The 71,840-nt window shown below is 39.3% G+C and overlaps 2 protein-coding genes across 7 annotated transcripts; one reads left to right on the forward strand and one right to left on the reverse strand.

The window, feature by feature from the left end:
- The first annotated feature begins 29,288 nt into the window (after positions 1–29,288).
- On the forward strand, positions 29,289–53,088 carry LOC126692706 (uncharacterized). 6 transcript variants are annotated; one of them, XM_050388404.1, is made up of 4 exons: positions 29,289–29,656; positions 31,334–33,571; positions 51,926–52,442; positions 52,534–53,088. In XM_050388404.1, exons 2-4 carry the CDS (start codon positions 31,458–31,460, stop codon positions 52,801–52,803), a joined length of 2,901 nt encoding a protein of 966 aa, XP_050244361.1. In that variant the 5' UTR covers positions 29,289–29,656; positions 31,334–31,457; the 3' UTR covers positions 52,804–53,088. The 6 variants fall into 6 exon arrangements, with proteins under 6 accessions (XP_050244361.1, XP_050244360.1, XP_050244356.1 ...); XM_050388403.1 differs by having other exon boundaries at positions 29,292–29,656; positions 31,334–33,832; positions 52,187–52,442; positions 52,534–53,085; XM_050388399.1 differs by lacking the exons at positions 51,926–52,442; positions 52,534–53,088 and adding an exon at positions 34,177–34,739 and having other exon boundaries at positions 29,303–29,656; positions 31,334–34,088.
- Positions 53,089–54,691: 1,603 nt separating this feature from the next.
- On the reverse strand, positions 54,692–56,714 carry LOC126692708 (uncharacterized). The gene is made up of 3 exons (XM_050388405.1): positions 56,532–56,714; positions 55,518–55,710; positions 54,692–55,314 (listed from the first exon to the last, which is right to left on the reverse strand). The coding sequence occupies exons 1-3, from the start codon at positions 56,562–56,564 to the stop codon at positions 54,740–54,742; spliced, it is 801 nt and encodes a 266-aa protein (XP_050244362.1). The 5' UTR covers positions 56,565–56,714; the 3' UTR covers positions 54,692–54,739.
- Between the last annotated feature and the right edge of the window lie 15,126 nt (positions 56,715–71,840).

The raw sequence follows: 71,840 nt of genomic DNA on the forward strand, positions 1-71,840 counted from the left end.
TGGACTTTTTTAGAAATTTGTAAACTTAGCTTGAGCAAAGTAAGTAAATTCTAGTCAAAAACTTATAAAACTTTATACTTGTGATGTTGAAAATTGAATTTTATGGTGGGTTGTTGTGTTGGAGCAAGCGGGTAGCTTGCATGGTGTTATAAGATGGCTTAAATACATATTGGGAGTGTTTTTTTATTTCTCGTAAATGTGAATGAGTATTTTTCATTAGATGTAATGAATAGTATTTTATGTGATTTAAATACTTGTAAAACTTTATACTTGTGATGTTGGAAATTGGTTTTGTAGTGGGTTGTTATGTTGGAGCAAGCGGATAGCTTGTATGGTATTATAAGGTGGTTTAAATTCATATTGGAAGTGTTTTTCATTCTTTTGAATTGTGATTGGCTATTGTTGATTAGATGTGATGAATAGTAGATTTCAATACTTGTAACTTGTAAGCATTATAGTTGTGATGTTTGTGATTGGTTTTCTTGTGAGTTGTTGTGTTAGAGCAAGTAAGTGGCTTGCATGATATTATAAGGTGGTTTAAATTCATATTGAGAATGTTTTTCATTTCTTACAAATTTGAATGAGTATTATTGATTAGATATGATGAATAGTATTTTATTTGATTTAAATACTTGTAAAACTCTATACTTGTGATGTTGAAAAATGGTTTTGTGGTGGATTGTTATGTTGGAGCAAGCGGATGGCTTACATGGTGTTATAAGGTAGTTTAAATTCATATTGAAAGTGTTTTTTATTCTTTTGAATTGAGATTGGGTATTGTTGATTAGATATGATGAATAGTAGATTTCAATACTTGTAAGCATTATAGTTGTGATGTTTGTGATTGGTTTTCTTGTGGGTTGTTGTGTTGGAGCAAACGAGTGGTTTGCATGGTGTTATAAGGTGGTTTAAATTCATATTGGGAGTGTTTTTCATTTCTTGCAAATTTGAATGAATATTGTTGATTAGATGTGATGAATAGTATTTTATTTTATTTAAATACTTATAAAACTCTATACTTGTGATGTTGGAAATTGGTTTTGTGGTGGGTTGTTGTGTTGGAGCAAGCAGGTGACTTGCATGGTGTTATAAGTTGATTTAAATATATATTGGAAGTGTTTTTCATTTCTTACAAATGTGAATGAGCATTATTGATTAGATGTGATGGATAGTATTTTATTTGTTTTAAGTATTAATATAGACTTGTGCATTCATGAATGGGATATTGCGCATGAGTTGTCCTCATTTTACCTAAGTAGCTTATAAACTTAAATGTTAGAATATATTATGCATGAGTTGTCCTTTTATGCAAGGTGGAGTGGGTAGGAAAGTTTAAACTCGTCCTTGTCTCGCCTCGGGGTTGAGGTAAATCATTTCCGCCTAACCACCTTTGAGAGGTAGGAAAGATCCGCATGAGATGAGGTAGGTTGAAGTAGAATAAAATTATCATCTCCAAATTGAGAAATAGTATAAAAGGTTATTAAAGAAAAGAAAAAGGGGTTATACATTGTCATTTAAAAAAAATTATTAGTTATTTAAGGAGTTGAGACTTAAGATAAAGGCATGATTTTTCTACAGCAAAATAGCTAACTGGTTAGCACTTAGCATCTCATGGTTTTGAAATGTTACTTTTTATTAAAAACATGTGGTCTTTGTGCATATCAAATGAAAAGCACAAGTATTAAGTATTAACACAGAGTCGCAATAGGGTCCAATAATTGCATATGAATATGTACTATTTTCAAATCTCTTTCCTGAAAATTACTGGTATTTATCAAACAAACAGGAAGGTCATCTAATGAACTAATCCAATTTGATTTTTTTTTTTTTTTTGGAGACATTACAATTGATGGAAAAGAAGTGATCAAGACATTACTAATATGAAGACAAATGATTAGTCAACATAACAAGACCATTTAGAAGTTAGAACAAAACTCAATTTTGCTGCCTTCTTATTCGAACTTGGAACTTTTTAAAAGCCACTAAATGTTGTAACTTGTAACACTTGCTTGAGATTGTCAATCACATACTTGCTTAGGTTAGGTTTTTTATTTTTATTTTTATTTTTATTTTTTAATTTTAAGATTGTTGCTTGGATTAGTTTTTTTATATTATTTTTTAAATAGGCTGATGAACACTCAGAAGTATCCAAAACCCCTTGTCCATCAAATCATGCTAGTGTGTCGGTTTGGTAAGCAATTTCTCTATTTTTTTTTTAATTAGTTGTGATTTTAATTCATTGGTGTGGCTACTCTTAATGCATTGTTAGAAATATTTCTTATAACATAGTTAGTGTTTTTACTTTACGATTTTAATGTAGTAGTGTTTTTTTATTTGTGTAGATTTTTTATTGGTGGCTTTAGGGGATTTACTTTTGGCATTACTTGAAAACATATAAGGACATCTTTCGTTGGTTCTAATTATATTATGCTACACTTTTTGTATTGTTATAAAACATCTTGAGTTATTGTTTGTGTTGCAAACAATTACTGTATGGAAGGAGTTTGAATTGGATACTTGTTTTATTTTTTACTTGTGGAATGTATGGATCAATTTTTTATAAATGTGTTGTTGAAATAAATGTGTTAATCAAATGTGAGGTTTTAATAATGTAATGACAAGTTACAGATTAATATCAAAGCCACAAAAATAATAAAATCAAAAAATATGTTTTAGCGACGAATTTTTTCCTCACAAATATAGCAACAAAAAATTGTTTTAGTGACGAAATATTTCGTCGCTAAAGGAAGCAGAATTTTGTAAGAGATGGCTTTGGTGACAAAAATTTCCGTTGCTATATGTGCCTAGATTTTCTTAAAAATAGTTTTAGTGACGAATTTTTTCGTCACTATATGTACCCGAAAATAGTTTTAGTGACGAAATTGTTCGTCACTAAATATGATTTAATAAATTGAAATGGTTTTAGTGACAAAATATTTTCGTCGCTGAATACTGTTTTTAGCGAGGAAAACATTTAGCTACGAAACATTTTCGTTGCTAAAAGTTTTTTTTTAATCAAATTGGACTTTTAGTGACGAAAATTTTCGTCGCTAGGATTTTTAACAATGGGGCTACAACGACAAAATGAGTTTCATTGCTAAAAGTCCGATTTCATCAGTAAAGGTCCTTAGTGACAAAAAACTGGACTTTTAGTGACAAATTTTTTCATCACTGAAAATACATTTTGTTGTAGTGAATATTAGACACACACAAATATATAATATAAATTTATAATAAAGAGTGAAACTTATAGTTCAAAAACACTTACTCGTATTCTTAAAATTGGAAATACTTGTAGTAAGGGTGTATAAAATTTAAGTTAGGGTGTGCAAAAATATTTTTAAAAATAAATTAAAATATGAAACTAACAAAAAAAAAAATTATAAATACATTTTTTTTTTTTTTGGGAAGTCAAGGGGTTCATTTGAATCCCCTAAACAAAGGGTAGAGCTGCCCCTGCATATATACATCCTCTTTCCTTCTAGCTGTTGTACCCTATTCATGGTGGTATAATTGCTTCTTTTGTAACGTCTATGGGCTCATTCACGGTAGGCTTTAATTGGTCTCCAACGGTCTTTTTGGCTGATTTGTAACTGTTCGAGATATTGAATGTTCCTCTTTATGGCGCTTCTACTATTGTCCATGCTAGAAAGGGGTGGACGATGGTATTTGATAGGCTCTTCTAGACAATGATATTTATTGGGCCTATCAATATAAATATATATATATATATATATATATATATATATATATAATGGAAGGAAAAGCCTATTTTTTATTTACATAGAATTCGCACTCTGGATTCTGCAATGTGTTTTCTTTGGAACCTTTACAAGCATATTATTTCTAAAACAATCGTTTATTCTTAATATTGTTTAGTTGAGCGAAGTCCAAAAAATATTTAAAGTATTATTCTTAATATTGTTAATATTGTTTCTTAACGAAATTAAGAGACATTCTTAATATTGTTTGGATGTGGCTGAATAGCTGTTCTTGTTGTTCAACAAATTAATGCAAAATGCAGTTGATTGACTTTTCATTTGGACAACTAAGGAACTAGACTTTACTGGTAGTGTCGTATGTGCTTGATAGTCCCACTTGGGAATTTTTACTCTTTAACTATACTAACAATATCAAGCAAATAGTGTTTTTTTTTTTTTCTTTTTTCTTTTTGGATAATTAATACCTTGCAAATAGTTGAACCCCATCCAGAAGACTCTTGTTTTCCTCGTCCCATTTGTCAACTGTTTGATTAGCATATAGTATACCATATATGTTCCTAAATTTGGATGCTTGTTCTAGCTAAAAATAGTTTTAAACTTGTTTTGAAATTTTAAGATTTGGGATAAAGTCTTTTAGTGTATTGTTCCAACCTTTAATAGAGATAATGAATTGATAAGAATGTCTTTGGTTTTTTTTTTTTTTTTTTTTTTTTTTTTTTTTTTTTTTTTTCTGTTTTTTAATAGTTAACACTTAATATATTTTTCAATATAACACTTAATATCATCCAGAAATTCTCTATTTCAATTTTTGTGTTTTACTCTATACTCCTCATAAAAGGAATTATAAAATTTGTGATTGATGAATTATAAAAAGGAACACAAAATTTTCCACATAAAAAAGTGGAACGCAAAAAGTGCTACAGGGGATTTATATTCGTAGTACTAAGAATACAAATATGATGTATTACTTTTTGTGTGTTCCACTTTATGCTCTACTAATCATAACTTACCATAAGTATTTTTGTTATTTTATAAGAAAAGTAAAAAGAATATATGAAAAATTGTAATTAATGGAATATAAAGTGAATCACAAAAAGTAATACAAAAAATTTATATTTATAATGAAATGCATGAAAAAAGTATGTTGTATGACATAAAATACTTATATCGAGTCACATGGTGCAATCAGGGTATATTTTTGCAAATTGTAATATATGAATTAGTTAAAAATATTATTTAAATTAAATAATTTTTTATTAAATTCATCAAAATTGAACAAAAAGGATAATATACTTGTATATGGAGTTACATGATGGAAGCATGTCTTATAAGACTAAATCATTTATATAAAAAACTATGGCAGATTGTTAGGTTTTAAAAATTTAGGATTAAATGTTTAGATTCCTATTTTATGTATGTTGGCAAACGAGAATAAAAACACGTCTAGATTAGGTGTTAGACATTGCTCAAGATTGTACAAATCAAGACTCCAAAACATTCAAGCCATAGAAAGGAGAGTTCAAGTTATGTGAATCTCGACCGATCGAAAATAGCAGTAAATCAAATTCTGCAAAATTTAAATCAAGCTCAAGCCCACGAAAACGTTTAAGGTTTCAGTCCAACACTTCTAAGTATAAAGTAAAATCCTAACTACGTTTTGAAGACTCTTGGAATACTTGTGAGTTACTCCTGTGAGATCTGTGAGGCTCTGTTACCTTCTAACTCTACAAGTGTCTATCGGAATGAGATCTACAATCAAGTGCTAGTGGAATCTAGTTACTGCTTCAAGATCAACAACTGGTGATCTAAACCTTTGAATGAGATCTTAAAGTCATAAGCATGGGAGCTTGTGTTCTGCAAATCCAAGAGAGAAGAGTCTGTGGAGTCGGAGTTACACGTGGTTGTGTTAGTAAGTTTCACTAGAGGTAGCATTAGATTTAGGACTAAATCTTTTGTAAACTTCAATTCTTTCTAGTGGATTTGTTTACCTTGAGGATAGCTAAGTCAAATCCTCCCTGGGTTTTTATCTTGAAACGATTGGTTTCATTGGTTTTCCTAGGTAACTATATCGTTGTCTTATTTATTTTTCCGCACTACATGATATGATTTATTACTGTTTAACCTAGATCTCATAATTAATCTAAGTAACTACTTGGCTAATTCATTAGGTTAAATAATCTATTTTTAAGGGGTCTAAACAAACAAACACAAATGATCAAAATAGCTTAATCAAACACACACACACACACACAAAAAAGTAGCACATGCATACTGATGGAACACAAATCCGTCAGTGAGTGAGCAGATGGAATCACCTGTGGGATGTGAAGGTTTGGTCAATGAGGGACACCGGTGTGGCGCCTGCCACAAAGTCTCCGATGCCAAAGTTAGGATCACAATTAAACACAGTAAAGAAGTCAAAGATAATTTCAGAGTATTTGTGCCTCTATCTCCTTCTGTTGGTTGTATGCAAGTTTTATACCTGAGGCTTTAAGGGCTAGCCGTTGAGGCTGTTAATGCTCTCTGAAGTAACGCCCCTGGTCAGTAATGAGACTTTTAAGAGGCTCTCCAACGGTCTGCTTGGTCGATTTGGTAACCGCTCGGGTCATTGATTGACTGCATTGAATAACTCCCTGCCTTCGTCAGTGATGATGGCTTTCTTCGTTGTTTCTGATGACCTCGTCATGGATGATTCTCTCGTCATTAATGTTATCTTCGTCAGCGAGATGTAGAGTCGTCATTCCCGTCAATTGCCCCCCAGGTTCTGGGGTCGTCGGTGACCCGTCATGACGATCACAGAAGATGAAAAGTTTTTCTTGTGACTCTTGGGGTTCTGTTCCGCTTTTAATGCTTAGTGGCGGCGCTACACACAATCATGGGCACGTGGCGCTTGATGGTCTGTGGAATTAATGGCATGACCCTTGGGTTTCCCACTGGTTTTTCAATCGTTTTTGGCCCACATTTAAAACTTCTCCTCTTTAACTTTTCTTCTACTTCTGAAAGAGCAAAGACAGACCAACTTTTTAGAGCATTTTCTTTAGGACTTACATTCTCCAGATTTTCTTGCGCTGCGCTTCTGCTGTTCCGCCATTGGAGGTACGTTTTTCTTTCCTTTTTCTTTCTTCTTTTTCTTCCTTTGCTGTAGCATAATTTTTTGATTCGCTATTTCTCTTTGCTTCTATTCTGTTGCTGGTCCTTGTTTTTCTTTTGGGGTTTCAGTTTTTGTACCTTATTTTTCTGCCCTCCGATTTCTGTATTTTCCATGGTTGATAGTTTGGAGGTTAGGATAGCTTGCCCGTCGATATCCTTCCTTTTTGCGCGTCTAGGGGGGTCTTTGGGTACTTACCCTTTTTTAGAAAATTTTGTGTACGGGGGCAATAGTCTGAGCGTCGTTTTGGGCGAATTGTTGCCCTTGCTCCGTCAATCGCTTAATTGGTTCGAGGGTTTAGGAGGGAGAGGATTGATGTCTGAGGTTAGATCTAGCGATCTTGAGACTGGGCTATCATCCAGTAGTGGCCCGGCTGAAGGAGATACAGCCGTTTCTGACCCTCGAGAGGTTAGGGCTTTTTACGCTCTTAGGGAGATTTGTGGTCTGGATGACGAGACCGTGAATAGATTTAAGGATAGGTTTCAATTTCCGTCTAGGGTTCGTGTTCGTCTACCCAGGGAAGAAGATAGGGCCTGTCACTTCTTTCCAGGCGAAATATGTTTTTACGAGTCAACCTTCACCTGTGGGCTTAGGCTCCCCGTCCACCCATTCCTGATGGAACTTTTAGATCACTTTGGTATAGCTCCTGGGCAGCTCATGCCTAACTCGTGGAGGATCGTCATCAACTGTATGCAAATATGGTTGGCCTCCAACGGGGATATGATCAGGATAGGCGAGCTCACCTACCTATATCGTTTGAAAGAGTCTAAGGAGTGGGGGTATTATGAATTAGTCCCTTGGGAGAGAAAGACTAGGATCGTCAAGGGATTGCCCTCGTCATTCAGGTATTGGAAGTCGTGCTTTTTCTTTGTGTCTGGGGACGACTTCGAGACTCAATCCAGTAGTGATTGGGGTGATATCCCGAGGTTGCTCCGTCGGTGGGGAACCCCGACCTTAGGTGCGTCAGTATTTCTCCCCGTTGTTTCAATTTTGCCAATTTTGAGGTTCTAATCTTGCTGACTTCTCTGTTTCTTTGTTTGGTATAGTTAAGAGACGGCCTGGACTGAAGAGATGGTATAAGGAACGCATAGAGACTGCCATCGGGTACGCTGAAACGATTGAGAGCTGGGACGAACTGGTTGACCCCCGGTCTCTTGCATTTTACAACCTTGGTCCTGACCCATCTCCTTTCGTCCTTCGTCAGCTTGGCATTGAAGGCAAAAAGAGTAAGTTTTGACTTCGTCAGTGCTGGTTCTTCTTATGTGTGCTTAAGCAATTTTTTGACACACTTTCTTCTTGCAGAGATGACGACAAAATTCAACAAGGACATGTACGCAAAGATGAGGTCAAAGAAGGACGAACCCCTGTCCAATCTGGGGAAGAAGGCTGTGCGAGTCACCGGGAAGGGTCCTGCCTCCATCCCGCTCAACATCGTTCCCTCCATAGCTTCCGAAACGACGAGGACTGCCTCCCCGACCGCTTCAATAGAAGAGATTCCTACTCCCGGCTCCAAAAGGCCGCGTGTGGCTGGCAAAGGGAAAGAGAAGACAGATACTCGTTCATCCACAATATGGGATGACGAGTCATTGGCCGTAGAAAGAGCTCACGAGGTCGTTACTTCAGCGGACTTGAAGGCTCTTTCTGACTTGTCCTTAAACGATGTGGCCTCTCGTCACGTCCACAAACTGGTCCAGGTGTGGGGTTCTTCTCTCTTCATCATCATTTTTTTTTTTCTTTTTTTTTTATAGACGACTTCATAATTCCCTCCAGGTGTTGGGAGAGAGTATCCATATCACCGCTGAGTACCTCACTCAAGGGGCCAAGGTGGCGTCTTTGGCAACCCGGATGGAGGCTTTGGAGAAGGAGAACTCTGACCTGAGGACGAACCTGATCACTTCTATGGACGAGGCAACCACGTTGAAGGAGAAGGTCAAGGTGCTGGAGGACGACCTCAGAGTTGAGCGCGGGTTGACTCACGAGAAGGACGAGCAGCTTCTGGCAGCCAAGGAGAAGCTTGTGACCATCGCTGCTCGATCCGTGGAGGCCTTCCAGACCACTGACGAGTACAATACCGTGCTCTTCAGCTGGTATTTCAAAGGTTTTGAGCTTCTCCGGAGGTACATGATCAAGCATCCTTCTGGAGTCGACCTGGAGAGCCTGGATTTGGAGGAAGTTGACAAGGAAATGGCTTTGGAGGAGGCGGCTTCATCTTCTGCCCCTGGTGATGATGCTCCTGAACCTATTGCTGACGTACCGGCCAGTGAAGGCATAGCTGACGCTTGACTCTTAATACTTAAAATTTTTTTTTTTTTTATGGTGGGTGCCCATCTTGTTTTTGGGCCTTTCTTTTTGTAAATCTAATTTCAAAACAGTTAACTTTATTTTGAAAACAATGATATTGGCCCAGTGGTTATGGGCTGGAATGAAGCGTACTTACTTTTCTTCTTGATGTTCTGGCTGATTTACATCCGTCCACAATTTTTGTGCTTTGTTAATTAGTTGTTGATTTAATGCACTGCGCTCTTTTCTCCGTCAACTGACTTCTGCCATTTGTGACTTTAGGGAGTGCTGCATGGGCGGCTTATGTCCGTCCAGGCGGACTCTTATCGCTTGGTCTTTTAACCCTGCTATTATAGTCGTCAGTAACTTACATCCGTCAAGGCGGAATCTTGTTACTTAGTCTTTTAACCATCCTATGATGTTCGTCAGTAACTTACATCCGTCAAGGCGGAATCTTGTTACTTAGTTTTTTTTTTTTTTTTTTTTTTTTTTTTTTTTTTTTAACCATACTATTATGGTCGTCGGTAACTTACATCTGTCAAGGCGGAATCTTGTTACTTAGTCTTTTTACCATCCTATGATGTTCATCAGTAACTTACATCCGTCAAGGCGGAATCTTGTTACTTAGTTTTTTTTTAACCATACTATTATGGTCGTCGGTAACTTACATCCGTCAAGGCGGAATCTTGTTACTTAGTCTTTTTACCATCCTATGATGTTCGTCAGTAACTTACATCCGTCAAGGCGGAATCTTGTTACTTAGTTTTTTTTTTTTAACCATACTATTATGGTCGTCGGTAACTTACATCCGTCAAGGCGGAATCTTGTTACTTAGTCTTTTTACCGTCCTATGATGTTCGTCAGTAACTTACATCCGTCAAGGCGGAATCTTGTTACTCAGTGATTTATAGGCCTCATGGTTGACCTGTACTGCCTGCGCAAAAACATCAAAGGAATAATACTTTTATTAACTTCAACAACGAATGTATTCGTGTATTACATTTACTCATGGTATTTCTTTAAATGCTCAATGTTCCAAGGACGAGGGAGCTTTTGTCCGTCCATAGTTTCCAGATGGTAACTTCCTTGCCTAGAGTAGTGAACGACGCGATATGGCCCTTCCCATGTAGGGCCCAGCTTTCCTTGAGTAGGGTCTTTAGTTGCTATAGTGACTTTGCGAAGGACAAGGTCCCCTATGGCCAGACGCCTGAGTTTGACCCTCTTGTTGTAATACTCGGCCATTTTCTTTTGATACTTCGTCATTCTACTGGACGCATTGTCTCTTACTTCATCCAAGCAATCCAGGTTGAACCGCAGTTCCTCGTCATTGGGTCCATCTCTGAAAGTTCCTCGCCTGATGCTTGTTACTCCAACTTCTACTGGGATCACCGCCTCTGTGTCATAGGTAAGCCTGAAGGGTGTCTCTCCTGTCGGGGTTCTGGCTGTAGTCCTGTATGCCCACAGGACACTAGGTAGTTCTTCTGGCCAGGCACCTTTTGCTTCGTCCAACTTGGTTTTGATTATCTTGAGCAGCGTCCTGTTCGTTACTTCCGTCTGTCCGTTTGCCTGGGGGTGTCCCGGGGATGAGAACTGATTCTTGATTCTGAGGTCCGAGCAGAAGTCTCTGAAGCCTTGGCAGTCGAACTGCTTCCCATTATCAGATATGATCGTCACAGGAATCCCGAACCTGCAGATTATGTTTTTCCACACGAAGCTCCGGATCCGAGCCTCAGTGATGGTTGCTAGGGTCTCTGCTTCAACCCATTTAGTGAAATAGTCAATAGCAACTAGAAGGAATTTTACCTCACCTTTACCTTGGGGCAGAGGACCGACGATGTCGATTCCCCATTGTGCGAATGGCCATGGGGAGGATATGGCCGTCATCTTCTCCGCTGGAAGCCGTTGTACATTCCCGTACCGCTGGCATCTGTCGCATCTTCTGACGATGTCAGCAGCATCCCCCTACATGGTTGGCCAAAAGTACCCTGCTCTTATCACCTTGTTGACTAGGGATCGGGAGCCGGCATGGTCGCCACAGACTCCTCCGTGTACTTCTTCTAGGATGTATTTGGCCTCATCTTCGTCGACGCACTTTAGGTAAGGCATAGAGAAGCCTCTCTTGTACAAGACGTCATTTAGGATCCTGAACCTGGCCGCTCTTTTTTTTACCTTTCTGGCTTCGTCAGTATTCTGAGGTAAGTGCCCGTCTCGGAGGAAGGATATTAAGGGCGTCATCCAGGTGTCTGTGCTCTGGGTGGTGAGCACCGCCACCTCTTCAATACTCGGGTATTTCTGAATCTCTATTGCCACGTCTGTGCTCGTCCCTCCTGCTTCTGACGACGCTAGTTTCGACACCTCGTCAGCTCCAATATTCTGGTTTCTTGGTACTTGGACGAACTCCACTGAGTTGAACTCCTGAGTTAGTTGCCTTGTCAGTTTAAGGTATTTCTGCATCCTTTCTTCCTTTGCCTCGTACTCTCCACTGATCTGTCCAATTACCAGCTTTGAATCACTCTGGATCAGCAAGTTTTTGGCACCAAGAGCTTTTCCAAGCCTCAAGCCCGTCAATATTCCTTCATATTCGGCTTCGTTATTGGTGGCTGGGAACTCCAGTTGAACTCCATACTTCATCACTTCTCCGTCGGGGGTGGTTATGACGACCCCTACTCCCCCCCTCTTTCGGGCTGACGAACCATCTGTCTGTATTGTCCATTTATCAACTTCGTCTGTAGTTCCTTCTTCATCTGGATGAGTGAATTCAGCGATGAAGTCAGCCAGAGCTTGTGCCTTGATAGCTGCTCTTGGATGGTACTCGATGTCAAATTGGCTAAGTTCGATTGCCCATTGGACCATTCTCCCTGCTGCTTCCGGTTTGTTCATTGATTTCTTAATTGGTTGATCCGTCATCACAAGGATAGGATTTGACTGGAAATACGGCCTGAGCTTGCGCGAGGCTACTATAAGCGCAAACGCAATCTTTTCGATCCTTCGGTACCTGAACTCAGCTCCTTGAAAGGCTTGACTGACGTAGTACACCGGGAGTTGCTTCTTGCCTTCCTCTCTAATCAAGGCTGCGCTTACTGCCGAGGCTGACACCGCCAGGTACAAGTATAGGTTCTCCCCTCCTTTGGACGGGCTCAGGAGAGGTGGACTGCTCAGATATCGCTTCAGTTCTTGGAACGCTGCTTCGCATTCGTCGGTCCAAGCAAAGGCCTGCTTGAGGGTTTTGAAAAAGGGCAGGCATTTGTCTGTGGCCCTAGAGACGAACCTATTTAGAGCTGCTATCCTTCCTGTCAGTTTTTGTACATCCTTGACGGTCTTGGGTGGGGCCATGTCAATGATAGCTTGTACTTTTTCTGGATTGGCTTCTATTCCTCTCTGGGACACCATGAATCCCAGGAATTTTCCCGAGGCTACCCCAAAAACACATTTGCTTGGATTCAACTTCATCTGGTGTTTTCTCAGGGTTGCGAAAGTCTCCTCCAGGTCGTCCAGATGAGCGAGCTCTTCCTTACTCTTGACGAGCATATCGTCTACGTATACCTCCATGTTTCTGCCAATTTGTTGGTTGAACATTTTGTTTATCATCCTCTGATATGTAGCTCCAGCATTTTTCAACCCAAAAGGCATCACCTTGTAACAGTAGAGTCCTTGGCTTGTGATGAAGGTGGTCTTCTCCTGGTCTTCTTCAGCCATCTTTATCTGGTTGTACCCTGAGAAGGCGTCCATGAACGTCAACAGCTTGTGTCCGGCGGTAGAGTCCACGAGCTGGTCTATCCTTGGTAGAGGGAAGCTGTCCTTTGGGCATGCTTTATTCAGGTCGGTGAAGTCTACACACATTCTCTACTTTCCATTTGGTTTCTTTACCAGGACGACGTTGGCGAGCCATTCTGGGTAGTATACCTCCTGGATGAATCCAGTCGTCAAGAGTTTGGTTACTTCCTCTGCTACTGCCTGATCTCGCTCTGGAGCGAAAGTTCTTCGTCGTTGCTGGACGGGCTTCTTGTTGGGGTCTACATTCAGCCTATGCTGGATGATTTCTGGAGATATGCCTGGCATGTCCTCGTGACTCCATGTAAAGACATCTAGATTCCCTTTAAGGAACTTTATGAGTTTCGCTCTCATCTCAGGGCTTAGTGTCGTCCCTATCCTGGTCGTCCTGTCCGCATTTCCTTCTACCAATTCCACTGCTTCCAGGGTCTCCATCCCGTCTTCCTCTTTTTCCTCTATCGTCCACGTGTGGTTCTCCTTTCTTGCCAGTACGGCCTGGTAGCACTCCCTTGCCAGGACTTGATCACCCTTCACTTCACCCACACCATCGTCTGTTGGGAATTTCACCTTCAAACAGTAGGTTGAGGTTGCCGCCTTCCACTTGTTTAGGGTAGGCCTCCCAATGATGACATTGTAGAACGAGGGGCAATCTACAACCAGGAAGTCTACTTGTTTGGTCAGCTGCAATGGATAGGCCCCTGCTGTCACCGTCAGAGTCACTATACCCCTGGGGTAGACCCTGTCCCCACTGAAACTGACAAGCGGAGATTCGAAAGGACGGAGCCTTTTTGGATCTAACTTCAACTGCTGGAAGGCTGGGAGGTAGATGATATCCGCTGAGCTCCCGTTATCAACAAGGATCCTTCTGGTATTGAACCCTTCTATATTCAGCACTATGACCAGGGGATCGTTGTGAGGCTGCTTCACTCCCCTGGCGTCTCCTTCATTAAAGGACATGTCTTGGTACGTTCGTCGGTACTTGGACGGAGGCATGGTGTGGACGCTGTTCACCTGTCTGTGGTATGCTTTTCTAAGTGATCTAAATGACCCTCCTGAAGATGGCCCTCCCGTGATTGTGTTTATCTCCCCGATCACTTTGCGTGGAGGTTGGGACGTATGGTCGTCATCCCGAGTGAAGGATTCATGTTGGGTCCTGGCGTCGTCTCTGAACTTGCTATATTCTCCTTTCTTTACATACTTTTGCAACTTTCCTTTCCGTATTAATTCCTCTATTTGTTCCTTCAGGTCTCTGTAATCTTCTGTGTTGTGACCGTGGTCTCTATGGAACCGGCAATACTTGTTCTTGTCACGCACGTTGAGGGACGAGTGTAGAGGCCTGGGCCATTTGAGATAATGCTCGTCCTTGATCTGCGTGAAAGTCTTGTCTACAGGCATAACCAATGGAGTAAATTTTACCTGGCGAGTATTTTTGTCGTCTCTCCTTCTATTCCCGTCATTGTTCCGACGTTCTGGTCGATCTCTTTTTTGCCCTCTGCAGTCGTCTTCCCCTTTGGACTTGTCTCCTAGCCTCTCAGTACCTTTTATGGCAGCTAGAGCATCTTCCGCGTTCATGTACTTTTGTGCCTTCAGGAGCATCTCGGCCATTGTCTTCGGGGGGTTTTTGGCAAGAGAGGCCACAAGGTCTCTGGATCTCAACCCGGCTTTGAAGGTCGTCAGCTGCACCTTGTCATCAGCTTCGTCCACTTCCAGAGTTTCTCGGGTGAATCGCTTGACATATGACCTCAGGGTCTCCTTCTCTCCCTGTCTTATGGTGAGTAAGTAATCTACTGGTCTCCTTGGGCGTTGTCCCCCTATGAAGTGGCGTAAGAAAGCACTACTCAGCTGATCGAAGTTGTCTATGGACGAGTTTGGCAACTTAGTAAACCACTCTCTTGCAGCTCCTTTGAGAGTCGTAGGGAAGGAACGACACAATATTTCGTCAGGTGGTTGCTGAAGACTCAGAGTCGTCTTAAAGGTATTAAGATGGTCCTGAGGGTCCTTCAGCCCGTCGAATGGTTCTAATTGAGGTAGGCGAAACTTTGACGGCACGGGGCAATCAAGCACCGCTGCAGTGAAGGGCGAATCTGTAGCCCTTATCATTTTGTCCACACTTCGGTCTGTCTTTTCTTTGATAGCGCTCCTTAGTTCGTCCATCTCTTTCCTCATTTCCCGAAGAAGATCTGAGTTCTGTTCGTCCGGAGTTGTTGGTCTCCGGGGGGTTTCCCTCCGTTGGCTATCCCCCTCTCCCTCCGTGTTACTCTTGGATCGGTTTTCTTCCTGTTGAGCTTGCTGAACCTGCTGGAGCCGCAGCTTCATTTCCTGGTTCTGTCTGGTGAGTTCCTCGATGGTGGCTGCAAGGGCTTGAACTTGCTGGGCCAAGGTTGCTGAATCTGGGTTGGATTCCATCTGGATATGGAGAATTGATGGAAACTACGTCTTCGAATATGAATTTGAAAACTCGTTCCCCACAGACGGCGCCAAACTGATGGAACACAAATCCGTCAGTGAGTGAGCAGATGGAATCACCTGTGGGATGTGAAGGTTTGCTCAATGAGGGACACCGGTGTGGCGCCTGCCACAAAGTCTCCGATGCCAAAGTTAGGATCACAATTAAACACAGTAAAGAAGTCAAAGATAATTTCAGAGTATTTGTGCCTCTATCTCCTTCTGTTGGTTGTATGCAAGTTTTATACCTGAGGCTTTAAGGGCTAGCCGTTGAGGCTGTTAATGCTCTCTGAAGTAACGCCCCTGGTCAGTAATGAGACTTTTAAGAGGCTCTCCAACGGTCTGCTTGGTCGATTTGGTAACCGCTCGGGTCATTGATTGACTGCATTGAATAACTCCCTGCCTTCGTCAGTGATGATGGCTTTCTTCGTTGTTTCGGATGACCTCGTCATGGATGATTCTCTCGTCATTAATGTTATCTTCGTCAGCGAGATGTAGAGTCGTCATTCCCGTCACATACCGTTAAGCACACGCATTGCTAAATGATTAAATTAATTTAAATAAACAATATCTTTTAAAAATTTTGGTAGTAAAATTTAAGTGAAGTAATTTACCATTCTTCACACTTTGGATACATACAAAACAAATAAGTATCAAAGTTTCCACTGTCTCAAAATAAAAACACGCACACACAGATATATATATATATATATATATATATATATATTAGAATCAATAAATGCATAATAAAAAAAAATTTAAATGACAAGTCTATATGCTATAACTCCTAGATAAACAAAATCCGACATTTTTTTTTTTTTTTTTTTGAGAACAACAAAATCCGACATAATTGTGGAAACAATGTCCCCACAGAGATACTTTAATTTACTAGTAACGAAAAGGATGGCTTAAATAATTATGAGAATATACACACACATTATACTATTATCCATAACTAAGCGAGAGTGGAATTAAAAAAGTTTGGTTGGTGCTAGTAAGCCACAAGACTCTTGGCAAATTATTTTTTTTCTTTTTAATTTTTTCCCAATAAATAAGAGAATTGTACAACAAAAGCATATGCATAGCACACAGTTCGAGGTAATACATTATACACACAATTATTTCAAGTTATACAAGTAAACATACGTACTCTTGGAAAATAATTAAAAACCATCAAAAAACAATTGATTAACAAAAACAATCAAGTTGAAGTGGGATAAGAACACAAAACAAACACTCCAAATATTACAAAACTTTTTATTTAGCAGCTGACAAACACTCCAAATAACTTCAATTTTATTTTTCTATGATAGGAATTGAGCATATGCTTTTGATGAAGAGCCATCTTAATAATATATTGCCACTTCCAGCTTGCAATTATCCATCTAATCATAGAATCATATTTTTTTCAAGTCTTCAATAAGCTTCTCCAAGTTGTTGTATGAGGATCCACTTGGGATAACAGAATCATAAGCCAATTTTGAAAATCGATCATGGACCCCATGATCTCCTCCCTTCTATGTTTCAGTAGAGTCTTTATCATCATTTCAATGGTTAATCTGTCACACATGTCCTTCATATCAAGCCCAATCCTCCACCTCTCACTAACCCACCTACTATTAAGTTGGTGGTCTCCAAATACGGGCCAACAAATCATAGGGACCCCAGCATCAATGCTCTCTAAAACTTAGTTCCAGCCACTATGGGTGAAAAACCCCACCCACAGTTGAGTGGGCTAGAACATCTTATTGTGAAGCCCAATCCACCACAAAGCCCCTTTCTTTTGTGGCCTCCTCAAGCTCCATCAAGATCATCGCATCCCCTTTCACACCTTCAATCATATCACCCATAAAAATGATGCACCACTATTTACTAGACCGTACCAAAACTCCAACAATTGACCATGTATCACTCTCACCACGCTCCCAAAGCTAACATAAACAACAAATCTTAATGGCCGGGAATTCAACCACGCCATGCAATTATGGTCCGATTCCAATAAGTTGCTAGAGGAGGATAAGCACTACTATACAACATCATCCCTAAAAGTTTGGATTAGTGTTCAAACACAAGAGCTTGTTTAAACCCCCAAATAAAAAATTACGGCTAGATTGCTTTTACTCTAACTTATCTAAGTGCAGAAACAAGAGTAAATGAAACACAATCAACCGATACTACTCTAGTGCATAAACATGAACAACAAACAATAAAAATAAAGTACAAAATTAAAGGAAGAAAGATATAAACATAAGATAACACGACAATATGTTATCGAAGAAAAAACCGAAGAATTCGGCGAAAGACCTCTCCACCGCCCTCTAAGCGGTAAATCAATTCATTAGACAATAAGTTAGAATACATGAATAGCAAGAGACCCTCTAAGCCTAATCTACCTAATGTACCTAAACCCTCCAAGCTCCTACTCTAACAAGGCTTCTTGGAACCGTGTCTTGTCTAACTTTCCAAATCTCGCAATACACCTAATTGCATCCGCCAAGCCTCATTGGCTTTTTTTGGCAAATCCCCAAAGCTTCCCAAACTCCAAAACACTCTCTACATTCTGAAAATATATAGGCTGTGTTTGGGTAAATCTCCTCTCAAGGTATGAAAACGCAAGAGAGAAGGAGAAAAGGCTAGAATGATTTCTCACTAAGGATGAGTAACTCTCTCTTTAAAAAATGGGTGTGTGTGTTGTAGAAAATCTATCTAGGGTTTTTCTCTTTGAATGACCTCTTTTTCAATTTCTCTGGGTAATGAGGGTATATATAGTATGGATGAAGGGTAAGAAAGTCACACTTAAAAATCCTCCAAGTAGAATGTTTCGCGACTATTTCGCAGGAATGCCTTACCCGCAAAATACTCGCGAAATTGACCGCCTAGCACGACTCTTCAGCTTCCAGTCATGTGCTTCTCACATGGCTACTTCGCGGTTTAGCTTCTCGTGAAAACTACTTGATCTTCAATTAAATTTAAGTCTTCACCAACTTAATACTAAACCCAATACAATAAAATCCCACAAAATACAAGGAACAAAATTAAAGCAATTACAACATCATGAAATAAAGCCAACATAAAACATAGTTGTAAATCACAACTTTACAATCTCCGATTCCGGTTTTTACAAGAGCATTGAATGGACCAATTGTGCAAACGTTCAGAAAAAGAAGGGCAATGTGACAGAGAATCGGATACCCTCGAGGTCATCAAAGGTGTTAAGTATGAGTCCTGAAGCTCGAGTCATGGTTTTGCTCTCCTCAATGAAGAGTTGTAGAAAAGGATCCTTGATTGGTTGTCTGCAAACTGACAATAAGTCTTGACGTCACAAAAGGCCTTCCATACTTGGCACACTTTCAATGGCCTGATCAAGATCTTCTTTTCCTGTAATTAGTGGTGTGGTTCGGGTTTAAGTTGTGTTATTAAAAGAAAAAGATATTGAAAAACTATTAACTAATATCATATTAAATACTGGGCAATAAAAGTTACACCAACATATTGTAGTTTTGGGGGCGTGAAGTAGAAAATCACTTGTTTTTTAATTGCAATATGGTCATACAATACAAAATTTAAAGTAAGTGTTTTAGTAATACCATCAAAATTCCAATGAGAAATTCTTCTCAAAAAAAATAATTCTAAGAAGACATAAATTTTTTTTCCCTTAATGAAATGTGACCAAAAAAAAAATCTTTTAAAACCAAATTTACTTTAAAACAAAAAACTATTGTAGATAACAAAAATAATTTAAACAAATGATGAATTTTCTTTTTTATTTCTTGAAACTTTGGTGATAGAATTTCACTTATAATAAACTATGTTATTAATTTTTGAGTCATATGGAAAAACCAAATTGTACAACATGGCATAAGGAGAGAATATTAACATGATGCAACTATAAATTCTAACACCCAACTTTGACTATATGGTATATGATTTCTTTTCTTTTCCCTTTTCATTGTATCATGTAATCTCTTCTCTATATATTAAGAGGATTCAAAAAGTTAGTTATGGTTTTAAAAAATGTAAAAAATGCCCATAATCTAATTAGATAATCCTTATTCTTAAGAAATAAAAAATACGATTAAAATTGTAATTCAACAAAATTAAAAAAAAAAAAAAACAAACAAACAAACAAACAAACTAGCATAGAAAATTTTTTCCTAAAAATTAATACACTTTCTATCCAAACATATGTCACGTACATTTGATACAATTTTTTTCCTAAAAACTAGCACACACTAAATCTAGTAGTTTACTTCATTTTAAAATATAAATTTTAGTTTATAAAAATCATTTTCTGTGTAACCTTACTAACAATAGATAAATTCAAATTAAAAAATTATATTAAACTTAAAATAAATAGATAAAAATAGCCTCATCACTCATGCAGGGTGTGTGTGACGAGGTTAGTATGTATATTAAAATTATGGCTAAAACACTATTCAAACCCATCTAAGTATAAGATTGCTTATAAATTGGTCTTTTTAACAAAGAAAGCTTATAATTTACACTTACAGTATTACAACAATATCAATTTACTCCTTTTATCAGCATCCAATAAAATTTTGTTAATTCACACGTCTTTTTAAAATGAAAAATGAAATCTTTTTTAGGCAAATTAATGGTGAAAATAAGATGGACCATAATGAAATATGCACATTGACATTTTTGTAATGATAGAGAGTGTAAATTAAAGATTTTAAAAGTCGACTGAATGATTTAGAAGAGAGTTGTAATTTAAATGATACTCGATTGCCAAAGCCTCAAGATGTTTTAAAATGCTATGCCAATTAAGAAAAGTAACCTATGCATTAGTTCAACAAAATATGATCCTCTCTTTGTTTTATTTTTAAAATATACAATTTTTTTACCCAAAAAGGTTAGAGATTTTTAAATATAAAATTTGATAATTATAATAGTTATAAATAAGTATTTATTATGATTGTATTTTTATATTAAATTATTTATTCCACAATTTAAAGATATATGATATGACAATATACTATGAGAGGGTGTAAATATAGGAGGTCTAATATGGACTTTTTATAGAATTTAAACTCGAGTAAATAATATATTAAAATAATATATTATATTGTGGGTGCTCAAGAACCGAGAATGAAGTTGAAGGGTCGAAGCATTGGCCCGAGGATTGAGGATGAAGTTGAAAGGTCGTAGCATTGACGTGGAAATGCTGCAAGCCACGGGCCAATGGGAGGAATCCGCCCGAGGAGGAGAAGAAATGAATCATGGTACTCTGTGGTATTCTAAGTGGGAACTAGGATCTGAAGAGAGTGGAAGCTAATGGGCAATATGGAAGCTTTTGGCCTAGTGTAGCCTGTTGCATTCGCATTAAATGATAGACAACAGTTTTATCAACCGCATTGATGAGGAAGTGACCTGAACAGTGTAAACCACAGCTAAGCAGGTTCCTTTCACCGTCTTCTTCAAATGTGAAAGGTAACAAGTGTCAAAAAAGGAGAGAGGTTAGGTAGAAATGGATGATGAAGATGTGATGGAGGTAGAGGTATATAAGGAAAGGAGAGAGCATTCGAAAGGAGGTCGAGAAAAAGAGAGAAGAAACATAAAGAAGAGCATTGAGAGGAGAAAGTGAACAGTACTACTTTTTATACAAACTTAGTCTCCTCAAGAGCACCGGTGTAGAGCTTGATACTCGTTTGCTTTTGAATAAAAACCTGATCCTTCCCTGTAGCTATCCTCAGGCAAAGTCCATTGTTGTTTTTTTTTCCCTCCTCTTACAAATTTTATTGATTTGAGCCAGGTTCGAAAGGCACAACCCATTACTCTAAGTGGGCTTGGGCTACAAACTTTTAGGTCTTTACAATCAGCGTCGTTTGTGGGAACAAGTGGTGAAGGATCTGTCCTGAGTAATTATGGCTAATGCTGGCCAAGATAGGGAGGAGTTAGTTGGCTCTCAGAGGGAGAACCAGTTTGTTAACTTGGAACGTAAGAGAGATAGGCAACATACCCCAAGTGTTATGGTGGAATCTAATCACACTAAACGTACTAAGCGAAGTCGTTCCAAGTCTAGGAGTCATGTTTCACATGACCAAGAGACATTGAAGCTGCAACGGGAAGTTGGTCATCTGGGCAGGAAGTTGAGGTGCAGGAGGCATGATAAGAGGAGCCCATCTTCCCCATCAAGTAAGGGCTCAGGGGGAAGCCGTGATCGCTCATACCGATGTAGGTCTAGAACTCCACCTAACGAGTCCTACTCATCTTCTTCACAGCAAGACAAGTTGGAGAAGGGCCATAACAAACGCAGAAAGGGACTTTCTCATCACACCATGAGAAACAATGCTATGAGTAAAGCCTTATGACAGATTTCTAAGTCCCTTTTTATAAGAAGGATTAATAAGGCCAAGCTCCTCCACCAGTTTTCCCAGCCAACATTCACCATACATAATGGAAGAACTGATCCCGTGGAGCATGTAAGCCATTTTAATCAAAAGATGGTCGTCCATACCAGCAATAAGGCCCTTATGTGCAAGGTGTTCCCCTCCAACCTTAGGCTTGTTGTCATGCGTTGGTTTGATGCATTGGAGAAAGCATCAATTAGGTCCTTTGAAGAGCTGACAAGGGCATTTGGTGCTAGATTCATAACCTGCAGTAAAGTCCCCAGGCCAGTGGATTATTTGCTGTCTATGGCCATGAGGAAGGGGGAGTCCCTCAAGACTTACTCAAATTGGTATTGGGAAATGTACAATGAAGTAGATGGATATTTTAAGGATGTGGCAGTGAGGACTTTCAAGGTTGGCCTCCCAATCGAGCATGACCTAGGGAAGTCATTAACAATGAAGTTTGCCTTGAACATGCGCTAGCTTATGGATCGCATAAACAAGTACAAAAGGTTAGAAGAGGACCAGATGTAGGGAAAAGGAAAAGCTAAAGTGTTCCCAGAAAAGAGGGATCGTCGGGGAGGAGGGTACCATAATGATCGGCCCTGAAGAGATTTCCCTAGTCATATGACATCCGTGAGGGTTCAACTAGTCAATTCACTGTTTAAGGAGTCAGTGTACCAAATACTAGAGAAGATAAAAAAAAAATGAGCCATTTTTCAAGTGGTCCAACAGGATGGGTGGGGATCCATCCAAGAGAAACCTAAGCCTCTACTGCCATTACCATCAAGACAGAGAACACACCACGAAGGACTGCAGGACCTTGCGCGATCACCTCAATCAGTTGGCGAGGGCAGAGAAACTCAATTAATTCCTGCATCAGCTTATGGAACAGGTCAGACATTCAGGAAATGGGATGCATAGAAACGACACTCCTTGGCCAACATTGGGCACTATTAATGTGATCTTGGCTAGACCAAGGGATGATGTCATGGCAAGTTCCGGAGTCATCTCCATGGTGGGGGGCTTTGACCTAGAGGCCAGAGATCAGACTCCCATAAGAGCAAAGGTGATGGCCCCCCCTAGCTTGAGTTTTTTTGAGGAGGACAAGCAGGGAACCCTCCAACCACATTATGATACCCTAGTGGTTACTGTTAGGATTTGGGGCTATGATGTGAGGAGAGTACCGGTTGACTAGGGAAGTGGAGGAAAAATAATGTACTAGATTTGTACTGGGGGCTAAACTTGAGGCCCAAGGACCTGCATACGTATGATTCTCTACTGATGGGTTTTAATGGCAAAATGGTGGTCCCTTGAGGAATGATCAGACTTCCCGTATAGGTCGGTGATGTAGAGGTCCAGGTTAATTTCGTAGTGGTAGAAGCGTTTTCCCCATACACAACTATCCTGAGCAGGCCCTGGCTTCACATCGTGAGCGCAGTGCCCTCAACATTACATCTGAATGTCAAGTATCCTACTCAAGGGAGAGTGGGAAAGTTGGTGGGTGATCAGGCCATGACCAAGCAGTGCCTGGTCAAGGCACTCATAGCAATATCGCTTGCTATTATAATTGGAATAGCAGATAACAACGCTCTTATCACTCCGCTGACATTGATGACACATCAAACTCTCTTTCTTGTTTTGGGAAGCCTTATCTTGCAATGCAATGCTAATAAGCTTGTTCAAATGGAACACAATTCATTTGTTGACCATTACATTACAGGATAGGACCAAAAAATAAACCAGGGCATAAAAATTCACTATTATGATTTCAATTGATACAGGAAATGCAAAGCAAACAATAATCTCAAAACATCTATGAATTTCATTTTTATTTTTAACAATGAGACACACACAATATGATTTTTATATAATTGAAAGAATAAAAATGTGTTCAATGCAAAGGTTTTTAATTACCATATCATTAGGTGAAGGTGAAGGTGCTGAGGTCGATTGTCCTTCACCGGAATCAACTCTCTCTATCTTATTATAACACGCAGATTGTTCCATCACCTTCTTCTTCCTCTCACTGGTATCGCTATGAGTCTGATTTCTCTTTTTCTTCTGATTCTGTATCTGTTGAGCCAAATGCTTGTCGCAGTAGGACTTTCCAGGCGACGCCTTTTCGCTGCACCTCCACCTGTTGGGTCCAGCGCTTCGCTTGCATCGTCGATCCTCCTCCCCCATCAGGATATTGATTCAGAATGACTGCTGCACTGAGCCCCTTTTTATTTTTATTTTTGTTTTATTGAAGTTCGTATTGTTTTAAATAAGAGTTATAGAGGTGGGAGGTTTGTGGATGAATTACAAACCATTGAAAGAAGTTTTGTTATACTTATTACGTTATTATTGTGCGTTCATAACAATGACACTAATTACTTTGAGATATTACAATATGTGGAATTGTTTTGAAATGTAAAGCAATTTGGCATTTCATGGTGGGACTTCCAGTGGTTCTGTTTCTTCAAGGTATTGCATATTTCCTAGAGTGATCAAATGGATAGTGACATTAAATGGCCTGTGATATAATATGAAGATCAGATCCCAACCCTTAGCCAAAAAAGATTTGATAATCATCTCAATAAATCAAAAAAAATTTATGAAGCGATTTGATTAGCCACTGTTGAACTTTATTTTTAGATGGATGATCAGCCGCAATTGATAAATCACAGGTATATCTCCTCAAATAGTCAAATGCCCTAAGCTTTTGAATGTTTATTGACTCTGCAATTGTATACTGCAGCTAATAAAGAATTTATTTTATTTATTTATATATTTTGATAAGTAGCTAATAAAGAATTTATTGAAAGAAATAAATGATGCATAGCACCTCAGCCTACTCAATTACAGAGTTAAAGATGACCAACCATCCTCTAGAAATTGTTGGTCAGGTTTATCAAAATGTTTGTCTTTGACTGATATAGAGCTTCTCATACATTCAACTAAAAATTTTAGTTGTAGGTAAAAAAAAAAAAAAAAAAAAAAAAAAACCATAACACACTATACAAAAGTTTGAATAATAAAGATCACTTGAAAAAAGAATAATTTTTCTATCTTTTATCTCAAAAAAAATAATAATAATAATAATTGTATATTCTCATGCATCGCGCGGTTTTCGACTAATATATTTTAATAACTCAAGCTAAATTTATGTAAGAAAAAATACATTATCTTATTGTCATGAGATAAAGGTCACATAGGAAGAGATACAACTTAGAAGAATCTCTTTTTTTCTTTTTCTTTTTCTTCTTTTGTTCTAATTATCTCAAATTTTCACTTAAAACATATATGCTCTTTCTTTCCCCTTTAACAAAGTATTGGTCTTTATTTAAGAAAAGAAGAAAAGCACCAAGATCGCCCACAAAGCCTTATACTAAAGGTGGTGTGAGATATCAAATTATCAATACGTGCAAGGACTGGAATACGACCTACCTAAAAGAAAAGCAAAAGAAAAATAATGAAAGATTCTCACAAAATAAGAGTCCAAGAATTTGCTCAGCATTTAAATGGGGTTTGCGTTTTTGTTTTTTATATACCTCAAGTAGGCCAAAAGCTTCCCCCCTCCCCCCCCCCCGGCGGCGCAACACAAAAAAAAAAAAAAAAAAAAAAAAAAAAAAAAAGCAACCTAAACATGCCTAGCCACCTTTTTTTTTACTTCTTTTTTGGTTTCAGAAGCAGGCCCTGGCTATATTAGCAACCTAATTAAACACGGTTAGCCGTAGTTTTTGTTTTATATTTTCCCTATTTTGGGTTTGCGCCATGGCTGTGATAACTAGAATACTTACGTTGGCTTCACCATTCAGGAAGGGAAATTTAATTCTATATTACAAAAGGTGAGCATTGAATAAATAAATCTATATTACAAAAGGTAAGCATCAAATAATTTGTTTATGTACTTCTGGCTGATTTAGCCATTTTTCATTAATCTGAGGTCTTTGTTTCTAAAAATAATAATAATAATAAGTAAAATTTTTAAATTTAAAAAAGTTATCTAACAAATTAGTGATATTTCATAAGTGTCTTGAAAAATTAGTAAAGTTTAACTAACCACGTACTAACCAAAAGGAAGGGAAGGAAAAAATATTTTATATTACAATTTTTTTTTACGACAAAAAAAATATTAAAAGAAAACATGTTTAAAGAAATCATAACATAAAATGGAAATAAACACCAAAAATTAGAATATTTATGCCATGTAGCAAAACTCTATTATATGTTCTTTTCTTTTCTTTTTTAATCTAAGAGTGATGCTAGAAATACAAAAAAAAAAAAAAATTACTATATAAATCTTACAAACTAATATATTACCAATTACAAAAAATAATTAAAACACCATTATCTTATTAAAGCGTCATCAATCACATCAATTTATAAAATAAATGTGTAATATCTTCAAAATTTTCTTATTAACTAGATTATAGGCACAAGGACCTAATTTGAACTCCTAGTCAAAAAGTATATGGACTTAGGTCCAAAAAACCCAAAACAATGAATTTGTAGAGAGTAGGTTGGAAAAATTGGGCTTTAATGATTCAAACTAACACTAAGGTAGATTGAAATGACAAAAGAATGAAAACAGACGGGTTTATGTTGAAGAAAAACATTCTCGGCAATATCCGAGGAGCACAGCTCTTATATATTGCTCTTAGGTTTGATTACAAGATTGGTTTCTGATTGTTATAGTTTTTCCAACCCACTCTCTACAAGTTCATTGTTTTGGATTTTTTGGGCCTAAGTCCATATACCTTTTAGTCTAGGAGTTCAAATCAGGTCCTTACAATAGGCATAAACAAATTACAATTTATTGAGATACATTATTTTATTTTTTATAACATTTCCATAAAAGTCTTACCACTACCACTACTATTATAGATTATGCAACTTCTACTAATAATTGTAATATTATGGAGATTTGGGCTAATGCTAGTTGGGTTCATAACATTTCAAAACTGACTAATTTAGTCTAATTGTAATATTATGGAGATTTGGGCTAATGCTAGTTGGGTTCATAACATTTCAAAACTGACTAATTTAGTCTCTAATTATCATGACAAAGAGCAAAAAGTGCAGATATGACAATGGGCGAATATGGGACAAGCTTCCTATTCCCCAGCCCCGCCCCAGCCCCACTTCCTATTTAGGTCGAGTTTTTTTCCTGCCCTGCTCTAACAGGTATCCGTGGATTACATAGACTTTTAAGGATAAAATAATGTATCACAGCCAGTGATACATTATTTTATGGACACGGATTTCCTCCAAACTAGTTTGGAGGAAATCCTCCAAACAGGAACAGCTGTCACTTAAAAACAGAGACACATAAGCTTGGAGTCATGTGTAACGCACATGACCCATTTAACTGAAGAGTTGTTAACACTAACAGCGTTAGCCACAGTTTCTTCTCAAACACACACAGCCTCATGCCTCCCTCTCATCTCCTCCACCTTCGTAGACAGAGAAAGCACTTCAAAAATGCGGCTTTTCTCCATGGGGATTACACATCTCTTCTGAACTAACCGTCATCCCTATTGCACTTATATAGCAGCTATCCTCAGTCGCGAACTGTGCAAATATTAATCTTCTTGTCCATTTTAAGTCTTATGGATCTCACTTTTAACCCTTAAGGTCCACATTATGAGAAAGAACTTAAAGTTGCACTTGTTCTGTAAACAGAGTTTATATTGTTGCTGCATAAAGGCATTCTTGAGCTTAAATGCACCGTGCTTCATATGATATGGACTAGCATCTATAAAAGAAATTGAAAGAAATAAGCAATAATTTTGCATAGAATAAAGACAATAAAATTAAACTAACTAAAAACGTCTCTTAGTTTACAGTTTTTTCTTGACCATCTTTCTATTGATTATGAAAATTTTGGAATCTGATATGATCTTTCTATTCTTTTTAATAGAAAATTTTACAACCTTTTTAGCCTCTAGAGATTTTAATGGCCAACAATAAAGAATTCATTTGAATCATAGCAGAAACACTCAAAGCCTCATGAATATAACCAAACTTTAAAGAAACAATAATCACCAGTGGATTTGAATAGGAACAAGAGTGGTTCATAAACTCAATCAAAAATGTATATATAAAATTTAAGGAAAAACATCCCGTATTACAAACAGCTTCTTTCCAAATTAAATTGCTGGTCTAATTTTCTTTAAAATAATAAAAATTTATTACATCCATAAGAACTTAAAAAAATATATCCATTTAAAACCAAAGGAAAGCTACCTTTCTCAGTCAACAACAACCAAAAAAAAAAAAAAAAACTATTCTTTCTAATACCAGGAAAAATCAGCCAGAAACCCCTTTCTGAAACCCTAAGATTCAACGCAAAAAAAAAAAAATTCAAAACTAAAACCAAATGAATAGAAAGAGAGAGGCTGGCCATGTGCAGTGGGTGGCTGGATTCTCTTGCCGGTCTGAGGTTCTGAGAAAAACAGAGGTGTGACCGTCGTCCATTCCGCCTCACAAGCTCTTGCCGGTCAGAACCTCAAAACCTCAGGTTGAGATGTGAGTTTGAGGAGCGAAAGAGAGAGGGGCTGTCCAGTTGGTCCGGTGAGATCGGCGGCTGCTGCACGTGGCCATCGTCGATTCCGCCTCACAAGAGCTTGTCGGTCTGAGTTTGCTGAGAAAACCAAGACAAAGGTGGAGGAGATGAGAGAGAGGCGTGAGGCTGTGTGTGTTTGAGAAGAAAGTGTAGCGTTAACGCTGTTAGGGTTAACAGCTCTTCAGTTAAATGGGTCATGTGCGTTGCACATGACTCCAAGCTTATGTGTCTCTGTTTTTAAGTGACAGCTGTTCCTGTTTGGAGGATTTCCTCCAAACTAGTTTGGAGGAAATCCGTGTCCTTATTTTATTTCTTATAACATGTCCTTAAAAGTCTTACCACTGTCATTATTGTTATAGATTATACAACTTTTACTAATAATTTTAATATAACTAAGGTTTGAGTTAATACTATTTAGGTCTAAAACATTTCAAAACTGATTAATTTGGTTTCTAATTATCCTGACATAGAATAAAAATTTAGTAGCAATTTAGGGTCAAGTTGATCAGTTTTGAAATGTCTTGAATTTTATAGGTCTAAACATCAACAATGCTGGCTATATTTTATTCTTTTATATATATATATATATATATATGTATTTTATATGTCTATAAATTTATTGAAAAAGAAAAGAAAGGGATGGAGTAAAAGTCTTTATAGTCTCGAAGAAAAGACAAGAAATGAAGAATCATAGGTACAAATAATCCAAAAGCAAAACCAAAAACAGGTGAAAGGATCCGTAAGCTTATTTACGGTCCAATAATTATTAGACGATGCGAATCCCCAACATCCTCATTCCACGGCACATCCCAATCAGCTGAAAACGCTGACGTAACATCTGTTCTTCCTCATTGGGTCCCACATTTTCTTCGGGATTCACAAACACAGCGAAAGAAAGTCACCAAGTGGGTCCCCCTCCAAATAGCCACACCTCTAGCCCAATAGCTCTGCCTCGCTTTTCAACCGTTTGATTAGAAAAAAAATAGAAAAAGTAACGCTTCACGACATTTTCTCTCTCTCTCTCTCTTTCTCACTCACTCACTGAGAGAGAGACTCACAGTGCTCCATGATTTTTTGTGTCTGTAAAAATAAATAGCTCTGCTGGGTCTTTCTTTATTTTCAGCTTTTGGAGAAACAAAACTCATATACATGTGTATACATAAACATATAGGAAGGAAAAAAAAGATTTGAGTTTTACTATAGAAATAGCATTGTTTTTTGTAGCGCTTATAATTCTTTTCTTTCCTTACAGTCTACGTTGGTTTGAGATATATTCTTTTCGTTGTTGTGTTGTGTTTTTTTGTGACCGTGGTGTCGTTACGTTTCGGATCTTTATTGGGATCGACGAGTTTCGGTGTTTCCTGCATTTTGCTTCTGCATTGTTGAGGTACGTCCTCCGATTTGTGAAAGAACCTTTTTTTTTTTTAATTATTATTTGTTTTTGGATCCGTTTGGTTAATGAGAAAGCAGAGGAAAGTGAGAGAAAAAATGGAATCTTGGATTCTTGAAAATACCAAATTTGTTTTCGGGATTGTGGGTGTGTTTTAGTTTTAGCCTAAGGTTTGGCGTTTTGCTTGAGGTATTTCTTTGTTTTTTGAAGAAGTTGCGGAAATGTAGGACTTTGTTGCTTTTGCTTTTGCTTTTGCTACTTTTTTTCATTTATTTTCCTCAGCTTTCTCAGCTATCAAACGGAGTTAGAATTTGTTTATTTATTTATCTGATAAGTGCTTAAGTTGATATTTATATGGTATTTTGATGTAATGCTCTGTTTGGATCTGTTTCTTTCTTTCTTTCTTTCTTTCTTTGACTTGAGAGAGAAACCGAAGCACATGCCATTGATCAAAGATAATATTGAAATGTATGAACTTTGTAGCATTGCTGCAACTGGAGAATTCATTTTTGCAACAAAGGAAACAGTTTTATTTGTCTGATAAGAAAAAAAAAAAAAAAAAAAAAAAGCAGCGAGGATTGGATAAGAATCAGAGGCTTTTGTCTTTTCCAAGATGATTTTCATTTTTTTATTTTTTTGACCAACCAAAAGAAAAAAAAAAAAATTATGAGAGAAGTATTTTTTATGCTGTAAAATGGAACAAACACAGTTTAGTTTAGTCTCATTATTATCGATGCAGTCTTTGACCAAGTGCTATTAGAGAGCTCAAGTAATGCTTGAAATCACTCTAGTACCACCAAGAAAAGAGACTCTTGAATTTGATAGATACCAGTCTTTTCTGATAGGTGTGTTTGTTGAAAAATTATTTTACATGTATTAAGAAACTTACCTAAAACTAATTATATTTAATGTATGGATATTGGGTCATGATTATACAAGGAAGAAAAGGAAATGTGTGAGGATAAATTCCAGACCATGTTGAAGATTAGGTTAAATAGTTGGAGAGAAAAAGGAAATGTTTGTTAAACTAACTTTAAGTGTCAAGAATTTATGCATTGGTGCACCAATGGGGCCACTCAAAATGTTAACCAATAATGCTAGCAGTCACATTCAAATTCAATCTTTGTCTTACTGCTGTCAAGTGGAACATCTCTTTTTCCTCATGCCATAATTATTGAGTTTCTAGACAAGATTTTTTTCGTTGATCCAAATATTGTTGATTTCAGTTGGTAAAGAATTGCCACATGATCACATTTCCCCCGCATGATTTTTTAATGTGTTATCTGAAAATTTTAGCAATCATCTAAATATATTGAAGATGAGGTTCTATCTGAGTAGTGATGTTTGTTTTAATTCAGAATTCAGGGTAGTTATTCAGCTCAGGTAATCCTATCCTGTACTGCTTCTGTTTTCTTCTGCGGTGGCTTCTGATTCTTGAGAGTTTAATTGATTGTGACGTAGAAATGTTTTCCCCTTTAAAAGGATCAATTTTTTTCTCCTGTATTGTGATAAGGAAAGGGTCTTTACCTGCATGACTTTCATCTGTGTTGGTTTCTTGTTTTAAAAGCTTAAAATGCTTTGGCATCTTGATTATACTCTCTCTCTCTCTCTCTCTCTCTCTCTCTCTCTCTCTCAAGTTTGGTTACAGTCATCTAATATGATTCTTATGCTCAGCATCATAGGAACACTCTCCTATGTGAACTTTTCATAAATGTTGCAGAGTGGTGACCAATATCTTCTTCCACACACTGTGCTGGCAGCTAATATGTGTCATTGAAGCTTGACAATATTTGATATCATGACATCCTATATACATCCAACTAATGAGTTCCGAAGACCTGCTGGAGAAACAGGAGTCAGTTCAGAGCTCAAAAAGAATTCAAAACAGCAGAACAAATCCAAGATTGTGAAGCAGAGGGTCCTCTCACCCCAAGCAAGTCAAAATCCAAAGTATGAAGACAAGTTAAAAATGCCTGCTGGTTTACAATACAGTGATTGGCATCGTGAACAAAGACGTTATATGGATGAAAAAATCTCAGTCCAAGCAAAGTCTTCAGGGAATCATAAGAGGCAGTCTGTCAAGGCAAATACTAGTAAAGAAGATGAGCTTGTCAAACACATGTCAAATTTGCCCAGTTATCTCCAGCGTGCACAGAAAGAAGAAAACCTCCAAGAGAAAGCTTTGAATTTTGGGGTCCTAGATTGGGCACAACTAGAAAAATGGAAACATCAGCAAAAGCCAGTCCCAGACAGAAGCAGTAATAATGCATCATGCAGTGGCTGTAATATACCATCAAAAGCAACCAGTGGATCATCTACCTTCTCTAGTACAGTCCAAAGCAAGGCATTTGCTGAGCAACACTCTCTGCCTCATTCTACTCTCAACTCAGCTCATAAGCATGGCCATACTCAAGGTGCCAAACCGTCTGTCCGGAATGTCATACAACTCCAAGATTTTGAGACTGCTTCCAAAAGTAACAGGGATGGGCAGAAAAAGGTACCTTGGACACAGAAGTCTTCTGGTGGAAAATTTTCAGATATAATACTTGATAGGGCGAAGAGGAGAGATTTAGATCATAAGATTACTTCAAAAATGGGAAATTTGACATTTAATTCAGGAACTAATGAGATCTCACTCAATCAGAAGCACAAAGCGAGTGCTGGGATTGATGAAGCTAAGAAGAGCAGAGAGGAGTTGCGAGAATTAAGAATCAGGAGAAAAGATAGAGATCAAAAGGTAACCTCAGAAACTGGAGCTGGGCATTCAAATAGGGGGAGGTATGGGGTCTCACTTGGTTCAAAGGAGAAGCTAAGTACTGGCAATGGTGAAAGTAGGAAGAGGGTAGAGGAGTTGAAACAAACAGATATAGATCTCACCAATCGATGTTCCCCTGGTGAGCATAACAACATTGTTCTCCTTCGACCAAACGAATTACCCCAGAATGAATTTTCAGAAGTATTCCAACTTTCACAACCCGAAAAATTATCCAAGGAGAAGTCATCTGAAGCACAGGGGAGTCATTTTTCAGATAGCTTTTCTCGTGCGGATTTTCACCGTGCAGAACTCTGTTCTGAAATTCCACACTCATGTCCACTGCCTTCTAGAGTTGAGACTAACGCCATGTCAGACATTATGCCACGTAGCCTGATCAATGCTCGGGGTAAGGAGCTTTCATCTGTTGCATATCACACATCCCAATGCTCAGATAAGATATCCGCTCTGCTATCTAAAGGTGTCAATGCAGAAAAGCTTGAGTTGGATCTTCTTAAGCTTACAAATTTACATGTTGATACTTCAAAAACATTGGATGAAGAAATCACTGAGCTGGCAGCTGGAAGAGGTAGAAATCCATCACCCAATCGCCGGTTTAGCTTCAGCTTAAGTCGTGTGGGAAGAAGTTTCAGTTTCAAGGAGGGTTCATCTGTACCACAGTTGAGCTCCTCATATGTTAGTGTCAAGTCTGGTCCAGTGAGATCTGAAACTTCTCGTTATTCGGATACTTCAAACAGAGAGAAGTCAAATGGTCACAACAGAGTAAAGTCCAGCCCTTTAAGAAGGTTACTAGACCCAATACTGAAATATAAGGTATCCAATTCATTCCATTCTGCTGAAACCATTCTTCCATCAAAAGAAAGTTTGGATTCCTTTTGCTCTAGGCCAACAAGTGGCAATGACGCACTCCAGAATGAGATGCATGAGGCATCAACTACTCAAGCCTTTTTGCAACTTACAGTCAAGAATGGGCTCCCTTTGTTTAGCTTTGCAGTCAAGAATGACAAAATGATCCTTGCAGCCACAATGAAAAATTTAACATCATCTGGGAAGGATGATTCAGGCCAGTATTATACGTTTTACTTTGTTAATGAAATTAAGAAGAAAAGTGGTGGCTGGATAAGTCAAGGAAGTAAAAGGCCTAGTCATGGATGCGTCTATAATGTCGTCGGTCAGATGAAGGTTTCCAGCTCTTCCAACAACCAGTTCTTGGTGAGAGAATCTGTCTTGTCAGGTGTTGAGCTAAGACAGGCAGATCAAGAACCACTGAAACTCATGTCAAACAAGGAGCTTGCAGCCGTTGTTGTCAAGATCCCTAATGAAAACATAAGCCATGATGGAACGGAGAGTGATAAAGATTTTATGGAGAAGCTCTGCATAAAATGTTTGCCAGAAGACAGGTGCTCTTGCAACGACAAAGAAACTGAAGACTCTGATAGTATTGTAGTCATACTTCCAGGTGGTGCTCATGGCTCACCAAGCAAAGGAGAGCCTTCGCCATTGATGGATCGATGGAAATCTGGAGGATCATGTGACTGTGGAGGTTGGGATGTTGGCTGCAAACTGCGTGTTCTCTCCAACCAGAACCAAAGCACTAAGATTCCCAAGATCTCCAAAGATTGCCCTATCCCAGACCATATTGAACTTTTTCTCCAGGTACTACCATTATCCTTCAGCCTCTGTTTTTGTCCCCACTTGTTTATATTGATATGCCATTACATCTACATAATGTACTTGCATTCAGGGAGGATCTCAGCAGGCCAGTCCCTTCTTCAGCTTGACAGAATTGAAGGATGGATTATACTCAATTGAATTCAATTCATCAATCTCTCTGTTGCAATCATTCTTCATTTGTGTCGCAGTGTTAAGCTGTAAGAGACCGTTCAATCTCTTGGACATGTCTGAAGCAAAAGTTTTCAAGGAACCTATTTTGAATGAAAATGATGGAAGCCAAAGAAGAGCATCTGCAAAATATGCTCCAAATCCACCCTCCTCCCCTGTTGGTAGGGTCTAGTTTCACGCATGGAAGCTGTTATTTAGCTGTCAAAAATCTTCAACTACATAGCAACTTAAGAGAGAGACTAGAAGTACTGTACTCTAAAGAAGAGGATAGAACTCTTGAAATTTGCCAAATACCGGAGATAATGCCATACTTTTTTAGGCATACTCAGTTCTGTGTAAATGCTCCTTGTTTTTTTTTTTTTTTTGTTAATACGTTGAGGTGAGAAATTGAACCCTCCAACAAATGGTCATTGTAAGGAAAATCTTTTGCCTACAATATAAAGAATGAAGATATCTGCTTTAAAATTGGGTCTAAATCAAACTGATTATGCATTTAAGCAGAATTTGATTATATATGGATCCTTCCTGAAGGTGGAAAGTCCCTTCTGCAGATTCTAAGTTTTGGGTTCTTTCAAGTTTCAACAAGGGGCTGTGATTCGACTTATCATTTTGGCCAACAAATAAATGGTGTGAAGCTGTGTGGTGAGGGAAGAATAAGAATTTCTTTTATCTTTCAGACAAACTGAATTTTGAAGAAGTCATTACATGATTAGGGCCCATTTGGATGAAGGGAGAGAGAGAGGGGAGTAGAGCCCTCCCCCTTCATCCAAACTGACCATAAAGTGCGAGTGTCCTGGCTTTTATGCCAATAACGTGCATATTTTCTGGATAGAAATACACTGGACATGCCCATTACCCAAGCATTAGAGTAAATAGCTGGAATGCATAAATGCTTCTGAAGGAAACCTAATAATATTAGAACTTCCCATGGGCGGTCACTTTTAGCAGATGAATGGCATCTAAACTCAATGAAATCAATGCCTTTCGTTTTCTTTTTCTAAAAATATTGATATCATGTCATGGCCGTGAAAGGAGAGATTTTGTGCTGAAGTACCATTGATTATACAATCTAGCTTACAATTCATTGCGGATAAAATTAGTATGCAATTGATTGTCAAGATCAATGTCAGGTTAGAAATTTAGTGAGACACTTTAGAATCTAAAAGCTTTCAATTAAGTAAGACTAAAATAAACTATATGGAATATAAATTTGGTAAAACAAGAAACAAAGATGAAGGGGCTATGAAACTTGATAGTCAAGAGATACCAAAGAGTGAGAGCTTTCAATAACTTGTATCAATAATTGAATCATAAAATAAGAGGAAGGTGCATAAAGTGGAGAAGCACATATGTAGTACTATGTGATCATAGAATACCTATTAAGTTAAAGAAAAAATTCTATAAGACCATCTATTCTCAATAATACTGAATGTTGGGCTATTAAGAAACAACATATTCATAAAATGCAAGTAGTTCAAATAAGAATGTTAAGTGAAAATATATGAAAAGATATATATGGGTAAATTACAAATTACACCTCTAAAGTTTGGAGATATTTACTCCTTGAAATTTGGATTGAAGCTCCTGAAATCGTGGAGCAGGAAGGCTTTCGGTGAAGATGTCTGCAAAATTATATTTGTGGTGCAACCATGAGAACTACTCGGCAGCTGTGGAAGCAAAAGCTATGTACTCGCTTCTGTAGAGAAGCAAAAAAAGTGCTTTGTTTCTTTGAAAACCAAGAAACTAAAATGTTTAAATTGTTGCTGAGAAATAAAACAAGGCCAGTGGTGTATCATCTAGTGAAAGGGTCTCCAACCCAGTCAACTAAAGGCAAACAAAGTTAAGGGGCTTGGAGTGAAGTGAATGCCACAGTAAAAAGTTCCACGAATATATCTTAAGATACGTTTTGCAGCTTGGAGGTGTTGATATGTGGGAGTACGCATGAACTGACATACTTGTTGGACAGCATATATAGAAAAGGTCGGATAGGTAGTGAATGTCAAATATTGGAGGGGCAACATGGAGATTTAATAGGTTTAGCATCATACATATGGAAGCAATGAAGAACATCAGTTGCATATTTAGTTTGTGTAAGAATAAGACCATGGTTGGTAGGGGTGATTTGGAGACCAGGAAAGTAGTTTGAGGGACCAAAGGTCTTTAAGGGCTTGTTTGAATCGAATGGGAGTGGAGAATAGTAGGATAGAGTAGAGTTAGCAAGACAGACCATAAGTTCAAATGTGTGACTGAGTTGGGTAATGAAGAACTGGTAGTGAGGTTGGGTCTAGCTTTTGTGTTCCGCATGTTTTTGCTTTCAAGTGATGGATTGGGTTGCCTTACTAGTTACTAGCAATCAAAATGAGTCTTGATTAGAGTGGTGGTTGAATTCTCAAAAACGAACCTATGCCTGGTTGAGGTCTATCATGTTATAAACTCTAAATCAAATTTTCACCTCCTCAATGGTTAATAAGTTTTTTATTTTTAAAGTTAATTTTACTTAATCTATAATTATATATATCTAAAAGCTGAAGGGTAGCGTTTAATGTTGCTGCACTCCTATTGAGATACATCAACGCCACATCATCAACTTATTTTCAATATTTTCTCCCTCCATTTTAATTATTTTTCTCCTTATTAATTTGCCACTTTACAATTACACATTCTCCAACATTTACTTTCTTTTACCTTTCTATTTCCCCACTACTCTATAGTCTATACATTAACCTTACAATTTCTCTCCATCCCTTCATCTTCTTTTTATTTTGACTCTTCTTCTCCCCATTTTTTTATTATAAAAATTTGTTATTTTCTCTTCCATTCAATCCATATATTATTCACACAAAAAGGTGAATACTCTCTCTCTCTCTCTCTCTCTCTCTCTCTATATATATATATATATATATATATTCTTTCTTTTGGTGGACGTTTAATTCTTTAGATTAATGATTTTTTATATTTATCTCTACTTTAAATTGATATGATTTTGTTATATTTTAATTTTTTTGTTATCTTTTTAATTTTATTTTCTTTGTTTGTTACGTGTTATTCTATGAAATTACAGTTTAATGTTAATCTATCACATAGCATGATTTAGATAATTTGGTGTTTATAACTATACATTTTCTTTTGAATATTCTTCTACTCATCTTCTTTTATATAATTTCGTTATTTGTCTCACATTCTCTTCCAAAAAATGTGATTGTTTTCTCTCTCTCTCTCTCTCTCTCATTAATTCTTTCTTGCAACTCTATTTTAGATTGATGATTTTTGTTATCTCTACTTTTGGATGATACACTTTGGTGGTGTGTTTTTTGAGTTATTTATTACATGTACTCTCTATCCCTCTTATAGTTTTGGTTTGAGTTAATTTTTAGATATTTTAGAAGTGAGATGATTATGTATTTGAATGTCTCTATAAATTATTTGAGTAATAGTAATTGTAAATTTGTGATGAAGTTTGGTTATCATGATAATCTTTTAAGAGAATAAGAAATTCAAATAATTAATTTTGGAACTTAAAAATTTTAGTTGTAGAAAAAAAAAACCACACACACTATACAAAAGTTTGAATATATAATATAGATCACTTGAAAAAAGAATAGTTTTTCTATCTATTATCTCAAAAAAAAAAAAAAGAATAATAGTTGTTGTAGGGACATTGGGCCCAGGGGTTTATTATCTATTTGTATATTGGGCCTGTGGCCCAAGTCGAGGACTAAGAGTCGTCCAAGGAGGAAAAATCTTTGACAGAAGAGACTGTGTTAGTAAATGAAGAAGTTAGTTTTGGTCATAATGGCCCAAGAGGATTGTCCGAGGATGAATGCCTCATCAACTAATAAAGGCCGAAGTCAAGAGGAGTGATCCATTGTTTAGGGGAACGTTCTAGGAAATTCGGTCGGTATAGATAGGCACGATAGAGACATAGGAAAGGGAGAAGTCCTAAAATATCTAAGAAGAAAGATGCTGCCACCGCATTAAATTCACTACAGCTAACTCTCTGACCTCATTAATTTAGAGATGATACCTGAACAGTGATTATCAGCCTTACAGCTGCTATATGAAGACTTTTGGGAGGGGCTGATGGGACAAGTATCAACACCAACCATTGAGCATGCACGTGGAAGGTGGAGATGAGATGGGGAGATAGTATAAAAGAAGAAGGTGGCAATGAGACAAAGGGATCGAAAAATCAAGAAAGAAATACTGTAACAATCTAGAATTAGACTTATAACCATACTTAAGAGCATTATATAAGAACCAGTCTCCTCGGACTTTGCCAAGGACATTTTTTCTTCAGTCTCAACTTGTATGTTTTCACTTTTTTGTCTCCAACTTACTTAACTTGTTGTTTGATTAACTAAAACCCAGTTTTCTAACTCATTCTCTATAAATTCATTGTTTTGGGTTTTTTGGGCCTAAGTCCATTCATACTTTGAGCTAGGAACTCCAATATGGTCCTTACAGTTGTATATTCCCACGCATCGCATAGGTCTACAACTAGTATATTTTAATAACTCAAGCTATCTATCTCTTACTGTCAAAAAAATAACTCAAGCTAAATTCATGCAAGAAAAAAAACATTATCTTATTGTCATGAGATAAAGGTCACATAGGAAGAGTTAGAACTTAGAAGAAGCTCTTTTTTTATTTTTCTTCTTTTGTTATAATTATCTCAATTTTTCACTTAAAACATATATGCTCTTTCTTTCCTCTTTAACAAAGTATTGGTCTTTATTTAAGAAAAGAAGAAAAGCACCAAGATCGCCCACAAAGCCTTATACTAAAGGTGGTGTGAGATATCAAATTATCAATACGTGCAAAGACTGGAATACAACCTACCTAAATGAAAAGCGAAAGAAAAATAATGAAAAAATCCCACAAAATAAGGGGGTGTTTGGTACGTGCACTTAAAAACATGTATTTTGTTGTTTGAAAACATGTGTAGAAATACGTGTGAGTAAAAAAGTGTGTGAAAATACGTGTAATGTTGTTTAAAAACAAAAAATATGTATTTGAGTAAGTGTACCAAACTAGGCCTAAGAGTCCAAGAATTTGCTCAGCATTTATGTGGGGTCTGCGTTTTTGTTTTTTTATATACCTCAAGTAGGCCAAAAAGGCATGTTAGAGAAAATCAAACCACAAAGAAATCCAAGGTCTCTCTGCCGTTAAGAGATTAGGGTTTTTTCCCTTTTCTTTAGGCAGTAGTAGTTTTTGTACCTTCTGAGAATGAGATTTGTGTTTCTTGTCTTGTATTTTTTCGGTCTGATCTCTCTATCCTCTCGAGCCTCCAAAGGGGTATCTCGAGACTAGTGGGTTACTCTGTTCTATGGGGTCTGGGAAACACTATTTTCTTCTTTCTCTTATCTAATCTATGTTCCTCCTTCTCATCGTTCTTCTTTTCAAACGTTTTTTCCCCTCATGGAAGAATTGACAAAAGACTGGAGTAAGTTTTTGCTCTCGGAGAAGGAAAATTCTGGCTTTGCTCTTCCACGGACCCAAAAGTCTAGAGCATTTGTTGTGGCGGCAAAGTTTCTCACCTCCCGTTTTCTAGTAATGGAGGCCATGGTACGCACCTTCAAGCAGTTATGGAGGTCACAAAATGGTTTCAAGATTCACAATCTGGGCAACCATATAGTCCTATTTAAGTTTGATAATGTCCAAGATGTGGAAAGGATCCTTCAAAACCAACCTTGGACTTTTGACAAACACCTTGTGGTCCTGAAAAGATACGAGGAAGGTTCACAGGTTAAAGATTTGATCTTTGATAAAGCTTGGTTCTGGGTTCAAGTGCACAATATCCCTCTCAGCTTCATGTCGAGAATGGTGGCGAAAATTCTATGTGACACGATTGGGGAGGTTCGCAAGTCCCCTTAGTCCACTGAGGATGATGGTGGAAATTTCTTTCGGGTTCGAGTAAATATTGACATATCTCTCCCTTTGTGTAAGGGGAGGGTGATTATACTTGAGAATAATGAAAAATCGTGGGTTCGCTTTCAGTACGAGAGGCTTCCTAACATGTGTTACTGGTGTGGTTACCTAGACCATGGTGATAAACAATGCAAACTGTGGATTTAGAGTAAGGGATCACTGTCAACTGAAAAACAGCAGTTTGGTTCATTCTTAAGAGCTTCTCCTTATCAAAGAGGGAGTAGGAATGTGTTTTATGTTCCTAGGTGGTTTGAACAGGAGACCTCAGGGAAGGAAAATGGGGAGGCGGCAGCTCCAGGTGCAGGAAAGGCTGGTAGGCCAAAGGGAGACTCGGCAGTGCCCCAGCCCGTTTTGGTCACGGAATTGGGAGGTAACACCTCTAATTCCAACTCTCTTTCTCATTTTGAGTCAGTCACTACATTAGGAAAAGATGAGTCTTTAGGGGAAGCAAGTGTTGGAATTAACTTACCCCCGAATCTGCATCCCACAAATTTCGCAGAGATGGTTTCTAATGATTCTCTTTTCCTTTCCAAACTAGTTGAGATTGATGAGGGTATTAGGAAATTTGATTCGGTTAATAATGTGAAGGGGGTTACTTCCTTATCTGAGGCAGCTTCCCCTACTGACTACAGCTCCCCCCAGAGCCTTATGGGTAATCGAAACCCGGTGCTTCCTTCTGAACCTACTACGATAATTCAAAAGGAAAATCTAGCTCCCTAGGTGTTATGTGATATTACCAATATCAAATCTTCTCCTACCCATACACCTCTCTAAGGGAAGTGGACTCGGCTTATGAGGACAGTAGGTACCAGCCCCTCTATTCCTGAGGAGGGGCTTATTCCTGGTTTGGGGAAAAGAAATTAGGATGATAGTAGAGTTCTTTCGGAGTTACCAGGCAAGAGGCGTCAGGTTTCCAAGGGAGATGGTCCTCAAACTAAGATATTGGTGGAAGGTAGTCACCAGCTCCGCCAGATGCAATGAATCTCCTAGTTTGGAACTTTCGTGGGCTTGGGAACCTACGTACAGAGAAAGAGCTTGTAAGTATATTACGGGCAAAAGATCCCTCTGTCGTGTTTATAGCCGAGACATGGACAGACGAAGTAAGGCTAGACCGGACACTTAGCTACATTAATTTTGATTAAAAGTGGGTGGTACCAAGATCTACCAGAGGGGGTGGCCTAGTCCTATTCTGGAAAAATTCAATAAACTTGAAGGTAGTAGGCTCCCACAGATACTACATTGATGCTATTATTAATAAAAATGAGAGAGACGAATGGAGGTTCACAGGCTTTTATGGTGAACCCGATGCAGCAAAAAGGAATGAAGCTTGGGCTAAGCTCAGAAGTCTGAACAGAAACCAAAATATTCATTGGTTGTCTGTTGGTGACTACAATGAAATTACCAGACAAGAAGAAAAAATAGGTGGAGCTTTAAGAAGTTTTAATCAGATGCAACTATTCAGAGACGTAATTGATGAGTGTGGGCTTATGGATTTGGGATTTGTGGGCCCAAAGTACACGTGAGTAAACATTTTGAGTCTGGTCAATCTATTTGGGAACGCTTGGATAGGGGTTTAGCAACAAAAAATTGGTTTTTACTGTTCCCAAGTACAAAAATCCACCACCTACACTGTTACTCTTCAGATCATTTACCTCTATTTATTAACTTGTCTAGCTTGGAGATTCCAGGGAAAAGGAAAGTTTTTAGATTCGAAGAAATGTGGCTCTCAGATGATAGGTGTGGGGAAACTGTTGAAGATGCCTGGACAAGTACTGAAAGTCCGGATCCTAGTAGTGCAATTCTAAAGAAGGTAGCTAAGTGTGAACAGGATTTAAGTTAGTGGAATAATAATTGCTTTGGAAACGTGAGAAGGACATTAGCAGATAAGAAGAAGTTGCTGGTTGCTGCAGAATTGGAAGCGATGTGATCAGGGAACAACTCACAGGTTCGGCTATTAAAAGCCAAGGTTAATGTTTTGATCGATAGAGAATCTAGACTATGTAGCCAAAGATCTAGAGTTTTGTGGTTGAGTAAAGAAGATAGCAACACAAAAAATTTTCACAGTAAAGCCACTAAGAGACTCCAGAAAAATTCAATCCTAGGTATTCGAGACCTTACTAGGAGGTGGCTGAATCAGACAGAGGATATTGGTCAAGCCTTTATCAATTATTATACCAAGCTCTTCTCTTCCTTTTGTCCGGCTAGCCAGTATGGAGCTCTAGACAAAATTCCCCAAGTAGTAACAGAAGAAATGAATGCTGATCTGGTTGGAGTTTTTCAAGAATGGGAAATCTTGGATGCTATTAATCAAATGGCACCATTAAAAGCCCCTGGCCTAGACGAGACGCCTCCGTTGTTTTATCAACATTTTTGGCTTGTGGTGGATAAGGATGTGAATAACTCTATTCTCGTGTGGTTGAATTTAGGTATTTTGCCCTCTCCCATTAACCACACTTTCATTACTCTTGTCCCTGAGGTTGATAGTCCTGAATTGGTAACTGAATTTCGCCCTATAAGTTTGTGTAATGTCTTGTACAAAATCTTTTCAAAAGTCCTAGCAAATAGGCTGAAAAAGTTTCTGCCTAACCTTATTACTGAGCACCAGTCTGCATTTGTAAAAGACTAGCTTATTACAGGCAACATCCTAGTGGCTTTTGAAACATTACATTGCATGAAAAATCAAACTTTTGGTAAAACAAGTTTTATGGCCCTCAAGTTAGACATGAGTAAGGCCTACAATAGGGTCGAATGAACTTACTTGGAAACTCTCATGTTGAAAATGGGTTTTTGTGCACAATGGATATCTTTGATTATGGCTTGTGTGAGATCTGTCACTTACTCGATTTTGATTAATGGAGCCCCTCAAGGCCTTATTACACCATCTAGAGGGATTAGGCAAGGTGATCCCCTCTCTCCCTTCCTATTCCTCTTACGCACGAAGGGGCTGCATGGTTTGATTGAAGATGCGGCTAGCTTGGGTAATCTCAAAGGTTACTCTCTATGCAAAAGAGGCCCTAAACTAACACATCTATTTTTTGCAGACGATATCTTGTTATTTTGTAGAGCTAATTTTGAGGAATGCAGCAATATCCTAAAGCTCCTTGGGGTGTATGAACAATCATCAGGCCAAAAGATAAATAAGGAAAAAACAGCACTTTTCTTTAGTAAATCTACCCCACAAGCTACTAAAGATACTATCAAAGGACTTCTAGGAGTTTGATAAGTGTAATTTTTACATGATTTTTATTATCCTCTTATTTATTAAAATTGTTAGTTTTCCTTTATTTCTTTTGATTTGATTTGATTTTTATTTATATTTATCTATTCATTTGTGCTTTGAAGGAATGAGAAGATTTCAGATTAATCTACAAGGGCTTTACATGTAAAGTGGGGCTAGGCCAATTGAATCAAGTCAACTTACATCCAGCCAGGCATGAAATCAAGAGAAGACCAACCCAATTAAATTTAAGTCCAACTGGAGCAAGGAATCAAATGAAATTTGCACCAAATCCAAGTCCAATTCGGATTAGGATTTCAGCCTGCACATCAGTTAGTATTTTCAGCATAACTTTGGGCTCAGATGTCCAATCGAGATGATTCAAGTTGGGCTGAAAATTTAATTTAAAGGGCTATAACTTTGTAGTTTACCAAAAGCCCGAATTCTGAAGTTAAATGGGCCAAAATAGTAGGTTAAGTGAAGCCTGAAAATTTGGGATTTTCTCTAAATGGGAATTCAACTTGTAATAGGATTCCTTTACCTATTTAAAGGCTCTTTAGGGCAAAAATTGAGGGGTGCCACATTTGAAGAATTTTCTTTGGAGTCTTTCTGAGGACAAAGGGGCGCCACTTCATGTTGATCAACCAATTCCCATGAAACACATAAGTTTTATTTGTTTTCTTTTCAATTTGATTATGAACTAAATTTTATTTTCTAGAGCATTGATGTAGTCTAGCAATGAACACATAATTTATATTCTGAGTTATTTTATTTTTAATATTTCCATGATTGAGTGTTTAATTCTTATTCTTAATGCTTAATATTTCTTTTTACGAATTATTGATTGATCAATTGAATGACAATGAGATCGAGAGGTGATTTGTTATTTTAGTTCTAGAATTAAACACCATTAGTTGAGCGAAAGTAGAGATGCTTTACCGCGATTAGTGTGATTTTTCAAAAAATTCAAATTACGTAATGAGTCTCCAACTAATTAAATTCACATAGAGATATGGAATTGTTATTTGAAGATATTTTTGATATTATTCGAGAGAAGATATTGAATACTTAAGGAATTTTTAATCATCAACGGGAGATTATTAGAATTTAATAATTAGGAAGAATAAATTGTGTGGGATTTGTTAGGTGAAATCAACCGCTCTCTTCTTATTATATTTTTACACTGTTAGATTTTTACGCTTTGTTAATTCTTTTTATTTGTAGATTTATTTTTATTAAATAGTTTAATTTAATTCAGATAGTAGAACATTCCATTTATTTTCGATTTTCCAAATAGTAATTAATTTAGTGAATTTCGGTATTCAATAACATAGTTAATCCTTGTGGGTTTGACATTCGTTTTCTAAAAACACTTTACTACTTGTTACGATTCTGTGCGCTTGCAGATTATTTTTCGCGAACAGAGTTCAAGAAATCAGGTTCTATGAAAAATACCTTAGGCTTCCATCTCTGGTGGGAAGAGGTAAGAAGGCTAGTTTCAATTACATCAAGGAGCAAGTTTGGAGAAAGCTGCAAGCTTGGGAAGGTAAGCTTTTATCACAAGCTGGGAGGGAAGTCTTAATCAAGGCAGTAATCCAAGCCATTCCGACCTCTGCTATGGGTGTTTTAAGCTCCCTTTGGGCCTTTGCCATGAGATCGAAGCTATGGTCAAGAAGTTTTGGTGGGGGCAGCGTGGAGATCGAAGAAAAGTCCATTGGATGCGGTGGGATGTTCTTGCCAAATCAAAACTGGTAGGTGGCTTGGGCTTTAGAGACCTAATTCATTTTAATGATACTCTTTTGGCGAAGCGAGCTTGGAGACTGTTGAATAATAGGGAATCACTTTTCTATAAGGTTTTCAAGGCCAAATTCTTTCCCCATTGTTCCATTTTAGATGCTCAGGACTCGGCTTTGGGTTCTTACACTTGGAGAAGCATTCTTAGAGGAAGGGATGTCATCTTAGAGGGAGCGTGCTAGAGGGTTGGCAATGGCAGATCCATTAAGATTTGGCAGCACCATTGGCTGCCAATTAAACATCCAACTAGAGTCTCTTCCCCAGTGTTGAAGTCTATGGAGGAGGCGACTGTTGAGTGCCTGATTAATGCTGATACTAGAAGCTGGAATGAAGAGATGATTGATGGTATATTTATACCTCAGGAGGCTGAACTTATTAAAAAGATCCCTCTGTCCCAGTTTGAGGCTGATGACTCTCTTTTTTGGCCTTTGTCTCCAAATGGGCAGTACTCATCTGGGATGCACGAACGCGGCTCCGGACCCAGCGCACCCCCGTCCGACGCGACGGGACGTGGCGACGTGGGAGGGACGCTGCAGACCGCGCATCCGTGCTGCGTCATGCCACGTGGCTGTTCCTGACTCGCGCCAACGCGGCTCAAATCGGCGCCGATGCGGCTCAAATTGGGCCGACTCGGGCCGTATCAGCCGAAACCGCTGAAATGGCCGGTTCAAGCCGAAACGGCCGAGTCAGGCCGAAATTCAAAAAAAAAAAAAAAAAAAAAAGGTGCAAAACGCACCGTTTGGACTTAACCTAAATACCTAAGACTCTCTCAGACCCTCACACTTCGTCCAAAACTCCAAACACCCTCTCTCACTCCGTCCCTCATCTCCCTTTTCTGTGCGACTGTGTGCTCCATCCCTCATCTCTCTTCTTTGTGCTCTGAGCTCTCTGTGAGTGTTGTGTGCTCTGCTTCAGCCTTCAGGTGTGCTCTCTCTTCTCTTTTCTTGAATTTTTACTCTTTGTTTTTTACGATTTCTCTCTTTCAAATTGCTTAGAAATGAATTTGTGAATCTGAAAATTTGTGTGCTTGACTGCTTGCTGTGTTTTTTTGCTTGTTTTTTCGGTTCTTGTGGGAGTTAAAGGGTTTTGTTAACCTGTGATTTGTGGGAGTTAAAGGGTTCTGTGTTTTTTTGCTGTGAACTTGGTTTGATTTATCATTAATTTATTTAGTTAATAGTTATTATTTGTAGGTTATTTGTGGGAGTTAAAGGGTTTTTTCGGTTCTGTGGTTCTATGTTTTTTTGCTGTGAACCTGGCTATTGTGTTTTTTTGCTGTGAACTTGGTTTGATTTATCATTAATTTATTTAGTTAATAGTTATTATTTGTAGGTTAAATTGAATCTATTGAATTTGCAATGGACAAAGTTAATAGCACAGAAAGTTCACAAGAAGTGTCAAATGATGAATCTCCTCTTTGGCAGTATGTGACTAAAGTAGAAAAACCAGCTGGTGCATCTGTTAAATCTAGTGGAAACACATATTTTAAGTGCAACTATTGTGATATAGTTTTTATGGGATCCTATTCTAGGGTTAAGGCTCATTTATTACAAATTTCTGGCAAAGGTATTAGAGCATGCGTTAAGGTGTCAAAGAGCCATAAGTTGGAAATGCAGCAAATGCATGATCAAGTTGAGAATAATAAGTTAGAGAAAGAACAGAGAAGTCAAATTCCCTTACCCCCACCTCCCCCAGGCTGTGGGATACCTATTTCCCCATTTCGGAGACAGGAAGGGAGTGATAGTAGTCATAGTACAAATCCAGTTGATGCTAAGAGGAGGAAGGTGACTATGAATACTAGGGATGGCAATTTTTCCCCGCCCCGCTTAACCCGCCCCTCCCCGCTTCACCCCGTGCGGGTTTTCTCCGTCCCGCAAAGGCAGTGGGGTGGGGATGGGCAAGATTTTAGCCCCGCACCACGGGACAGGGCAGGAATGGGTTTAGACTTTTTAGACCGACCCCGCCCCATCCCCGCCCCGCCTCGCCCCACCCCACCCCGCATTACTAAGGGTTATAATTGTAAATTTTTCATACCCTAAAACCCTACTATATAAACAAACATATTAATATTAGCATATTTTATTTTGCCTAATGTGATTCTCTGTCTTTATTTTGTTATGTGTTATAATATGAGATTTTTATTTTATTTTTATGATTGTCTTGTTAAATACTTGGATATATTATTCAATTTTTTCTAAAAATTGATTTGATTTGATGGGATAAATTTGTAATTTCAAGTATATTTTTATTAATCCTATAAAAAAAAAGTATATTTTTATTAATAAAATAAGTTTTATTAAAAAAATTGTACTAGTTGTAGGGCAAATTAACAAAAAGTAGAGTTTTATAGGGCGGGGTGGGGCCCCAAAGGGCGGGGATGGGGTGAGAAAGTATTCCCCGTCATGCGGGGCGGGGCGGGGATTGGGCAAGACAAAATCATGTGGGGCGGGGACGAAGACCCCATCCTTCGGCCACGCCCCGCCCCGCCCCATTGCCATCCCTAATGAATACTACTTTGGAGAAAGCATTCCAGAATAATGCTAGACATGATTTGGATAGAAGAATTGCTAGGATGTTTTACACCGGTGGGCTTCCGTTGAACTTTGCAAGGAACCCACATTATCGTAGTTCCTATGCATTTGCTGCTACTCATAGCATTTCGGGTTATCTTCCTCCTGGATACAATGCCTTGAGAACAACACTTTTGCAAAAAGAAAGAACTCATGTTGAAAGACTTTTGAAACCAATTAAGGACTCTTGGCTTGAAAATGGTGTAAGTATAGTTTCTGATGGATGGTCAGATCCACAAAGGAGGCCTCTTATTAATATTATGGCTGTATCAGATGGGGGTCCAGTGTTTATAAAGGCAATTGATGGGTCAGGTGAGTTCAAAGATAAGCATTACATTGCTGGGGCGTTGAAGGATGCTAAAAAAGAGATTGGACATGAAAAAGTTGTCCAAGTCATTACTGATAATGCTAATGTGATGAAGTCTACTGGAACTCTTATTGAGGGTGAGTATCCTAAAATATTTTGGATACCTTGTGTTGTCCACACTCTCAATCTAGTTTTGAAGAATATTTGTGCAGCAAAAAACACTGAAAAGAATGAAGTTACATATGAGGAATGTAGTTGGATTACACGTGTTGCTGATGATGCATCCTTCATACGTGTTTTTATCATGAACCATTCAATGAGGTTGGCAATGTTTAATGAATTTTGTCTATTAAAATTGCTCCAAGTTGCTGATACTAGATTTGCTTCGGTGGTTGTAATGTTAAAAAGGTTGAAGTTGATAAAAAGATGCCTTCAAGCCATGGCTATTAGTGACCAATGGGCTTTTTATAGGGAGGATGATGTTGGAAAAACTCAAAAGGTGAAAGATATGATTCTAAGTGATCTTTGGTGGGATAATATTGATTATATCCTTGAATTCACAGCACCCATTTATAATATACTACAAATAGCCAACACAGATAAGCCGTGTCTTCATCTTGTGTATGAGATGTGGGATTCAATGATAGAGAAGGTGAAGACAGTAATATATCGGCATGAAGGCTTGGAAGATGATCAATATAGCTCATTTTGGGGTGTGGTATATGATATACTCATTGATCGATGGACTAAAAATTGTACACCACTACATTGCTTGGCTCATTCCTTAAATCCTAAGTAAGTACATTTATTATCTATTTTCCTTAATTCACCCTTTTAGTAAAACACACATTTCATCTATATTTGTTTTTTAATCTTTAACTAGGTATTACTCTATTGAATGGCTTTCAGAGAATCCAAAACGCATCCTTCCACATCGGGATCATGAAATTTCTATGGAAAGAAGCAAGTGTTTGGAGCGATACTTTGAAGATGAGAATGACTTAACGGTGGTGAAGTTTGAGTTTGCTAAATTTTTACGAGGGAGGTTTCCTTCACCAAGTGTCTTGACAGATAGGTGGACCTTACAACCTTTGGTTTGGTGGCAATACCATGGCTCCGCATTTCCAACTCTTCAAACCCTTGCCCTTAAACTTCTTGGACAACCTTGCTCATCCTCATGTGCTGAGAGAAATTGGAGCACATACAAATTCATTCATTCCTTAAAAAGAAACAAAATGGCTCCTGCACACGCTGAGGATTTGGTATATGTGCATTCTAATCTTCAACTCTTGTCAAGGCGCAATGAAGAGTACATACATACAGCAACAAAGATGTGGGATATTGCAGGAGACTCTTGGAATAAGAGCGACATGCATGGAGGAGCTAGAATTCTTGAGAATGCAACTCTTACACTTGATGAGCCAGAGTTGGAGGCCATAGTTATTGGGAATGTTAACACTAGTGCTACTACTAGTGAAAGTGAAGTTCGAAGTGAAGCTATTGATCTTGAGGATGATGATCTTTGTGTTTGATTGTCTTGTTGATTATCTTTTATTTTGTTTTAGTTTCAAACTTATGAGTTGTATTCTAATTTCCGAACATCATGGAATGTTTTAGTTTCAATCTTGTGGATTGTATTTAATTTATGAACATCATGTTTTAGTTATTATCTACTATTGCTCTTAAATTTGGTATTTGTTTATATAATGTGAAAAAGTATGCTTAGCAATATATTAAACATATATTGTAAAAATATTTTTAATAATTTTTTAATCGCCGAGTCCTGCCGCACCTGCACCCACTTTTTTCAAAAATTACTGAGTCCCGCACCCGCACCCGAGTCCCAAAACGCACCCGTGCTTCATAGGTACTCATGCAAATTGGGGTATCGGTTTCTAAGAGAAGAGGTGGACTTCAATCAGCTTGAAGAACCTCTAGATTATGAAAAAGGCTTGTGGAAGGTAGTCTGGTCTCTTGATGTCCCAAACAAGGTAAAACACCTTATTTGCAGAGCTTGTAAAAATTCTCTCCCTACTAAAAGGAATTTAGCTCGTCAGCAAATTATTAATGACCATTCCTATGACAGATGTTCTGGAGGTAGTGAAGATATTTTTCACGCGGTGTGGAGCTGTGCTGAGCTTGATGGGGTTTAGGGAGCGATGGTGTTGTGGAGGTTTCGGGCTCATACTTCTTTCCAGTGCTTTGGTGAGCTTATGGCCTGGATTATAAAAAATGACAGAGCTCCGGAATTGTTTGCAATGTTTGTTTGGTCCATTTGGACCCAACGGAATCAATTAAGGGCCCAGCAGTCTTGTTGTTCCACAACCCAGTTGGCTCAATTTGCAAAGGACAGGTTTAATGAGTTCAAAGCAATTAAACCTGCAACTCATCCTCGACAGAGACAGCAACGGACCTCTTGGTCTCCCCCTGCCCAGAATGTTTTCAAGATTAACTATGATGGAGCACTCTGTTCCAACACTAACAAGTCAGGTATTGGTGTGGTTATTCGTAATGGAGACGACCTAGTGATCGCATCTTTGGCCCAATCGCTGAACCAAGCTTTCAAAGTAGTGGAGATTGAGGCTCTGGCTGCTTCCCGTGCTCTTGAGTTTGCTGCTGACATTGGGCTTGATAATGTTATAGTGGAAGGTGACTCACTGGTAGTGACGCAAGCTCTGAAAACAAAAGTTGTGGGGCTGGCTGCTTATGGTTTGATCAGGGATGCTTTTTCATTAGCAGGAAATTTCTCAGAAGTGTCCTACTCTCACATAAAGAGAGAGGGCAACAAAGTGGTACATGGTTTGGCTAAGTTAGCTGTAAATTTAGCAGAGTGTGTAATTTGGATGGAAGAAGTTCCTCCTACCATCTATCATCTTGTTCAGGCTGATTTGGCCCCTCTGGTTCAATAAAGTCTGATGTCTTCTTTCTCAAAAAAAAAAAAAAAAAAGTAGGCCAAAAGCATTTTCTCCTGCCTAAAAAAAAAGAAGAAAAGAAAAGAAGCAACCTAAACATGCCTAGCCACCTTTTTTACTTCTTTTTTGGTTTCAGAAGAAGGCCCTTGGTCTAGTCAGTCACGCGGAAAGGAACACAGCTAGAGAGTTCATGAGAAAGTATCGTCTCTGAAACTTCAAAATTCTTATAAATTATGAACACCAAAAATCATTTTAATATGTAATTCTTTCTCTCTCAATTTCCCAGAATTTTTCTGTCCAATATCAGTAGGAAGCACCAAGTTGATTCAGGTAAGTTTCAAAAAATTTTAGTCAGACAAGAAAATTTTAGTGACTGAATACTATATAGTTTCAGTTTTAAGCATTTCTATATTTCGAAATTTTTGGTTGCAGAATTTGTTGCCAACAACTTGGACCGTAGTAATACATTGATGGAAGAAAGAAATGAATCACTGGTAGAGTACTCATTTTTCCCATCAGCCATCTCAGACTCAGAGTCAGAAAGTTTCAGTTGGATATGGAATGGAACAAATCCAAACTCCTCTATTTCCATTCCATCAATCTTCCCAGCCAATGACTCAAATAGTGAAAGTTATGGCAGTTCAGGATCCAATGAAACATCTCCAGAATTCTCTTATAATTCCAATTCCATAGTGTCATTCTTCCCACCAGCCTGGTCTCCAACAGACAGTCCCGAAAATTATGAGATAGTAATTAGAAATCCTTCCACTACCATAACCTCCTCTTTTTCCCACTTCTTTCCACTACCTAATGGACCAACAAGAAGTTTTTCCATTCCATTAATTTTCCCACCCACCATATCTGAGACTGAGACAGACGATAGTTGTTCAGAAAAGTGGTGGCTGGATAAGTCAAGGAAGTAAAAGGCCTAGTCATGGATGTGACTATTATGTTGTCGGTCAGATGAAGGTTTCCAGCTCTTCCAACAACCAGTTCTTGGTGAGAGAATCTGTCTTGTCAGGTGTTGAGCTAAGACAGGCAGATCAAGAACCACTGGAAATCGTGACAAACAAGGAGCTTGCAGCCGTTGTTGTCAAGATCCCTAATGAAAACATAAGCCACGATGGAACGGAGAATGATAAAGATTTTATGGAGAAGCTCTGCATAAAATGTTTGCCAGAAGACAGGTGCTCTTGCAACTACAAAGAAACTGAAGACTCTGATAGTATTGTAGTCATACTTCCAGGTGGTGCTCATGGCTCACCAAGCAAAGGAGAGCCTTCCCGATTGATGGATCGATGGAAATCTGGAGGATCATGTGACTGTGAAGGTTGGGATGTTGGCTGCAAACTGTGTGTTCTCTCCAACCAGAACCAAAGCACTAAGATTCCCAAGATCTCCAAAGATTGCCCTATCCCAGACCATATTGAACTTTTTCTCCAGGTACTACCATTATCCTTCAGCCTTTGTTTTTGTCCCCACTTGTTTATATTGATGTGCCAATTACATATACATAATGTACACTTGCATTCAGGGAGGATCTCAGCAGGCCAGTCCCTTCTTCAGCATGACAGAATTGAAGGATGGGTTATACTCAATTGAATTCAATCCATCAATCTCTCTGTTGCAATCATTCTTCATTTGTGTCGCAGTGTTAAGCTGTAAGAGACCGTTCAATCTCTTGGACATGTCTGAAGCAAAAGTTTTCAAGGAACCTATTTTGAATGAAAATGATGGAAGCCAAAGAAGAGCATCTGCAAAATATGCTCCAAATCCATCCTCCTCCCCTGTTGGTAGGGTCTAGTTTCACACATGGAAGCTGTTATTTAGCTGTCAAAAATCTTCAACTACATAGCAACTTAAGAGAGAGACTAGAAGTACTGTACTCTAAAGAAGAGGATGGAACTCTTGAAATTTGCCAAATACCGGAGATAATGCTATACTTTTTTAGGCATACTCAGTTCTGCGTAAATGCTCCTTGTTTTTTTTTTTTTTTTGTTAATACGTAGAGGTGAGAAATTGAACCCTCCAACAAATTGTCATTGTAAGGAAAATCTTTTGCCTACAATATAAAGAATGAAGGTATCTGCTTTAAAATTGGTCTAAATCAAACTGATTATGCATTTAAGCAGAATTTGATTATATATGGATCCTTCCTGAAGGTGGAAAGTCCCTTCTGCAGATTCTAAGTTTTGGGTTCTTTCAAGTTTCAAGAAGGGGCAGTGAACCGACTTATCATTTTGGCCAACAAATAAATGGTGTGAAGCTGTGTGGTGAGGGAAGAATAAGAATTTCTTTATTATCTTTCAGACAAACTGAATTTTGAAGAAGTCATTACATGATTAGATTTAGGGCCCATTTGGATGAAGGGAGAGAGAGAGGAGGAGTAGAGCCCTCCCCCTTCATCCAAACTGACCATAAAGTGCAAGTGGCCTGGCTTTTATGCCAATAACGTGCACATTTTCTGGATAGAAATACAATGGACATGCCCATTACCCAAGCATTAGAGTAAATAGCTGGAATGCATAAATGCATCTGAAGGAAACCTAATAATATTAGAACTTCCATGGGCGGTCTCTTTTAGCCGGTGAATGGCATCTAAACTCAATGAAATCAATGTCTTTCGTTTTCTTTTTCTAAAAATATTGATATCATGTCATGGCCGTGAAAGGAGAGATTTTGTGCTGAAGTACCATGGATTATACAATCTAGCTTACAATTCATTGCGGATAAAATTAGTATGCAATTGATTGTCGAGATCAATGTCAAGTTAGAAATTTAGTGAGACACTTTAGAATCTAAAAGCTTTCAGTTAATTAAGACTAAAATAAACTACATGGAATATAAATTTGGTAAAACAAGAAACAAAGATGAAGGGGCTATGAGACTTGATAGTCAAGAGATACCAAAGAGTGAGAGCTTTCAATAACTTGTATCAATAATTGAATCATAAAATAAGAGGAAGGTGCATAAAGTGGAGAAGCACATATGTAGTACTATGTGATCATAGAATACCTATTAAGTTAAAGGAAAAATTATATAAGACCATCTATTCTCAATAATACTAAATGTTGGGCTATTAAGAAACAACATATTCATAAAATGCAAGTAGTTCAAATAAGAATGCTAAAGTGAAAATATATGGAAATGCAGTCATCATTTAGAGGAATCCCCTCAACCGGCCTTGGAAGCCCTGTATTTTGATGCTCTGTATTTTGATGATCGTTAAGTTATAATACAAAGTGGCATTTTCAAAAAATGAGGACATTTGCTCAAAGATATGGGTGGCCTCTATTAATGAAAAGATGAGTAAGAGTTGCTTGAGTTATTTTTGTCATGAGAGCAAATAATGCACCATTGATAGAGAGTAAGGGTTTTTTTTAAAAAAAATTCAAGTTGAGGGAGTAAAGAAAGGTAGAAATAGATCAAAAATAACATTAATAAGAACTCTAAAAAATGACATGTCAATGAAAGAGGTAATAGAGAACATAACTTTGGATAAAATAGAATGGCAACAAGGAAAATATACATAGCCGACTCTACCTTGACTCTTAACTTATTTGGGACTAGAGCTTTATTGTTGTGTTGTAAACTTGTAATTAATTGTCAAGAGTGGAGGGACCAAGCTTCTCAACCCCTAGAGAGGCAAGGTGGGAGAGCGCACAATTGGAAATACAAGCAAAACTGCAAAATGCAATGAAAGAGAATTTATTATATATCATGAATTATATTAATTGATCTCATAAATCAATAGGCGAGGCATGGTGAATACAGATAAACCATTGACCATCAATCCTCTCAAATACATTTGTTGCAAACTGTACCCCCCATTTGCTACCTTCGGTTTTAACAAACTCCCTGCACGTAACATACCCCACATCCCCTTTAACATGAACCCTAAGATCTTTCAGCTGAATCTCTAGCGGGAAATCATAGTCCGCCCACACAAACTCCCAGCTTTCCATTACATCATCATAACCAGATATCCCAGAGACACCAGGGTGCACAATACAGACCTCATCCCCCTTAGCCCAAAGAGCTTGCATGGTAGCTAAATCCCCAGTCCTAAATGAGTCATAAAATCGAGCATTTGCTAGCAATACTGAAGTCTGGCTATCCTCATGGAGATTTTTAAGGCTATCCCTAATTTTTGCTGCTTCAACATAGTTTTCTTCTGAAATGGCAATCTGTAGGTCCTGCTCTAAGGTCTGCTCATCCATTATAATGCTTTCACTACTTAAGGGGTCCTTAGAGTCCTCACTTGTTACTTGACATGGTCTCAATGTGGGCAAAATGGAAACTTGTTGAAAGAGTTCTGCACTAATTACACAGAATTAGAAGTGCTTAAAACTTAGGCATGATAATAGAAAATTGGAATATAATTAGACAGAAAAACCATGTCCCATAGATGGTCAATGGACATAAAATTGTGATTACACCTGATGGTGTAACAATTAATTATAAGTATAAGCTGAAAGGAGCACCAAAAAAAAATTTGTGGCAAAGCCTAGGACTCACTGGATCTTCCAGTTTGCAAGCTGAAGCGACAATGATCAGGCGAAAAATGGATTTTATGTCCTCTTCCAAAGCCTTTAGCTGGAACAAAATCATATTGCTTCAAGGAAGTTGTTGAAAGACGGTGTAGTGGTGCAAAACTATTGACAAATGAACATGGCAAGCTACAAACTGCCCTGATATTAGAAACATTTCCCTATAAAAGTAAAGATTAAGATAGATAAATATAACTTAAATAAACTCATAAAAGACCTATGAACAGCATAAACTCAGAGACAGAAGCTTTGGACTCAAATTGTCTTACAAATCTTTCTTCAAATGAATAAAATGTGACTTATTTCATTAATGATTAGTTTATCAATTTTTTTCCCTTGATAAATTCCAGTGGTTACAATGGGGGAGGGGGAATTTGAACCCTACACTTCTCGATTGGAAACACAGGTGCCAATTATCTAATTCCAATATCAAATAAAGCTAAGCATTGATTTGCAGTATAATAAGTACAGCAAAAAGTAAATTTTTCTCAATAACCGTTCAACTTTCACCACTACTTATCACTTTCAACCTCAACTAAGGTAGTACTTGACAAGTCATCAAAAATGACTTTGTTTTTAAAATAATTCTACAAGTTTAAGCATTTTCTACCTCGTCTCCTTTCTCTTTTTTTTTTTTTTTTTTTTTTTTTTTTCTTCTTCTAATTTGTCTGTCTAATATTTTCTAAAACCCAGATATAACAAATTAAGATTCCCAAAAGCTACTGCAACAAAAATTGAAAAATTAAAAAGTGGGTTTTTCATAGACCGAAGCTCTAAACCCAAAAATTCTAAGATATGCTATAGTTTTACCTTAAACCTAAACCTTTTTGTATTTGGGTTCAAAACCCAGATAAGTATACCTTCAGAAAAACACTAAATTTAGCTTCTTATAGTTTCTAACTTCAATTTATCACTATCAGCACCTAAAAATGCACTATTCAAAAGCAAAGTAAAGGATTAACGGGGGCGAAGCAGAACTCACATTGAAGCAGAAGCTAGATCCATGAAGCGTCATCGTTAATTACAATGAGGACGCCAAGAATTAGGGCTAGGGTTTTGACCTGTCAATGACTTTGAGGCTAACTCTAATGAAATGGAATAGGATCACATTTTCACATTATTGAGTTCAAGCTTCAAAAGGGGTTTTTTTTTTTTTTTTTTTTTTTTTTTTCAGAGATTGAATTTAAGAATTAGGATCAAGTAGCCAAGAAAGAAATGAGAAATGGCTGGGCTCAATAGTTGAATGAAACTAAAATGGGCTATGTTAGATGAATGGATCTAATGGGCTTGTACAACCAAACATTAGGTTGGGTATAATTCAATTATTTTGGACTCTTTAATTTGGGCTGGGAAGAAACTTTAGCCCAATTCTGTTTGAATATTTTTACAAAAATCATAATTTTGATTAAATGGTCATTCAAGTGAAATGATGAAATCGTTTTTATATATTTAAAATTCAATCAATATAATAATATCTCATTGATGGTCTACATTTCATGAGTTGGCAAATTCATGCTAATTGAATAGAAAATAATTCCATACGTTGAAGTCTTACAGCTATCAGTTGTTTCCTTATTTAACGGTTATTGCCAAAACGTTTTTTTGAAGCCTTGACGTTAAGGTTGCTAATGAAAGTTTTCTGCATTTGGCCTCTTTTTTCTTTTTTTCTTTTTTTCTTTTTTTTTGTCCTATGCACACTATTCACGAAACTCGCAAATACGGATTTTAACAAATTTTTCTTTAAAACTGGGTCTCACGATACTATTCACGTATTTAAAAATTATTTTATGTGTTTCAGTTTTTAACAATAAGTGGTATCCAAATAGGACTGAAATAGAAAAGACTTGTGATGGGACATTTTTAATCCACAAAAAAAAAAAAAAAAAAAAAAAACCAAGTGACATGACATGCATGTCTAGGTTGTGAGCAGGGACAAAACTAGAACTTTGCATTAAGGGGGCGACTCTGCCTCTAATTTGGCAACTTCTTAGCTGCAAAGGTTTTTTTTTTTTTTTTTTTTTTTTTAGTTTTTGATGTGTGCATTTGCTAAGTAAAGACAAAATTATTCTATTTAAAACTTTTTAAAGGACCAGTTGTTTGTTTGAGTAAAATTGGTTAATAGGACTTAATTTTTTTTAGCTTTGCTATTGGTGATTTTTGTTGTTGCACAAATGTTTTTGGGCTAGTATATGTTGTTTTAGATTTTAGATCTATAAATTTTTTTAATGGCCTTTAAAATGAGGAAAGTGCTAAAGGTATATTGCTGATATAATGAGTGATTATTGATAAATAAAAAAGTTTTGTAAATGATAGGCCCATATGTGAACCAATAAAAATTTGTACATCAACAGTTTATAAAAATATTGTAGATAAGTTTGTAACTGTAATGTTACTCTAAAAAAAAAAATCAATGATATTTGTAGGGACACAAAATCTTTATCGGCCCATCAACGTTGTTGGGCTCACACACGGAAGGTCCCCCACAATAATATTTGTAGAGAGTGGGCTTGAAAGGCCAGCGTTGGGTCACAGGGCGACATTTCGGGCCGGACTATAGGTGAACCGATATGAGATAGAGCTTTGGGCTGTATATTCTGGCCCATCAATCTTGTATCTAGGAGGGTTCGGCTCCTCGGATCATGTCCGAGGAGCGATGGTGTTGTCCCCGGTTACCCGTCGGAGGGGTTTTTATGTGGAGTCCGGCGTGTATTATCCAGACATTCTCTTTCATCAAGTCTTTCTCCAGAAGCTAGATGGGAGTCCCCCCTTTCCTTATTAGTTTATCTTTCCTTTTATACTAGCCTGCGTTTGTTGTTCCCCGTCCACGTGTAGGGTCGATCTTTCCAGGACAGATATCTGTCCCATCAATCTAATCCCTGAATCGGGGGAGATGGTCCATAAAGCCTAAAAATCCGGCTCTGTTTGGGGCGGTGTCATGTCAATGAAGGGTATTAAGGACTATTTCCGTGAGATATTTTCTGATCTTTCAAGTTCGCCTATATCCCATTCTCGTCAGTGGGCTTCTGGGCTTTCCGAGGACTGAGCGGTCCTCGGACGTATCTTTGAACCACATCGGGCTCACTATTTTTGGGCTTGGGCCCTGGCCTCCTTTAGTTTGGTGACCTGTGGACTCCCCATAAGCGAGCGAGCCGGGCCCATAGACCATTGGGCCCCACAATAGCCCCTCAAAACCCTGCTGTCCAACGTCTTGGTTGGAAAGGTGGGTTTTGATAATATCGAGCCTTAACTGCGGCTCATTTAATTCGGCCCCTGATCAACGTTGGTGACTCTTCACCTCCACGAGGAATGCCCCGGTCTACGAGCCGTTTTTCCTGGATTTACGTACGTTGCCGTTATGCCGCGTGGTTATCCGCAACATGCCTTTAATCTCTTACCATTTACGAGACCTTCTAGATGTAACGGTTACCGATAGTGTGGGAAAACGAAGCGGCGCGTTATACTCTGGATTTCCCTGGGGATCTGAATGTGTCACATACCCTTTTCTTCGTCCCCTATATAAAGAGAGAAGACAGGGGGTGACCTTTCCATATCAGAATCCCTCACGTTCTTCTCAGAATCCACTCCCTCCATCCGACTCTTCACTACTCAATAATACTTCTCTCATAGTAATCCACCATGAACAAACCCTTCTTTTCCCAGAAACGCCATGTCCCAACAAAACTCGAGATGGCTCGGTCGAGGCAAGGGTGGCGGAGGCTTAAGATTTGCCTCCCCGTTCTTTTAGCCAAAATCCGAAGCAGGGACTCGTCATACCTCGCTTATGGTGTGACTGAGTCGAAAACCTCCCTTGTCATCTCCATCTGCTCTTTCATGAGCATACCTAATATGCCTCCCCTTTTCCCTCTTTTGCTCCTTTTACTTTCTTTTCATTACTTCTCTCTTCTTCTCCTCCTTCCCGCTCATGTCCTCCATCTTCTTTTTCCCTTGCATTCTTCAGTGACAAGAGCTTGCTGAAGTGCTTCCATGTCTTCCAATTCTTCTTCCTTCTCCTTCATTATTTTTGTATAAGGATCTTCTCCTGATACGAGCAGTACTGAGGCATAGAGTTCAGAAAGACTTTGAAGGCGAATTCAAAAGACACCTGATGGTTTACTTACTTGTGTTACGGATGTTGTTATTGTTTTAGCAATTCATTTTTTTTTGTATAGGCTTGTTTAAGCCCTTCCTTGTATGTTGTAACAATTTTTCATATTAATAAAAGTGATTGTTACTCTATTTCGTATGTCTTGTCTATATATTTTAACAAATGTGAAAGTGCTGCTCGGCATAATAGTATAGCATTTGAATCAATAATAAATAAGGCCAAAGTAATCGTTGATAAAAAGATGCCACGATGATTTTAACAAAATTATTATTCAACATAACAATCTGACCAGTGAGGAAAGAGACTTATCTTAAAATTAGCAGTGATGGGCGTCAAATGCTCGATAAGGTGTGAGAGGTATTTATCCGAGGACATGTTACCCATCGGATGAATGGCCTCCTTAGGTTGACGATCATTAGGTTGCTCTGCCATCTCCATGATGCGTGAGACTTAACCCTTTCTTCATTCGGGCAGTTGATTTCCCAAGCAGCCTGAGTCCGAGGACTTTGCAAAACCTGGGTTTTGTTCAAGACTTATGCGTTTTATCTTATGTACTTGACTTTTCTCCCTTTAGGCTTGAGTCCGAGACTTGGGTCTTTATCGGTACCGGGTTTTCCCTTTTAGCTTGGGTCCGAGGACCATGCAAGCCTTAGGTTCTGTCCAAGACCAACGTCTGCATTAGTACTGGGTTTCCCCTTTTAGCCTGAGTCCGAGGACCATGCAAGCCTTAGGTTCTGTCCAAGACCAACGTCTGCATTAGTACTTGGTTTTCCCTTTTAGCCTGAGTCCGAGGACCATGCAAGCCTTAGGTTCTGTCCAAGACCAACGTCTGCATTAGTACTTGATTTCCCCTTTTATTAGGCATTTCCCGAGGTGCCGAACAGGGTGTCCATGGGCCTCCATGCAAAGTGGGCCTGGGCCGCGAATTCAATGGTCCCGCAGATTAAGAGATATTTCTGCAGCCTCTGGTCATGCGGTACTTCCCTGACGCCCCAAGGATCGAGGCGCGCCTTTATGAGGCCCCTTGAGTCTCTTAGTTGCAGTTGACGTTGGAAGTTGAGCCAAGACCACTTTGTCAGTAGTGCTCCTTGGGACGCCGCGTGAGTTGACTGCCATCATCTTGTCTTTTCAAATAAATAGGAGGGAGAAAAGGTTGCTTTATATATACACCCCTCCTTTTGGTTTTCTCTTACATCACGCCTTCCATATCCGGAGTCCTCCTTTCTTGGCATAACATGTTGAAAGCGAGGGTTGGGAATAAAGAACTTCCTCCGCCGCAGAAGCGCCGTGTCTTCATGAGGCTTACAATAGTAAGGTATGGGCACAGGAAGCACAAGTTCAAAGGAGTACTCCATCTCCACCGAGAGGGAAAGGAATTTTCCCCTCTTTTAGTCAAAATCCGAAGCAGGTTCTGTCCATGCCAGAGTTTTGGTGCGGCAGAAGAAGGATTTTTCCCCATCAGCGCCTCTGCTTTGCGGTAGGCGTATATTTAGAGAGAGCCCCACCACCTCCAACTCCCTACACCTTTTCTTCAACGGTGTCAGGTTCAAGTTGGGTCTCTTTGGCTGCCTGAGTTATGGGCAGGTAAGGGTGCGGGGGAAGAATAAGGTCTCTTAGCTGTAGCCAACCTCTCCTCCGACATACCTCCTCGGCTTTCTCCGGCTTTCTTGTATTTTTCTTTTTCTTGCTTGTGTAGTAGGCTTCAACGTAGGCTGATTCCAGCTTTTCATTGTACGCTGTACTATCTCTTCTTCATAACAATAATGGAAATTTCTTTACCTGTTTTGAACACCGTTTCTTTGACAACACTGTTTCTTGAATGGGTGTGCCCTATGTGTGCGTTTCTTCGAGAGTATTTAGAGCCGAATGGCTTGAAGCATAATTCGACTAACTCCAATTTTTCAACACTACCAGGCATTACGTCGATAATTCATAATAAGTCAAACTTAAGAAAACTAACCGAGATATCAGTTGGATATTCTGTGATAAGCGCGTGAATATCGTCCAAGGCTGATGATTTCTAAGCAATCCATCTGAGCAATCGACTGGGATATAGGGGATTCCAGTGATGCTTCTTTGTACTTGGTTTCCCCATAGGCTTGGGTCCGAGGACCATGCAAGGCCTTGGTTCTGTCCATTACTTTAAAGCTGTCTTCTTCTTTGTACTTGGTTTCCCCATAGGCTTGGGTCCGAGGACCATGCAAGGCCTTGGTTCTGTCCATTACTTTTAAGATGTCATCATCTTTGTACTTGGTTTCCCCATAGGCTTGGGTCCGAGGACCATGCAAGGCCTTGGTTCTGTCCAATACTTTAAAGATGTCTTCTTCTTTGTACTTGGTTTCCCCATAGGCTTGGGTCCGAGGACCATGCAAGGCCTTGGTTCTGTCCATTACTTTTAAGATGTCATCATCTTTGTACTTGGTTTCCCCATAGGCTTGGGTCCGAGGACCATGCAAGGCCTTGGTTCTGTCCAATACTTTAAAGATGTCTTCTTCTTTGTACTTGGTTTCCCCATAGGCTTGGGTCCGAGGACCATGCAAGGCCTTGGTTCTGTCCATTACTTTTAAGATGTCATCATCTTTGTACTTGGTTTCCCCATAGGCTTGGGTCCGAGGACCATGCAAGGCCTTGGTTCCGTCCATTACTTTAAAGATGTCTTCTTCTTTGTACTTGGTTTCCCCATAGGCTTGGGTCCGAGGACCATGCAAGGCCTTGGTTCTGTCCATTACTTTTAAGATGTCATCATCTTTGTACTTGGCTTCCCCATAGGCTTGGGTCCGAGGACCATGCAAGGCCTTGGTTCTGTCCAATACTTTAAAGATGTCTTCTTCTTTGTACTTGGTTTCCCCATAGGCTTGGGTCCGAGGACCATGCAAGGCCTTGGTTCTGTCCATTACTTTTAAGATGTCATCATCTTTGTACTTGGTTTCCCCATAGGCTTGGGTCCGAGGACCATGCAAGGCCTTGGTTCCGTCCATTACTTTAAAGATGTCTTCTTCTTTGTACTTGGTTTCCCCATAGGCTTGGGTCCGAGGACCATGCAAGGCCTTGGTTCTGTCCATTACTTTTAAGATGTCATCATCTTTGTACTTGGTTTCCCCATAGGCTTGGGTCCGAGGACCATGCAAGGCCTTGATTCTGTCCATTACTTTTAAGATGTCATCATCTTTGTACTTGGTTTCCCCATAGGCTTGGGTCCGAGGACCATGCAAGGCCTTGGTTCTGTCCATTACTTTAAAGATGTCTTCTTCTTTGTACTTGGTTTCCCCACAGGCTTGGGTCCGAGGACCATGCAAGGCCTTGGTTCTGTCCATTACTTTTAAGATGTCATCATCTTTGTACTTGGTTTCCCCATAGGCTTGGGTCCGAGGACCATGCAAGGCCTTGGTTCTGTCCATTACTTTAAAGATGTCTTCTTCTTTGTACTTGGTTTCCCCATAGGCTTGGGTCCGAGGACCATGCAAGGCCTTGGTTCTGTCCATTACTTTAAAGATGTCTTCTTCTTTGTACTTGGTTTCCCCATAGGCTTGGGTCCGAGGACCATGCAAGGCCTTGGTTCTGTCCATTACTTTTAAGATGTCATCATCTTTGTACTTGGTTTCCCCATAGGCTTGGGTCCGAGGACCATGCAAGGCCTTGGTTCCGTCCATTACTTTAAAGATGTCTTCTTCTTTGTACTTGGTTTCCCCATAGGCTTGGGTCCGAGGACCATGCAAGGCCTTGGTTCTGTCCATTACTTTTAAGATGTCATCATCTTTGTACTTGGTTTCCCCAGAGGCTTGGGTCCGAGGACCATGCAAGGCCTTGGTTCTGTCCATTACTTTTAAGATGTCATCATCTTTGTACTTGGTTTCCCCATAGGCTTGGGTCCGAGGACCATGCAAGGCCTTGGTTCTGTCCAATACTTTAAAGATGTCTTCTTCTTTGTACTTGGTTTCCCCATAGGCTTGGGTCCGAGGACCATGCAAGGCCTTGGTTCTGTCCATTACTTTTAAGATGTCATCATCTTTGTACTTGGTTTCCCCATAGGCTTGGGTCCGAGGACCATGCAAGGCCTTGGTTCCGTCCATTACTTTAAAGATGTCTTCTTCTTTGTACTTGGTTTCCCCATAGGCTTGGGTCCGAGGACCATGCAAGGCCTTGGTTCTGTCCATTACTTTTAAGATGTCATCATCTTTGTACTTGGCTTCCCCATAGGCTTGGGTCCGAGGACCATGCAAGGCCTTGGTTCTGTCCAATACTTTAAAGATGTCTTCTTCTTTGTACTTGGTTTCCCCATAGGCTTGGGTCCGAGGACCATGCAAGGCCTTGGTTCTGTCCATTACTTTTAAGATGTCATCATCTTTGTACTTGGTTTCCCCATAGGCTTGGGTCCGAGGACCATGCAAGGCCTTGGTTCCGTCCATTACTTTAAAGATGTCTTCTTCTTTGTACTTGGTTTCCCCATAGGCTTGGGTCCGAGGACCATGCAAGGCCTTGGTTCTGTCCATTACTTTTAAGATGTCATCATCTTTGTACTTGGTTTCCCCATAGGCTTGGGTCCGAGGACCATGCAAGGCCTTGATTCTGTCCATTACTTTTAAGATGTCATCATCTTTGTACTTGGTTTCCCCATAGGCTTGGGTCCGAGGACCATGCAAGGCCTTGGTTCTGTCCATTACTTTAAAGATGTCTTCTTCTTTGTACTTGGTTTCCCCACAGGCTTGGGTCCGAGGACCATGCAAGGCCTTGGTTCTGTCCATTACTTTTAAGATGTCATCATCTTTGTACTTGGTTTCCCCATAGGCTTGGGTCCGAGGACCATGCAAGGCCTTGGTTCTGTCCATTACTTTAAAGATGTCTTCTTCTTTGTACTTGGTTTCCCCATAGGCTTGGGTCCGAGGACCATGCAAGGCCTTGGTTCTGTCCATTACTTTTAAGATGTCATCATCTTTGTACTTGGTTTCCCCATAGGCTTGGGTCCGAGGACCATGCAAGGCCTTGGTTCTGTCCATTACTTTGAAGATGTCATCATCTTTGTACTTGGTTTCCCCATAGGCTTGGGTCCGAGGACCATGCAAGGCCTTGGTTCTGTCCATTACTTTAAAGATGTCTTCTTCTTTGTACTTGGTTTCCCCACAGGCTTGGGTCCGAGGACCATGCAAGGCCTTGGTTCTGTCCATTACTTTAAAGATGTCTTCTTCTTTGTACTTGGTTTCCCCATAGGCTTGGGTCCGAGGACCATGCAAGGCCTTGGTTCTGTCCATTACTTTTAAGATGTCATCATCTTTGTACTTGGTTTCCCCATAGGCTTGGGTCCGAGGACCATGCAAGGCCTTGGTTCCGTCCATTACTTTAAAGATGTCTTCTTCTTTGTACTTGGTTTCCCCATAGGCTTGGGTCCGAGGACCATGCAAGGCCTTGGTTCTGTCCATTACTTTTAAGATGTCATCATCTTTGTACTTGGTTTCCCCAGAGGCTTGGGTCCGAGGACCATGCAAGGCCTTGGTTCTGTCCATTACTTTTAAGATGTCATCATCTTTGTACTTGGTTTCCCCATAGGCTTGGGTCCGAGGACCATGCAAGGCCTTGGTTCTGTCCATTACTTTAAAGATGTCTTCTTCTTTGTACTTGGTTTCCCCATAGGCTTGGGTCCGAGGACCATGCAAGGCCTTGGTTCTGTCCATTACTTTTAAGATGTCTTCATCTTTGTACTTGGTTTCCCCATAGGCTTGGGTCCGAGGACCATGCAAGGCCTTGGTTCTGTCCATTACTTTAAAGATGTCTTCTTCTTTGTACTTGGTTTCCCCATAGGCTTGGGTCCGAGGACCATGCAAGGCCTTGGTTCTGTCCATTACTTTTAAGATGTCATCATCTTTGTACTTGGTTTCCCCATAGGCTTGGGTCCGAGGACCATGCAAGGCCTTGGTTCTGTCCATTACTTTTAAGATGTCATCATCTTTGTACTTGGTTTCCCCATAGGCTTGGGTCCGAGAACCACGCAAGGCCTTGGTTCTGTCCATTACTTTAAAGATGTCTTCTTCTTTGTACTTGGTTTCCCCATAGGCTTGGGTCCGAGGACCATGCAAGGCCTTGGTTCTGTCCATTACTTTAAAGATGTCTTCTTCTTTGTACTTGGTTTCCCCACAGGCTTGGGTCCGAGGACCATGCAAGGCCTTGGTTCTGTCCATTACTTTTAAGATGTCATCATCTTTGTACTTGGTTTCCCCATAGGCTTGGGTCCGAGGTCCATGCAAGGCCTTGGTTCTGTCCATTACTTTTAAGATGTCATCATCTTTGTACTTGGTTTCCCCATAGGCTTGGGTCCGAGGACCATGCAAGGCCTTGGTTCCGTCCATTACTTTTAAGATGTCTTCTTCTTTGTACTTGGTTTCCCCATAGGCTTGGGTCCGAGGACCATGCAAGGCCTTGGTTCTGTCCATTACTTTTAAGATGTCATCATCTTTGTACTTGGTTTCCCCATAGGCTTGGGTCCGAGGACCATGCAAGGCCTTGGTTCTGTCCATTACTTTTAAGATGTCATCATCTTTGTACTTGGTTTCCCCATAGGCTTGGGTCCGAGGACCATGCAAGGCCTTGGTTCTGTCCATTACTTTTAAGATGTCTTCTTCTTTGTACTTGGTTTCCCCATAGGCTTGGGTCCGAGGACCATGCAAGGCCTTGGTTCTGTCCATTACTTTTAAGATGTCATCATCTTTGTACTTGGTTTCCCCATAGGCTTGGGTCCGAGGACCATGCAAGGCCTTGGTTCTGTCCATTACTTTAAAGATGTCTTCTTCTTTGTACTTGGTTTCCCCATAGGCTTGGGTCCGAGGACCATGCAAGGCCTTGGTTCTGTCCATTACTTTTAAGATGTCATCATCTTTGTACTTGGTTTCCCCATAGGCTTGGGTCCGAGGACCATGCAAGGCCTTGGTTCTGTCCATTACTTTAAAGATGTCTTCTTCTTTGTACTTGGTTTCCCCATAGGCTTGGGTCCGAGGACCATGCAAGGCCTTGGTTCTGTCCATTACTTTTAAGATGTCATCATCTTTGTACTTGGTTTCCCCATAGGCTTGGGTCCGAAGACCATGCAATGCCTTGGTTCTGTCCATTACTTTAAAGATGTCTTCTTCTTTGTACTTGGTTTCCCCATAGGCTTGGGTCCGAGGACCATGCAAGGCCTTGGTTCTGTCCATTACTTTTAAGATGTCATCATCTTTGTACTTGGTTTCCCCATAGGCTTGGGTCCGAGGACCATGCAAGGCCTTGGTTCTGTCCATTACTTTTAAGATGTCATCATCTTTGTACTTGGTTTCCCCATAGGCTTGGGTCCGAGGACCATGCAAGGCCTTGGTTCCGTCCATTACTTTTAAGATGTCTTCTTCTTTGTACTTGGTTTCCCCATAGGCTTGGGTCCGAGGACCATGCAAGGCCTTGGTTCTGTCCATTACTTTTAAGATGTCATCATCTTTGTACTTGGTTTCCCCATAGGCTTGGGTCCGAGGACCATGCAAGGCCTTGGTTCTGTCCATTACTTTTAAGATGTCATCATCTTTGTACTTGGTTTCCCCATAGGCTTGGGTCCGAGGACCATGCAAGGCCTTGGTTCTGTCCATTACTTTAAAGATGTCTTCTTCTTTGTACTTGGTTTCCCCATAGGCTTGGGTCCGAGGACCATGCAAGGCCTTGGTTCTGTCCATTACTTTTAAGATGTCATCATCTTTGTACTTGGTTTCCCCATAGGCTTGGGTCCGAGGACCATGCAAGGCCTTGGTTCCGTCCATTACTTTAAAGATGTCTTCTTCTTTGTACTTGGTTTCCCCATAGGCTTGGGTCCGAGGACCATGCAAGGCCTTGGTTCTGTCCATTACTTTTAAGATGTCATCATCTTTGTACTTGGTTTCCCCATAGGCTTGGGTCCGAAGACCATGCAATGCCTTGGTTCTGTCCATTACTTTAAAGATGTCTTCTTCTTTGTACTTGGTTTCCCCATAGGCTTGGGTCCGAGGACCATGCAAGGCCTTGGTTCTGTCCATTACTTTAAAGATGTCTTCTTCTTTGTACTTGGTTTCCCCATAGGCTTGGGTCCGAGGACCATGCAAGGCCTTGGTTCTGTCCATTACTTTTAAGATGTCATCATCTCTGTACTTGGTTTCCCCATAGGCTTGGGTCCGAGGACCATGCAAGGCCTTGGTTCCGTCCATTACTTTAAAGATGTCTTCTTCTTTGTACTTGGTTTCCCCATAGGCTTGGGTCCGAGGACCATGCAAGGCCTTGGTTCTGTCCATTACTTTTAAGATGTCATCATCTTTGTACTTGGTTTCCCCAGAGGCTTGGGTCCGAGGACCATGCAAGGCCTTGGTTCTGTCCATTACTTTTAAGATGTCATCATCTTTGTACTTGGTTTCCCCATAGGCTTGGGTCCGAGGACCATGCAAGGCCTTGGTTCTGTCCATTACTTTAAAGATGTCTTCTTCTTTGTACTTGGTTTCCCCATAGGCTTGGGTCCGAGGACCATGCAAGGCCTTGGTTCTGTCCATTACTTTTAAGATGTCTTCATCTTTGTACTTGGTTTCCCCATAGGCTTGGGTCCGAGGACCATGCAAGGCCTTGGTTCTGTCCATTACTTTAAAGATGTCTTCTTCTTTGTACTTGGTTTCCCCATAGGCTTGGGTCCGAGGACCATGCAAGGCCTTGGTTCTGTCCATTACTTTTAAGATGTCATCATCTTTGTACTTGGTTTCCCCATAGGCTTGGGTCCGAGGACCATGCAAGGCCTTGGTTCTGTCCATTACTTTTAAGATGTCATCATCTTTGTACTTGGTTTCCCCATAGGCTTGGGTCCGAGAACCACGCAAGGCCTTGGTTCTGTCCATTACTTTAAAGATGTCTTCTTCTTTGTACTTGGTTTCCCCATAGGCTTGGGTCCGAGGACCATGCAAGGCCTTGGTTCTGTCCATTACTTTAAAGATGTCTTCTTCTTTGTACTTGGTTTCCCCACAGGCTTGGGTCCGAGGACCATGCAAGGCCTTGGTTCTGTCCATTACTTTTAAGATGTCATCATCTTTGTACTTGGTTTCCCCATAGGCTTGGGTCCGAGGTCCATGCAAGGCCTTGGTTCTGTCCATTACTTTTAAGATGTCATCATCTTTGTACTTGGTTTCCCCATAGGCTTGGGTCCGAGGACCATGCAAGGCCTTGGTTCCGTCCATTACTTTAAAGATGTCTTCTTCTTTGTACTTGGTTTCCCCATAGGCTTGGGTCCGAGGACCATGCAAGGCCTTGGTTCTGTCCATTACTTTTAAGATGTCATCATCTTTGTACTTGGTTTCCCCATAGGCTTGGGTCCGAGGACCATGCAAGGCCTTGGTTCTGTCCATTACTTTTAAGATGTCATCATCTTTGTACTTGGTTTCCCCATAGGCTTGGGTCCGAGGACCATGCAAGGCCTTGGTTCTGTCCATTACTTTAAAGATGTCTTCTTCTTTGTACTTGGTTTCCCCATAGGCTTGGGTCCGAGGACCATGCAAGGCCTTGGTTCTGTCCATTACTTTTAAGATGTCATCATCTTTGTACTTGGTTTCCCCATAGGCTTGGGTCCGAGGACCATGCAAGGCCTTGGTTCTGTCCATTACTTTAAAGATGTCTTCTTCTTTGTACTTGGTTTCCCCATAGGCTTGGGTCCGAGGACCATGCAAGGCCTTGGTTCTGTCCATTACTTTTAAGATGTCATCATCTTTGTACTTGGTTTCCCCATAGGCTTGGGTCCGAGGACCATGCAAGGCCTTGGTTCTGTCCATTACTTTAAAGATGTCTTCTTCTTTGTACTTGGTTTCCCCATAGGCTTGGGTCCGAGGACCATGCAAGGCCTTGGTTCTGTCCATTACTTTTAAGATGTCATCATCTTTGTACTTGGTTTCCCCATAGGCTTGGGTCCGAAGACCATGCAATGCCTTGGTTCTGTCCATTACTTTAAAGATGTCTTCTTCTTTGTACTTGGTTTCCCTATAGGCTTGGGTCCGAGGACCATGCAAGGCCTTGGTTCTGTCCATTACTTTTAAGATGTCATCATCTTTGTACTTGGTTTCCCCATAGGCTTGGGTCCGAGGACCATGCAAGGCCTTGGTTCTGTCCATTACTTTTAAGATGTCATCATCTTTGTACTTGGTTTCCCCATAGGCTTGGGTCCGAGGACCATGCAAGGCCTTGGTTCCGTCCATTACTTTAAAGATGTCTTCTTCTTTGTACTTGGTTTCCCCATAGGCTTGGGTCCGAGGACCATGCAAGGCCTTGGTTCTGTCCATTACTTTTAAGATGTCATCATCTTTGTACTTGGTTTCCCCATAGGCTTGGGTCCGAGGACCATGCAAGGCCTTGGTTCTGTCCATTACTTTTAAGATGTCATCATCTTTGTACTTGGTTTCCCCATAGGCTTGGGTCCGAGGACCATGCAAGGCCTTGGTTCTGTCCATTACTTTAAAGATGTCTTCTTCTTTGTACTTGGTTTCCCCATAGGCTTGGGTCCGAGGACCATGCAAGGCCTTGGTTCTGTCCATTACTTTTAAGATGTCATCATCTTTGTACTTGGTTTCCCCATAGGCTTGGGTCCGAGGACCATGCAAGGCCTTGGTTCTGTCCATTACTTTAAAGATGTCTTCTTCTTTGTACTTGGTTTCCCCATAGGCTTGGGTCCGAGGACCATGCAAGGCCTTGGTTCTGTCCATTACTTTTAAGATGTCATCATCTTTGTACTTGGTTTCCCCATAGGCTTGGGTCCGAAGACCATGCAAGGCCTTGGTTCTGTCCATTACTTTAAAGATGTCTTCTTCTTTGTACTTGGTTTCCCCATAGGCTTGGGTCCGAGGACCATGCAAGGCCTTGGTTCTGTCCATTACTTTAAAGATGTCTTCTTCTTTGTACTTGGTTTCCCCATAGGCTTGGGTCCGAGGACCATGCAAGGCCTTGGTTCTGTCCATTACTTTTAAGATGTCATCATCTTTGTACTTGGTTTCCCCATAGGCTTGGGTCCGAGGACCATGCAAGGCCTTGGTTCTGTCCATTATTTTTAAGATGTCATCATCTTTGTACTTGGTTTCCCCATAGGCTTGGGTCCGAGAACCACGCAAGGCCTTGGTTCTGTCCATTACTTTAAAGATGTCTTCTTCTTTGTACTTGGTTTCCCCATAGGCTTGGGTCCGAGGACCATGCAAGGCCTTGGTTCTGCCCATTACTTTAAAGATGTCTTCTTCTTTGTACTTGGTTTCCCCACAGGCTTGGGTCCGAGGACCATGCAAGGCCTTGGTTCTGTCCATTACTTTTAAGATGTCATCATCTTTGTACTTGGTTTCCCCATAGGCTTGGGTCCGAGGACCATGCAAGGCCTTGGTTCTGTCCATTACTTTTAAGATGTCATCATCTTTGTACTTGGTTTCCCCATAGGCTTGGGTCCGAGGACCATGCAAGGCCTTGGTTCCGTCCATTACTTTAAAGATGTCTTCTTCTTTGTACTTGGTTTCCCCATAGGCTTGGGTCCGAGGACCATGCAAGGCCTTGGTTCTGTCCATTACTTTTAAGATGTCATCATCTTTGTACTTGGTTTCCCCATAGGCTTGGGTCCGAGGACCATGCAAGGCCTTGGTTCTGTCCATTACTTTTAAGATGTCATCATCTTTGTACTTGGTTTCCCCATAGGCTTGGGTCCGAGGACTATGCAAGGCCTTGGTTCTGTCCATTACTTTAAAGATGTCTTCTTCTTTGTACTTGGTTTCCCCATAGGCTTGGGTCCGAGGACCATGCAAGGCCTTGGTTCTGTCCATTACTTTAAAGATGTCTTCTTCTTTGTACTTGGTTTCCCCATAGGCTTGGGTCCGAGGACCATGCAAGGCCTTGGTTCTGTCCATTACTTTTAAGATGTCATCATCTTTGTACTTGGTTTCCCCATAGGCTTGGGTCCGAGGTCCATGCAAGGCCTTGGTTCTGTCCATTACTTTAAAGATGTCTTCTTCTTTGTACTTGGTTTCCCCATAGGCTTGGGTCCGAGGACCATGCAAGGCCTTGGTTCTGTCCATTACTTTTAAGATGTCATCATCTTTGTACTTGGTTTCCCCATAGGCTTGGGTCCGAGGACCATGCAAGGCCTTGGTTCTGTCCATTACTTTAAAGATGTCTTCTTCTTTGTACTTGGTTTCCCCATAGGCTTGGGTC

This window comes from Quercus robur, chromosome 7 (genome assembly GCF_932294415.1).
Source record: "Quercus robur chromosome 7, dhQueRobu3.1, whole genome shotgun sequence".
In the NCBI taxonomy this organism is placed as follows: Eukaryota; Viridiplantae; Streptophyta; class Magnoliopsida; order Fagales; family Fagaceae; genus Quercus; species Quercus robur.

What these genes read in the sequence shown, in the direction of transcription:
- LOC126692706 (XM_050388404.1), top strand. Translation starts at nt 31,458, where the DNA reads ATGACATCCTATATACATCCAACTAATGAGTTCCGAAGACCTGCTGGA. An exon ending in ATAAGTCAAGGAAGTAAAAG is followed by an intron (nt 33,572 to 51,925) that starts GCCTAGTCATGG and finishes AGGAAGTAAAAG; the next exon opens with GCCTAGTCATGGATGTGACT. An exon ending in ATATTGAACTTTTTCTCCAG is followed by an intron (nt 52,443 to 52,533) that starts GTACTACCATTA and finishes ACTTGCATTCAG; the next exon opens with GGAGGATCTCAGCAGGCCAG.
- LOC126692708 (XM_050388405.1), bottom strand. Translation starts at nt 56,564, where the DNA reads ATGACGCTTCATGGATCTAGCTTCTGCTTCAAT. An exon ending in GATCTAGCTTCTGCTTCAAT is followed by an intron (nt 55,711 to 56,531) that starts GTGAGTTCTGCT and finishes TTACTTTTATAG; the next exon opens with GGAAATGTTTCTAATATCAG. An exon ending in CTTGCAAACTGGAAGATCCA is followed by an intron (nt 55,315 to 55,517) that starts GTGAGTCCTAGG and finishes TAATTAGTGCAG; the next exon opens with AACTCTTTCAACAAGTTTCC.